Genomic DNA, 72,089 nt, shown 5'->3' on the forward strand with positions numbered 1-72,089 from the left:
GGGCTGGCGGGCGGTCGCCAAAAGACCGCCCGCCAGCCCAGGGAAAAACTCCCTTCCCACGAGGATGCCGGCTCGTAATCGAGCCGGCGGAGTGGGAAGGTGCGACGGGTGCTGTTGCACCCGTCGCGTATTTCACTGTCTGCCAAGCAGACAGTGAAATACTTGTAGGGGCCCTCTTACGGGGGCCCCTGCAGTGCCCATGCCAGTGGCATGGGCACTGCAGGGGCCCCCAGGGGCCCCCAGGGGCCCCGCGACACCCCCTACCACCATCCTGTTCCTGGCGGGCGAACCGCCAGGAACAGGATGGCGGTAGGGGGTGTCAGAATCCCCTCGGCGGCGCAGCAAGCTGCGCCACCTTGGATGATTCCAACGGGCAGTGGTAAACCGGCGGGAGACCGCCGGTTTACCCTTTCTGACCGCGGCTGAACCGCCGCGGTCAGAATGCCCTCGGGAGCACCGCCAGCCTGTTGGCGGTGCTCCCGTGGTCGGTGGCCCTGGCGGCCACCGACCGCCAGGGTCCGAATGACCCCCAAAGTCTCTCACACACCCACACAATCACTCACACACACGCATTCAGTGACTCATACACCCACTCACAGACCCACAAAACCGCTTGCACACCCACTCACAGACACACACAAACACTCATACACCCACTCACACACCCAGTTACACACCTACACAACCACTCAAAGACCCAAGCACACACCCATAAACCAACTCACACAGCCAGTACCACACCCACTCACAACCACCAAAAGCAGTGCGCAGTGTGGGGTTGGCCTCATGCTGGGGTTGGCCTCATGCAGTGGGGTGGCCACATGCGTTGGCTGGCCGCCGTCCCTGCGGCCAACAACTGTACAAAACACAACCAAAGGACATGCGTGGCGGCGGTTGGATTAATGCATGGTAAACTCACTAACAAAAACAGAGGTTACATGGAGGTTATAGCTGGGAAATAGAGTTGAAAAAATACCTTAGAAATTCACCAAAAAACATAGGTTATAGGGACATTATAGATGGGTTCCGATTTTAGACACAAGAACCCATAGAAATTCATCAGGTATAGTTATACTTACTCAAGTTACTCAAGTAACTATAACTCATGCCCTAAGGTAACAATAACTTGTGTCCCAGCCATGCACGATTTTCTCATCAATTTTTTTATTGCAAATGTTGCAGTGATATTATCAATGATGTTATAGAAGATGTCATGACTGATGTAATATGTGGGGTAATTAGCAGTGCATGGTAAGGCTGTGAGTTATAGTTACCTTAGGGCACAATGAATCAAGAATCCGGACCAGGGTAATAAAAGCATATCAAGCAGTAGATTCACTCGGAGAAAGAATAACGGAAAGAAAAAGGTAAGCCAAGATCTAAATACAAATGATTAAATAAGCCAATGCCCAAAAAAAGAGAATGAGTAAATACATTGAGATTTTTAAGTTATAATCATAACATTGGATATGTATATTGAGACTTTTGAAAAACAGTCACAATGAATTGCAAAGGCGCAGTGCAAAAAGTGTGAAAATGCAGTGAAACATGTCTGAAACTCTGGTGCAGTACAATCATTAAGACCACTATGAAAACAAAAAAGGCTGCTTTAAACTAACAGTACTTGAGAAAGATTTCTCGATCAGCTAAAGATTTTTAAGTCTGAGGGATAGGTATTTAACCAACTTTCTTAGTCCATATTAAAGAATTACGTTGAAATTTTATTCCCCTATGGTTTACTTGACCAAGGCTATCATCAGGACAGTGTCAAAAGGTATTTAGAGGAAAAGCAACGTAGAGACTTCTGCTAAAGTACACAGAAAGAAATATAGAGAGGGACGTCCCAGCCAAGGGCACTGATGAAACCTGAAAATGTAGGCAAAGGAATTCACACATATGGCCCACATGAAACACAAGGGGGCATATTTAAGAGCCCCTAGCACCATTCTAAGGCCACATTAGGGTTATTTTTTTACGCTAATGTGGTGTTAGAAGGCCAAACACTTGCATGCATTGTGCCACTTTGTAACTCTTTGCGCTTCATTATGCCTGCGCCAGGCATAATGTATGCAAAAGGAGCCTTTCCCCCGTTACAGGGGCTGACAAAATGGCACAGGGAAATCTTACAAATTTCCTTGCATCATTTTGTTCGGCACTTTCAACACCTACTCAGAGCAGGCTTTAAAGGGGGGCATGCCATTTAATACTATGGGACACTGTGGACTCTGCAGAAGTAGTGCCTACATTTTGGCACTACTCCTGCAGAGAACATCAATAGCGTTAAACAATTACGCTATTGCCCCCTACCCTGCACCATGGTGTGCGGTATTTTAAATACAGCGCACACATGGTGGAGTCGGTGGGGGCGCTAAAGGGAGCAAGAAAAAGTGGCGCTGCTCCGTATGCAGCACCACCATTCTGAAATATGCCCCAAGAAGTTTTATTTAGCACAACTGAAGAAACTAACAAGTCATCACAAATGTAATGTTTCGGTGAAGGAAAGTGCCTCTTTTTGATATGGTCAACCCCACTTTTTCTCACTGGTACTGAGGTTTTTTAACTGAGGTGCACCAGGTCCCTGCCAACCAGGTCCCCAGTGCTAGTGCTCTTTCCTTAAAATAAGATAAAATGTGTACAATGGGCCACACTCCTGTACCTGTGTAAGTCCCTAGTAAATGGTATCCCTGGTACCTAGGGCCTGGGTACTGGAGAGAGTCCCTAGGGGCGGCAGCATGTATTGTATCACCCGCAGGGACCCCCCTAAAACAAGTTACACACAGCTGCCATTGCAGTCTGCGTGTCCTGGTGCAAGCCAGGCGAAAACCTAATATGGCACACCCATTGTGTGCCATGTCCCACTCACTGCATCTAAATATATGTAAGTCACTCCTCCCTTAGGCCTTAAAGCCCTAAGAGAGGGTGCATCATATTTGATGTGAGAACATATCTGCATGAGCAGATATGCCCTTGTGATGTCTAGTACGACTACTAGACATTGCAAGTGAACAAGGAGGCCATCTTAAGGTATGTACTGGACACTCGATATTATGAGTTCCCTAGCTACATAATAGCTTAATTGAAACATATGGGGTTTGGTATCAAACACCTTGTCTTAATAGATCCAGGCTGATGCCAGTCTTTGATTTACTAGGGCGTGCACCTTGAGGGCACCTTAGAGTTGCCCCCTCAAACCTTCTAGTCTCTTAGTGCGCTGGCTGACCGGTTACGGCCAGCTTGCACCACAGACATGTCTCTGACCCCCTGGAGATGATAGCTCATGCTCTCAGAGGCCAGAAATAATGCCTGCTCCAGAGGAATGTGTTATAATCTACTCCAGCAGGATGGCTAGTGAATCTGCATACCAAGGTCAAGTACTTCAAAGATGCTGCCACCTTTGGTATGCAACCCTAGCTCCCTAGATCTGGGAGTGGCCACCCTCTGCCCTGAGGAACACTTAGCACCATGAGAGGTAGGAAAATTAGTTGCACCCCTATGATGGGCTACACAAAGTGGACACTTGAAGAAAGGTTCTCACCATCTTGATTTTTGTGGAACTAGGAATACTGGGGCAGGGTTATGCCCACTCCCCACATCTGACCCAAGAATAAGAGGACAGAGAAGAGCCGAAGGAGCGAGAACTATGGACTACTGCTAGACTTTTTGACGTGAAACACTGCTTGCCTGCTTCTGTCTCGACAATTGTTTCATCCTGACTCATCCTGCAGCTGTGGGGACTCCAAAAGCCTCAGAGGTTTTCCAGCACTTTGCCAGCCCGTCATCATCTCCCTTGGAGTGGAGGAGCCACTTTCTACTTCCTGCAGGCACCACTCACAAAGTCGGGTCCACTGATCTGCTGACCAATGGGTCCACCGACACAGCAGCCATACAGGAGGAGGTCACCATGCTCCAAGAGGCCAGTCTCGTCCCTCCACCAAGTGAGAAGACACCAGGACCAACTGGAGCTGTCTTGAACCAATACCTGGGGCACTGGACCCCCGGCAGTAACCAAGGCTTGTTGAAGCTCAATCCGGATTCCAATGTTGCATATGAAGACCACCCATCGAGGGATGTCAACATTGCTAAGGACATCATCCAGAGGAGTCCAGCTGCATTGTTTTTTCCCTCATGTTGCAGGTCCACCCAAGAACAGTGGGTGCCTTGATGCAGGAGCACCAACAACAAAGATCTGCTGTACCGAGCTCCCCGGCCCAGGTCCATGACAACCGACGGTGACCTCTTCCTCTCAGGACCTCGTCTGACTGAGACCACCATTGGGAGCCCCAAGTCCCCCCTTGCAGTCTCTTTCTAGGTGGTCCCCTGAGTCACCAACTGTGTGGTGCATAAGACACCCAGCTCGACTAGCACCATTGCACCTGGATGCCCCAAGGGCAGGTAAAACTGTATCACTGGTCTTGCTTTTGATTGTGCACCCCTATCACCCTACTATCCACAGGGTATCCCTGAGGACTGTCTACAAGGACCCCTTTGCAACAAAAGTACTTTGGAACATTTAACGCGTAAACGTGCATTTAGGTAAAAGCGTTTCAACAGTACTTATCTTCTTGAAAGTATTCTGGTGTTGAAACATAATACAAACAAAGTAGCTATTTTTCATATACATTGGTCTTGAGTTCCTTCTCTAGTGTGTGTTTCTCATGTATTGACTCTTTGTGTTCTACAAATGCTTAGCATTACCACTTGACAAGCCTAACTGCTTGCCCATACTAACACAAAAGCTTTTGGGATTATTACTTTTACCCCTGTGAACCAACAAGGGTCACCTGTTGTAGGAAAGTATCCTCTTTTTGCCATGGTTACCCCCATTTGCTGCCTGATGTCAGTGTGCTTGACTGTGTTCACTGGGATCCTGCTAACCAGAACCCCAGTGATTACGATTTCTCTCCTCTAAATGTGGTTGTTGCATACTGGTAACCCAGTATTTCACCCAAAATTGGCATACTGGTGCCCCCTTACAAGTCCCTAGTATATGGTACTTGGGTACCCAGGGCATTGGAATTCCAGGGGATCCCTATGGGCTTCAGCATATCTTTTGCCCCCGTAGGGAGCCCATGCAAAGTCTTCTGCATTACTGCCATTGCAGCCTGCATGAAAAGGTGCATGCACCCTTTCACTGCCATTTACACTCCACCAGGTCACTTATACGTCACCCCTATAGCAGGCCCTAGAGCCCTGAGGGCAGGGTATAGGGTTTCTGTGTGTGAGGGCATCCCTGCACCAGCAGAGGTGCCCCCATGACCTCCAGGACCATTTCCCAGACTTTGTGATTGCGGGGATGCCATTTACGCGTGTACTGGACATAGGTCACTACCTATGTCCAGCTACGTAATGGTAACTCCGAACATAGACATGTTTGGTATCAAACATGTTGGAATCATACTCCAAGGCTTTTGCAAGCACTGGTTGTATGAATCCATGAACTCTGGTGGCTCCTTAGAGGACCCCCTGTATCGCAATTCCAGCCTTCGGAGGTTTTCCAGGCAGCCCCAGCTGCTGACACTTCTCAGACAGGTTTCTGCCCTCCTGGTGCTTCAAAAGTTCAAGCCCAGGAAGACAGAACAAATGACTTCCTTAGGGAGAGGGGTGTTACACCCTCTCCCTTTGGAAATAGGTGTTACAGGCTTGGGAGGGTTATCCTCCCCAAGCCACTGGAAATGCTCTGAAGGGCACGTTTGGTGCCCTCCTTGCATAATCCACTCTACAATGTTTCAGGAACCCCCAGTCCCTGCTCTTGTGCGAAACTGAACAAAGCAAAGGGGAGTGACCATTCCCCTGTCCATCACCACCCCATGGGTGGTGCTTAGAGCTCCTCCAGAGGGTCCCTGTGTTTTGCCATCTTGATTCCAAGTTGGCAGGGAACTCTGGGAGCATCTGAGTGGCTTATGCCAGCAGGTGATGTCAGAGCCCTCCCCTGATAGGTGCTTACCTGTTTAGCTGACCAATCCCCCTTTCAGGGCTATTTAGGGTCTCTCCTTTGGGTGGTTGTTTAGATTTGGATTGCTAGACTCCAGCAGGAATCCTCTGCAACCTCCACTTAACCTTCTCACCGAAGAAACTGCATCTGGCCCTCCAGGAACTCTACAAACTGCAACTAAGAAGCAAAGACGACTTCTGAAACATTGTATCTTCAGCTCCTCCCAGCAACTGCAACTGTTTCATGGTCGTGCATCCTCAGAGGACAGCCTGTCTTCAGCCTGCACCATAAGACCGAAGGAATCTCACTTGTGGTGAAGGAGTCACTCCAAGCTTCAGCAGGCACCTACTGCAACGATGACCAGCTGCATGGATGCCCTCTCCTGCTGAGCTGCATGGACCCTGCATCACAGGTGGTGGACTGAAGTGATCCCAACGGTCCTGACGTCCAACTGCCCAACTTTGGTGGAGGTAAGAGCTTCCCTCCCCACGCAAGACAGTACCCCCATGCACTGCGTGTTTTACAGTTGCCAAGGCTTGTTGGCATCCTTCCATGAAGTTCTTTGGACACCGTGCAGCTCTGGCCCCCAGCACTCTATCCTGCAACGCACATCTACCTCAGTGGCTCTCCTGCGGTGTGGGAGATTTTGTCGTAGTGCTCGGTGGGCCTCCTTTTGCACCTCCTTTCTCCCCATACTGTGTGACTCCTATGCACGATGCCTGGTCTTCTGTGGTCTCTCTGAGCTGCTGAGAGCCCCCTCTGTCTTCCCTTCCTGGGTAGAGTCCACCTGGTCCTTCCTGGTCCAGGGCACTGCCATTTTCCGCTAACAGCGAGCTTTGTATGTGCCCAGGCTTGTTGGTGATCTCCAGCGATGCAAACCATACTGCAATCCTCCATCAGGCGTGGGACATCACTTGCACCAACCAGGAACCCAAATCTGTCTTCTTGGGTGCAGTACTGACTGTTCTTCTTCACCTGTGGTTCTTCTTTTGCACCTTTATCCGGGTTAGCCGGAGCTCCTGTTCTCCCTGGACTCTTCTGTGCTTCTTGGACTTGGTCCCTTCTTCCACAGGTCTTGAGGTCCAGGAATCCACTGTTGGTGTCTTGCAGTCTCTTCTGGTTGTTCTGGTGTTTCTGTATGTTCTAGGAAAGTTACTGTGTTTTACGCCTGCTTTCCTGGGCTCTGGGGTAGGTTCTAGTCCTTACCTTTGGTGTTTTCTAGTACTCCCAATGCCCCTCTGCACATTACACTTGCCTAGGTGGGAAACCAACATTGGCATTCCACTTTCTTAGTATAGGGGTTGTGTTTCCCCTGGCCCATTTCTAACCTTTGTGATTTTCACTAATTGCACTGTTTTCTAACCGTTTTTATCCCTATTCCTACATACTAGTGTATATAATATGTGTATTACTTACCTCCTAATTTAGTATAGGCTCTATGGTAATTTTGGCATTTGTGTCACCAGAATAAAGTACCTTTATTTTTGAGTATTTTGTTTCATGTTTGTGAGTACTGTGTGACTACAGTGTTATTGCATGAGCTTTGCATGTCTCCTAGAAAAGCCTTGGCTGCTCAGCTACAGCTACCTCTAGAGAACCTGGCTTCTAGACACTGCCTACATTTCACTAATAAGGGATAACTGGACCTGGTATAAGGTGTAAGTACCATAGGTACCCACTACAAACCAGGACAGCCTCCTACACCTGTACTATCTGCAGAGTGCACCCCTTCATTTGGAACGCTGCATAGATAGCCAGCTTCGTACATTCACCACAAGAGCAAATCAGCATAGAGATGGGGGAATGAAGCCCCTAGCAAAACACTGCATATCACAGGAAGCTGCATGGCCAAAGAGGAAAAAGCCTACAAGTGCTGCCAGCCAGAAAAGGACACATCTCAAGGGGACCCCTAAATGATCTAGCCATTTAAGTGAGAAGGGGGCATAAAAAAACACTGCACTCCTGGAAGTGTAGTTTGCATACGGAAGCTGAGCCCATAACCTAAAGACCCATAACCAAGTATTTAGGTTGCTTTTCTTCTAAATGTCTTTTAGACACGTCAACAACAATATGGTTACGGGTTCAGTTCCTGTGCGCGAACTACACATTCAGTGATCCAGCATTTTTCTATGCCCCCTTCTTGCTTGGATGTTTCAACCATTTCAATGTGACTGTGTTTCTAAAGTCTCAAATTATTTAATCAGTTTTATGATTGTGACTAATAAATCTCAATTTATTTATCCAGTCTCTGGCATTGGCTTATTCGATAATTTTTTATATATTTAGACCTTGATTTACCTTTTTCTTTCTTTTTTACTTTCCCGAAATGAACCCACTGTCAAGAATCAAACTGAGCAATGAGAGTTGGACATAGACTTTGGATATTACTATGTGGATTATGCGTGGACTTCTCAATTGGAACCTGAGCAGACATGGGCTGATCTTATTTATTTAGTTTTGTTTTGGGACTTTTCTCCTTATGTTTTTTGTCATAAGGCTCACACATGGTGTTTGATTCTTGGCATCCAAAAAAGAGGCAAAACCAACAGTTGACGATCTTTGTATACTTTACTCATCATTGGTTGTATTTTTTAATTTCCTTTTTGCAAGTGAAATGTAGTATGGTAAATGTAGTTTGTTAAAAAGCTGTAAGAAAAGGAACTGCATAATAATTGCCTCCTTGTTTTTAATAAAATGATAACACAATATTGCAAGACTGATTAGGAGAATCTGCAACTTCGGGTCATGCTTGTTATGTACACTAGATAGTTCTCATTTTAAAAAGGGGCCACAGAACATGCTGAAATATATCCATGTTGCTACAGTGGTCACCTACTGAAATAATTATGTGCATTTGTCCTGTTGCTTTTCAGGAGACTCTTTCTCTGCTACTAAGTTCAGATCCTAGGGCAAAGGTAAGAATGACATTTTCACCTTTACAATCTAATACCATTTTAGAAGTTCTTCTCTGTAAAGTTGTCCGCAATAGCAAACGATGGTCAAAATATTTAGTTTTCTCTTTTCCCCCATTATGTCAGGCCTTTAGGGCGCTTTAGCTGTCTCGCTAGACTAATGTATTTCAAGAAAATGTATACATAACGATGCATACATAGATGGGCTTTCAACCAGACCTCATCAACCATTGGTCTGTTATTGTATCATTCACACGTTGCCTTGCCGCTCTTCCCTCTGAATGATGACATTTTGCTTGTGTCCAATATGCACATCCACTTTTACAAAAAGTTCCATTCTTCTTTTTCTGTTTTCTAAGCCCCTTGTGATTTCCTTGATTCCCCATATTTTTTATTTTGTTTTATTATACTCAGTTGACTGCCTCAACGTCTGTCTAATATTCACGGCAGTGCTGGCAGCTGCTTTTCCACTCTTCTCCTCTCTTGGCTCTTTCTGGTTCCGGCCGTTTATCTAAAACCATAGTCCTCCCAGTTCTTACTCAATGAGGAGGCGTTCCTCCTCCGACACGTTGGTTAGCAAGTGCTTCTACAATGTTTATTGTAGAGCATGCCCCCTGCCACCATTACAACGGCCCTCCTGCCCTTCCACTAATGCTTCCTCAATTCGCATTGAAGAATGAGGAGCGAGGTTTTGAAGGTGCACTCTGGATATTACCTAACTAATATTTTTCATTATCGCAAAACTCGTGCTTCCCGTCACAGTTTTTAGACTTTGAGGAAATACACAACCACACGCAATTCCTCAATGCTGGCAAAAGAACCAAACTGACAATACAAGTGAAAACACATGATTTAATATCTCACAAAGTCGCAACGGAGAGCACTATTCCTTCATTGCAGACTTTAGCACTCCCAAACCAAGATTTATGGACTCACCAAGCCTGAACTTGTAGCGTTTTACAAATCACCAGTCTGCAACTTACCATTAAGGAGACACGATTCATCACTGCACATGATGCTGCAATCCCCTTGGTAGCTCTTCCCTTAATCCGATTCAGGAGTTATAAGGGCATGATATCATACCCCTTAGTAATGACTTTCGTAACTCATTAAATAATAGTAGTAGTAGTGGATGGCCTTATCTCTTTGTTAGCTAGACCAAAGGCTACCAAAAGAAAGTTAGTCAGTTGTATCATTTGTTCTGTCTAGGTGAAGTTCTTTCAAACCAAACCAAATTTGATCCCCAGGGGAAACTTTGGAAGCATTTCTACTCTTCCAGGGGATCCTCATCAACAGTCATAAGTACTGAATAGTCCTGCCCACGTGGGGGGACCCCAGAGCCCTTCTTAAGAATCATAGGCCACTAACTAGGTAGTTATAGTTACTGTGTAGTTAAGTTTAGGTCTTAGTTGCGATAGAAAACTTACTTTTTGTTTTGCCAATAACTTTGGTGTCGTTTAATGAATCTTCATGAAACTTTTCAAAAAACAACAGTGGTCACTTCAGCGACTGTCTGGAAAGAGTTGGTGTGTTCTGTCAACTGAGGGACAAGAAAAAGAGGGGGGTCACAAAACATGTTTTCCCTATTCATCTTTCTATAGGGATTTTGAACAGCGATAGCACCAAAACCACTGGATGGATTTACACCAAATTTGGCAGATTGGTAGCTCTTGGTCCAGAAATAGACCTTTTTGTTATTTGGTGTAAATCCATTCAGTAGTTTTAGAAAAATTAAAAGAAATCCACATTTATATATATAGGAATGCAAACGCTCAGTGAATCCTCCAGATCTCGTACTGAGATATGATTGGCTGCCAACACTTCAACAACGAAGTGTTATCAGCCATGTTGGGACTTGGCTTCAGCCGATTCTCTGAAAAAAATGTAAAAAATAAGAAAAGGATCCAGGTTATGGACACCCTGACCCCTTAGCTCTGGTGGTGCATTTAAAAAAAACAAACAATTACTGTGGAATCGCAACAGGGTCACAAATCCACAGTAAAAACAGACTCCCGCACTTCATTATTCAGAACCCCCCCTCCCGGGTGGGCCAAGTCCTGGGGCCATGGTTTGTTGTAGTGTAGGGGGGACACGCGGCACTGCTGCAGCCATGGGGTCTGCCACCTCCCTGGGGCATTTCCTTAATTGTGTGCACAGCCCCAGGGACCACCACTTCCCTGGGGCTTACAATAAATATGATGCAGAGGCTATGCTGTCCCTCCACTGCCCCGGGGACCACCCTCTCTCCAGGGCATTTCCCTAATTGTGTGCAGGGGGCCACGCAGCCACCTACTACCCCAAGGACTGCCCTGGGGCATTTTCTTAGTTGTTGGACCATGTACTACACCCCCGCAACCGCAGGGACCACTACCTCCTAGAAGCAAATGATAAATAAAAAAGAGATTGGGGTCTGTTTCAGAACCCCGTAGCACCGGGATCACCACCTCCCCAGGGCTATATTGGTGGGAAGGGGACCACGCAGCCCCCCTTGAGGAGCCTCTGATGGCCATGATGACCACCACCCCCTAGGGCTGGCTCCTGCTATACTCCGGGATGCCCACCCCGGGAGATAACTGTTAGCTGTGGCTTGGTGACAGCTTTGTCACTTCGGTCCGATGAAGAGAAAGCTGTCAAATAGCTCCCCCTGCTTCGGAGCTGAGCTTTCTTCTGTCTGCCTGCCCATGGAGATTCAGGCAGACACAAGGAGGAAACTGCTCTCACAGAGAGGGAGCTGCTCTAGCAGCACCCTCTCTGTGACAGCAATGCTGGCTCCTACAGGAGGTGGGGAGCCAGCCGGGACTGTAGGAGCCTTCAGACTCTCCTCACTGTCCCCAACATTGTGAGGTACCCAAGTCACATGGCTGGGCCCCAGGGGATGGGGTCCCCAGAGACAGAGCAGCCGAGCGGGGGGGAGCCCGCCCCCAAAAATTCAATATTTACACTGTGCCCTGGGGGATGGGGTCCCTGGGTCCGATATCGGTCTGAGGAAGGGGGGCCATGCAGGGTTGGGTTGTTATAGGGGTTGAGCGCAGGGACTGTCTGCAGGCCAGGCCTTACGGATAACCCCGCCACGCAGGGCCGGGTGGTTATAGGGGTTGGCAGCAGGCTCTGCCTGAAGGCCAGGCCCTGCAGCCAACCCCAGCCGTGACCGCCCAGATGTCGTGCGCAGCAGTAGTTTGATTAATTTATAGTAATGAAAAATTATTATGCATTAAAACACCCTATATATATTCACTAAAAAGACCAAAGGGTACAGAGATGTTATAGTTAGAAAACAGAATTTAAAAAAACATTTAAATTAACTTAAAAAAACAAATGTTACAGGGACGTTATAGTTAGGCTCACATTTTAAATGTACCAAACCATAGAAATTCACCAGTTATAGTTAGAGTTATCTCAAGTAACTATAACTTGTGTCCTAAGGTAACTATAACTCGCGCCCTTAGAAGGAGTGGCACACTGCCCATTTAGACAAGTGCTTTAGAGTCCTACATAGGGTTAGTATGTGCTATATCAATGTTGCAATGCAATACAATACTTATGTTGTTGATCGTCATTGAATTAATTCTTATTGTTTGTTGTCTGAAAACAAGCTTTCCAGCACCGTAGAGAAGTAAATGAGATCAAGACTTACCAAAAGTTCTGAAGAGAAGAAGCCTGCAGAGCAGACTAAAAGGCGCTGGAGCAGCTAAAGAGAAAGTGTGGTTTCTACATTAATTTGAGTATTATAAATCAATAAGTAAACAATATCAAAAGTTGTTCTTGTCTGGTTTGCTTTTATTCACCTCTTTATTTTGTTCTGCTTATGCCTTAATTAATAGACTCCAAATACACTTTATTTACAAGTCTGCCTCTGTACAATTCGGTGCTAACCTCGTGAATAGAATGAATTCTAAAGTTTAAAAAGTGCATTACCACTACCATTTGCCTATCACCACCAGCATTACCCCAAACACCACTGTTACTACCACCAGTGGGTAGCCAGAAAATTAGAATCTATCCCACTTCTATCCCAATCTTTAGTTTGATTACACAGAGCATGTGCAGAAAACAAACCCAACCATCCTTAGAAAGAATCCTTCACACTTTCATCCTCCCAACATCCATCCAACCCTTCACCTGCTCATTTTTGTTTATTAATCCAACAATCATTCCATTGTGACCATTTCATCCCATCCATTCCATGCAACAATACTCTCTTCCATCCACCCATCCATCCTTTCACCTTATCATGGATACTTCCATTCATTCACCAATACATCGGTATATCATTGAATCCCTCCATCCTTTCACTCTTCCTTCCTCCACCCTTTCATCCATCTGCCCATTATCCCATTGTTCTATCCATACACCCTTTCTTCATCAATCCTCTCACTCTTCCACCCAAACATCTAAGCTTTCTTTTGCCCTTACACCTGTCCATCTTTGCACCCCTTCAGGCATTCATTCTTACAGCCTTCTTTCCTTTCACCCATCAATTATAGCTTTTACATGTCCTTACTTTTCTTTTTTCTTCCCCTGTTCTTATTTCAACCTATCTACCCAATCTTTGTTTCATCCATACATTTCTTTTCCTACTTTTCTCTTGCATGCTTACTTTTCCCCATCTGTTCCCCTTTGTGTTTTCTTGTAATGGTAGCATTCCTCTATCTTTTTTCTCTTCACTGTTCAAGGCCACACCCCATTGTTTTGGTTTTTCCCTAACAGTGGTGTTTATGAACATTTTGTCTGCCCCCAGAAGAAACCCACAAAAAAAGAATGTTTTAATATGGCACAGTTCACCTGCCTGTCAAGCCCAGAGGCAGCCTCAGCTTAAGCTGTTACAGTGGGGTTCATTACACCAGTGACTACCACCACAAGCACAATTACCACCAACACCATCACTTCACCACCACTTTTGCGACAACCATTATCACTGCCATCAACATAGAGAACACCATCAATACTATCACCAAAAGTCACCATCAGCAGAACTATCTATCACTATTGTTACCACTCAGACCACCATCATCACAGCCATCACAGCTATACACCCATGCAAGTGTGTGTAAGAGTATTGTGTGTTTCGCAGTGTTGTGCATGTGTAAGCGAAAGTGTGTTTTGAATAAGCAAATGAAAACCTTTTCATGCACCATCAGTTTAATTATACTTCTGCTTTTTGTGAGAAATTGGAGGTTTAGTTGAGGGGCTTAAGTACCTACCTCCAAAAATAACCACAATACTTATCAGAGAGAATCACTAAAGTTATTACATAAAACTGAGCTCAACACTCTGGTAGCTATGGCCTAGAGCAGACATGCTTAACTTAGACGTAATGTGTAAATTATTTACGCAGTACTCAAACAGTAATAAAATCAACACACAACTCAAGACTTTTTTTTACAGTACATTCTAATAAATAGAATGACAGCAAAATGACGAAAAAATCAAATCAGTAGAACTGGAACTCTGAATTTTCAAGTTTAAGGTTAAAAATAGCACCAAAAAGTGTTAAGTACTAACAGAAGTCATTTGGATGCACTTGACCGGGACAAGGGTAAGGTGTACGGCTGACCACGATGGAGCATGGGGTAGATACAGGGACCAGGGCTGGTCCCAGGGAAAGGTTTAACCTTCTGATTGTGGGATCAAAGTAAGCATCCTTAGAGATGCAAGGCGTCACGCTGTTGCCAAAAAGAGGGGGCACGTCAATAGCCGCTGGTACGAAGTCTTGGTAAAGTAGTTGACTTTTAGTGAGAAAGCTCCAAGTGGGAAAAATGTAAATTTCACCCTTAGAGAATGTCCTTTGCCAGCTGGACACTTTTTTCCCCTTTGCCCAGATCAAAGTAAGCATCCTTAGAGATGCAAGGAGTCAGGCTGTTGCCAAAGAGCAGGGTCACGTCTTTGTCCGATGGTCTTGGCAGGTTGCCTCTGTCCCCATTAGTTCTCTTAGCAAAAACTTGGCAAAAAGTTTCTAAATCCCACGTTTTAGGATTTGTTAGGCAGAGTGCTCTGCCATGTCTGAGACATCTGAGAAAGGGCTTTTCAGACCCTGCAAGACATGTGGGAAGAAAAGACTTCATATAGATGATCTCAACAAGGACTGTCTGTTCTGCCTCTACTCTCAGCACAGGGTAAAACACTAAGGCGGTCATTACAACATTGGCGGTAAAAGCCGCTTTATGCCGTGCAGAAGACCGCCAACACACCGCCGCGGCAGCGGAATACCGCCATAGCTATTATGACCCACAGCACGGAATCCACCAAAATTCAGACACCCACACAAGTCCGCCACACCAAATGTCAGTGATAAACTGGTAAAAACAAATCCGCCACGCCGACAGAAATACGCCTTCACTATAACGACACACGAATCCACATGGCGGTCTTTCAACCGCAGTATTCCATTGGCGGTACACACCGCTGTGCTCAAAATACACACACATATTCAAAACACTACCACATTGGACAATTCGAAATACACACACCTGATACACATGCACACACAACTCCCACACACCCAATACAATATAAAATATACACCCACATCACCCACAAACCCCTATGACAACAATTACTGAGAGAAGGCCAGAGAGAGACACCACCATTAACAATACTAGCATCCAGAGGCACACAACACCGTCACCCACATAACTTCTATGCACCTCACACTACACACCACTACATATCAGCACACTTATCACCCCACACACCACCCCACACATCACCTACACCACCCCATGGCACGGCAAAGACACCCCAGGTTCTCGGAGGAGGAGCTCAGGGTCATGGTGGAGGAAATCGTCCGGGTAGAGCCACAGCTATTCGGAGCACAGGTGCAGCACACCTCCATAGCTAGGGAGATGGAGCTATGGCGAAGAATCGTGGACAGGGTCAACGCAGTGGGGCAGCACCCAAGAAATCGGGAGGACATCAGGAGGAGGTGGAACGATCTATGGGGGAAGGTGCGTTCCGTGGTCTCAAGACACCACCTGGCGGTTCAGCGGACTGGCGGCAGACCCCTACCTCCTCCCCCACAACTAACAACATGGGAGGAGCAGGTCTTGGCGATTCTGCATCCTGAGGGCCTCGCAGGAGTAGGTGGAGGAATGGACTCTGGTAAGTCAAATCTTAACTATTACATCCCCCACCATACCTGCATGTCAGCACATACCCCCACCCTCACCCTCACTCCCATCACTCTAACTCCTCACAAGTGTCCCAACATCACAAACCACACATCCCAACACCAAGCCCTGCATGCAACAACAAAGCATGGACACCCATCACCAATGCATGGCCACTACAGATACCCATACACTCCCCTAAACCACCATCACATACGGTCCCACACAGGAATGCAAGCACTGGGGTACACGGTCACCCACCCATTGCACACCATGCCACACACAGATGTAATAAACATCCTTTTATACCCCTGCAGGACCCCTACCCAACGTCACCGGACAGGAGGGTCCACACATGTCCACACCACCAACAGAAGAGGTCCACAGTGATGACAGCACCTCTGTCCAACTGGATCTAGATGACCAGCCCAGCCCATAGGGGATTTCTGGACAGTCAGGTCCCCTCACCCAGTCACAGGCCACCTCAGACCTTCCCTCCTCTGGAAACACCAGCACAGCACCCACCCAGAGGGCCCATAACACCGTCCCCAGGACACGTCAATCAGCAGTGTGTCCACCACTACAGGGAACCCAGGATAACCCACCACCCCAACAACAACAGGGTTCCTGGGGGCAGTGGTAGTGGGCACACGGTCCAGGGGACGGAGGCTCAGGAACACAGGGGAACTGGGAGGGCTGCTGTGCGACAGAGTGCGGACAGGCCCAGGGAACCCACTCTCCACGAGGCCCTCTCCAACATCATGGGAGCATACCACCACTCCCAGGAGACAATGGCAACGGTACTGGCCAAATTTCAGGAGACCTAGAGCCTGCAGGAGGAACAGTATTCAGGCTTCTGGGAGGAACTCAGAGCCATCAATTCCACCCTGGGCACCGTCGTAGGGGTGCTGAAGGAAGTACTCAACACCAGGAGGGACACTGTGGCACTACAAGGGACCCCTGACACAGGCATGGACGAAGAACTGCCCACCACCTCCGCCGGCGCTAGTGGACAGGATGCACCGCCACAGGACCATCACACCAGCACCCCACCCCCTGCAGAGGGAGAACCACCTCACAAACAGTCCCTGAGATCCAGGACAAAGACAGAGAACAATGCCAAGACCCCCGCCAAGAAATGAGACCACCATGATTTGTCATCCTACTGTCCCACTTTGTCACCCTGTCCGTCCTTAAACTGCCCCAGCTCCACTTCCTATGCCCAATAGGGCAATGCACCTGTGTGACTAATAGACTGGACTCTGCCATGGACATTCCTCCACCATCAACCCTCACCATTTTGCTACCCCCTCCAATATTGAGCACTTAAATAAAACACCCTTGAAGCACAAAACAATCTGGATTCAGTCTGTGATTTTGGAATACTGTATTAGCAGTCACTGTGGCAAAAAGCTCTTTCATTTGTAATGTCAACATACCTATGTCACACAACTCTAGTCCATGAGGAATCAAAGCAGATGTCACACTGTGGGACCCACATCTGTGAAATCATAAGGGAAAGTGACAACTCAGTGACCATACACTGGGTGAAAACGAAAGACAGAAGAGAGGTAGTACTGTTTAAGTACATGTAGTAGGCAGGTCTCTATTCTTACCTGTGTTTCACTGGAAATGTTGCTGGATCACTGAGTCCCTGTTGTCCATGTCTCCTTCTTCTGCTACCTCGTCTTCACTGTCCACAGGCTCCACAGCTGCAACAACACCGCCATCTGGACCATCCTCCTGCAGAAAAGGCACCTGTCGTCGCAAAGCCAAGTTGTGAAGCATACAGCAGGCCACGATGATCTGGCACACCTTCTTTGGTGAGTAGAAAAGGGATCCACCTGTCATATGGAGGCACCTGAACCTGGCCTTCAGGAGGCTGAAGGTACGCTCTATCACCCTCCTAGTTCGCCCATGGGCCTCATTGTAGCGTTCCTCTGCCCTTGTCCTGGGATTCCTCACTGAGGTCAGTAGCCATGACAGGTTGGGGTAACCAGAGTCACCTGCAAATGGCGAGGGACAACTGTTAGACACACACTACCCTGTAGGGATTTCCCCAGACAACATTCCCACTGTCTTGCTTCCAGGTGCTCACCTAATAGCCACACACGGTGCCTCTGGAGTTGACCCATCACATAAAGGATGCTGCTATTCCGCAGGATGTAGGCGTCATGCACTGAGCCAGGGAACTTGGCATTCACATGGGAGATGTACTGGTCTGCCAAACATACCATCTGTACATTCATAGAATGATAACTCTTCCGGTTTCTGTACACCTGTTCACTCCTGTGGGGGGGGACCAAAGCCACATGTGTCCCATCAATGGCACCTATGATGTTGGGGATATGTCCCAGGGCATAGAAATCACCTTTCACTGTAGGCAAATCCTCCACCTGAGGGAAAACGATGTAGCTCCACATGTGTTTCAGCAGGGCAGACAACACTCTGGACAACACGTTGGAAAACATAGGCTGGGACATTCCTGATGCAATGGCCACTGTTGTTTGAAATTACCCACTTGCTACGAAATGGAGCACTGACAGCACCTGCACTTGAGGGGGGATTCCTGTGGGATGGCGGATAGCTGACATCAGGTCTGGCTCCAACTGGGTACACAGTTCCTGGATTGTGGCACGGTCAAGCCTGTATGTGATGATCACATGTCTTTCCTCCATTGTCGACAGGTCCACCAACGGTAGGTACACCGGAGGATGCCGCCATCTCCTCACATGTCCCAGAGGACAGTGCCTATAAAAGACAACAGCAAGCACAGAGTCAAACAACTCAGAGGTATGTAACCACAGCTTACACAGAACAAAAATCATAATCTATAAAGTGGCCTGTATGTGTGTTGAGTCTGGGCCCAGGTATGTGTGACGCAGTTGGAAATGAAGCCATGTGGGCCCCTGAAATGGCAGCTGCCTGACTTCTAAAGTGGGAGAATGGGATGTGAGGTAACTGCGCTGGCGTATTACACCGTCGCGGTAGACGGTCAAAGACCGCAGCGCAATGCTGCATTGGTTAACATTAGACCCTCTGGGTCCCAGGAGCCAATGACGATGTACGCCGGCTGTGACGGTACACACCGCTGTGAACATGACCGCCATTTTCTATCTGTTCAATCACTCGATACCTGATCTTCGACAAGAGAGGACCTACACTGCAAGTGCTGCTGTGACCTTGGTCTGGAAGAGACAATGGCTCGAGTGTCTGGGGAAAGTGCCCCTGCCTTCACATCAGAGGAGATGGAGAAACTCGTGGATGGGGTCCTCCCCCAGTACACGCTACTCTACGGTCCTCCAGACAAACAGGTAAGTACACTGGGAGCATGCTGTATGGGCTATGCCTGTGTGGAGAAGTGTGGATGGAAGAAGGAAGGGGGGAGAGTGTGGCGTGCAAGAACCGACGGTGAGAGCATGTGCCACATGGCAAGGGTAGGGATGGGGACCAAAGACTGTGACGGTGCAGTTGGTAATAAGTTTCTCTTCCCCCTGTACAAATCATGTAGGTCAGCGCCCACCAGACAAAATATATTTAGCGTGCCATCGCCAAGGACGTCCGGACCCTGGGGGTCTACCACAGACGGAGCACCCACTGCCGGAAAAGATGGGAGGACATTCGCCGCTGGAGCAAGAAGACGGCGGAGGGTCAGCTGGGGATGGCCTCCCAACGTGGGAGGGGTTCTCGTCGCACCATGACCCCCCTGATGTTCAGGATCCTGGCGGTGGCGTACCCATAGTTGGATGGGCGCTTGAGGGTATCACAGCAGCCACAAGGGGGTGAGTACACTCTCATTCAGCTCATTTAGCGCGCAGTGGAGGTGTCTGGGTGGGGCAGGTGGGCTGTGGGTTTCCCTAGGCCAGGGCGAGTTCCGTAGGCAAGGTCCTTCCGTAAGGCAGGCCATGTGTCACCCCACTGCACATCTGTAGAGTGCCAAGTACACCTAGTCATGCACCTGTGTCATCCATGTGTGCAGATGTCGTCCATAGCCTAGAAGGCCATTTCCCTGGAATTGAACAGTGGAGCCCAAGAGCGCGGCGTATTGCAGGGGGCTTGTGTGTCTGTCGTGTCCGCCAAGGGTAGCGGTAATGCATGCACTCAACATGTCTTTCTTCTGTCGTCCCTCCCCATTTTTGTTGTCTCCCTGTTCTTGTGTGCATTAGCATCATCAGGTGGAGGAGCAGTGGCACCAGAGCACGAGGGGGCTGCATCCCACATGGCCATGGAGGGCCACACTATGGAATTGGACTTCACCAGTGGGACGGAGGGCGAGGGGAGCTCCATGGTGAGGACAGGAGCTAAGACCAGCGATACGGACTCGTCCTCTGATGGGAGCTCCCTTGTGGTGGCGGCAACATCTGTGCCCCCCCATCTACAGGTACAGCCGCCACCCCCCCTTCCAGCATGGCCCTCCCAGCAGCCCCTCAGCCTTTGCCCTGTGCCCGCTCACCCGGGAGGGTGGGCATCACCTTCGCCCCAGGCACCTCAGGCTCTGCCCCTGTCACCCCTGCTGCCCTCCTCAGGTCCCTCACTGTTGGGCAGTCTCCCATTTTGAATGCCATCCAGGGTGTCAAAAGGCAGTTGCAATAAACCAATGCATTCCTGGAGGGCATTCATTCTGGTCAGGTGGCGCTTCAGCAAGCTTTTCAGACTCTGGCCTCAGCACTGATGGCAGCCATTGTCCCTGTGTCTAGCCTCCCCCCTCCAACTTCCTCCACCCAGACCCAATCCCCTGTACCCCAGCCTCTCCCAAGCACACCTCTAGACCAGCATGCACATACGTCAACACACAAGGGAAGCTCAGGCAAACATAAGCACCACACATCCCACAGGCACTCACGCAAGCATCACACACATGCAGACACATCAACATCCACTGCCTCCACTGTGTCCCCCTCCTCCTCGTCTCCCTCTTCCCTCCCAGTCTCGTCTACACTCACACCTGCATGCACTACCTCTACAGCCACTACTACCATCACCTGCACACCCACCACCACATCCCGCTCACGTGCAGTCACCACCCCCACTACCATTCACACATCCCCTGTGTCCTCTCCCAGTGTGTCTGTGACGCCCCCTCCCAAGATACACAAACGCAGGCACACACCCACCCAACAGCCATCCACCTCACGACAGCCTCCAGCGCATGCACCTTCACCCAAGGTCAGCAAACAAACACCTCCTACAACCACAACCTCTTCCTCCACTCCCAAACCCCCTACAGCTACCCGTCCCAGTGTCTCCAAAAAACGTTTCCTGTTTAACCTTGACCTCTTTCCCACACCTCCCCCACCTTGTCCGTCTCCTAGGTCCCGAACTAGCACCTCAGCCACAACATTTCCGGGACCAGTGGTGCCTGTAGTCACTGGAATCTGGAGTGCACCGGCCACCAGGGCAGCCAGTGTGGCACGGAGCCACAGCACAGACAGTCCCCCAACTGTGAAGCATGAGAAGTTGGCCAGTGGCCGGCGGGAGAGGGGGAAGACTCCAGCCAACAAAGCCGCTCCCAGGGGTCCCGGGGGGAGTGTGGAGTCAGCTGCGACACCTTCCAAGGTGGGGATGGGCCACAAGAAATCAGGAAAGTCTGGGAATAGTAGCACGGCGGAGGAGACCGCCATCATCCCCGCTGCCCAGGAGGCCATAGCCGTCATCCCCGCTGACCAGGAGGCCACAGCCATCATCTCCGCTGACCAGGAGGCCACAGGCGTCATCCCCGCTGACCAGGAGGCCACAGCTGTCATCGCCGCTGACACAGAGAGGACTGCCAGCACAAGCCCCGCTGGGCTAGAGAGGACCGCCAGCACAAGCCCCGCTGGGCTATAGAGGACCGCCAGCAAAAGCCCCGCTGGGACAGAGAGGACCGCCAGCCCAAGCCCTGCTGGGACAGAGAGGACGGGCAGCACATGCCCCGCTGGGACAGAGAGGAACGGCAGCACAAACCCCGCTGGGACAGAGAGGACCGCCAGCACAAGCCACGCTGGGCTAGAGAGGACCATCAGCACAAGCCCTGCTGGGACAGAGAGGACCGCCAGCACAAACCCCGCTGGGCTAGATAGGACCGCCAGCACAAGCCCCGCTGGGACAGAGAGGACTGCCAGCACAAGCCCCACTGGGCTAGAGAGGACCGCCAGCACAAGCCCTGCTGGGCTAGAGAGGACCACCAGCACAAGCCCCGCTGGGACAGAGAGGACCGCCAGCACAAGCCCCACTGGGACAGAGAGGACCACCAGCATAAGCCCCGCTGGGCCATGAAGGACCGCCAGCAGCTGAGACACTGCAAAGGAGCCCGCCACTCCAAGCACCGCTGAACAGGGCACCGCCATCTCAAGCACCGCTGAACAGGGCACCGCCGTCTCATGTACCGCTGAACAGGGCACTGCCGTCTCCAGCACCGCTGAACAGGGCACCGCCGTCTCAAGCACCGCTGGCCCATGAGCGCCAAGGGCACTGACGCTACTGAGTCCGTCACGGGCAGAATTAAGCACTCTGGGCACCATGCCCCCTCCAGAACCGGTGGAGAGATCCATCTACCTCTGTCCTTAGCAGGATGAAGCACTGTGGGCACCATGCCCCCTCCAGAACCAGTGGAGAGATCCATCAACTACTTCTGTCCTTAGCAGGATGAAGCACTCTGGGCACAATGCCCCCTCTAGAACCAGTGGAGAGAACCATCCACTACCTCTGTCCTTAGCAGGATGAAGCACCCTGGGCACCATGCCCCCTCCAGAACCAGTGGAGAGATCCATCCACTACCTCTGTCCTTAGCAGGATGAAGCACTCTGGGCACAATGCCCCCTCCAGAACCAGTGGAGAGATCCATCAACTACCTCTGTCCTTAGCAGGTTGAAGCACTCTGGGCACCATGCCCCCTCCAGAACCAGTGGAGAGATCCATCCACTACCTCTGTCTTTAGCAGGATGAAGCACTCTGGGCACAATGCCCCCTCCAGAACCAGTGGAGAGATCCATCCACTACCTCTGTCCTTAGCAGGATGAACACTCTGGGCACAATGCCCCCTCCAGAACCAGTGGAGACTGCTATCCACTTGAGAGACTGTGGCTTTGCACTCCCCAGGATAGAACAGTGGGCAAACCACCCACTGTAGAGACTTGAGAGACTGTGGTTTTGCACTCCCCAGGATTGAACAGTGGGCAAACCACCCACTGTAGAGACTTGAGAGACTGTGGCTTTGCACCCCCCAGGATTGAACAGTGGGCAACCCACCCACTGTAGAGACTTGAGAGACTGTGGCTTTGCACTCCCCAGGATTGAACAGTGGGCAAACCATCCACTGTATAGACTTGAGAGACTGTGGCTTTGCACTCCCCATGATGTAACAGTGGGCATGTGGGCCTCTCGTAGATTTGGCGTTGTGCACTCAACCGGCTGAGGTGCCCCCCCTTTCTCTCCCCCTGAGGTGCCTGTTTTCTTGCTCTCTGATGCCTCTGCAGTGTTCTGTCCGTCATGGTCGGGGATCTTGTGTGGGCCTCGCCCATCAATGTGGGCCCTGTGTTCCACAGACTTAATTGGAGCACTACCTGGACTACGATGCTTGGTGTATATTTTGTTAATGGTGTGTATATATATATTTTTGCCTACTTGCTTTTAATATATTACAATGGTTACACTCATTTTCTTTTATCTTTGCATTCTTTCGGGGGGATTGTGGGGTGTAACTATAATGTATCATGATGTATTAGTAGTGTGTGTGTTGTAGTGGGTGGGGGGGTGGGGGTGTTGCGTGTGTGTGTCCCTGTTTTTTCCCTCCCCCCTCCCCTGTGTCGTAGGTGCGGTACTCAGTGGTCTTCGCCGCGGGCGTTCGTGCTCCTGGTAGAGGAGCAGGAAGACTATGGCAGGGAGAATTTGGAGTTCCGGCTCCATGGTGTCCTAGTTCCTCGTGGGGTGTGTAGAGGTGAGCGTTTTCCCTTCGGAATCCTGTTTCTGCCGTGTTTTTATCCGCGGTGAATCCGCCCCGGAAAAGGTGGCGGATTGGCCTGTTGTGATACTGTGGGCGGTACTTTGTCCTACGCCTGTCTGTTGGCGGTGACCGCCGCACTGTTTGTACCGCCGTGGCAGTTGGAGTGTTAAAGTGGCTGTCTTTGTTGGCGGTTTCCACCACGGTCGTATTTGCAACATTTTTACCACCGGCCTGTTGCCGGTCTTACCGCTGCTTTAACACCAACCGCCAGGGTTGTAATGACCACATAAGGGCCATATGTACGAACACATTTTCCCATAGACACAGAATGGGCAAAACTGCTTGTTACATCTGGCCCTAAATTCTGTCATACTTTTGCCACAAAACCTTGAAGGACATGGAGGAGAGGCTTCTTCTATGGCTGCAGATGGCCAAGTCTACTAGATCTCCTACTTTTGAGGAAGATAGTGACACTTCTTCCACATCTCAGAAGTGATCTCATAAAGGGAAAGATCCATGACCAGGGGATGTCAGAGGAAGGCATAAACAGCCTTAAAAAAATATCAATATGGCTGTGACAAGGACTGCTCAAAAAAGGATAAAAAGGAACAAATCCCCTCAGAGACTGACAGATATCAGTACTCCATCTATAAAAACTGGGGCCCATCCTCCAAGGTCCTCATTGAAACGACTGATGAAGAAACAACTCTTGTCGATGATCACCTCGCCCGGGAGAACAACATCGTCAAGGACGGTGTCCACGGTTACCTTAGTCACGTCAACGATGGCAGCATCAACGAAGGCAACATCAATGACCCCTTCTATCTCTGCCTCAGCTTTGATCCCGTCGATGAGTATCTCATTGTCGATGAAAACTCAGTTGATGATTACACCATGGTTACCGTCAATGACGTTATCGTTGATGACAGCAATGTCGACGACAATACCATCAATGAAGACACTGGTGACAACCATCCAGCCAACAAGAATAACACTGACAATGCTGAAAGCCACTCTGCAAACCCAGCAGTTGATAGCTGCTTCCACAATGTCATCCACAACATGGTTGGCAACACTGAACCTTTCAAACACTTTCCTCTAACCACAGCACTCTTCACTGAGCAAGGTGTTTCCTCTTGCCCCAAACCATATTCTGGAGGAGTTGGAAGATGAGGCCTTTTCGGGACAGCCCATCAGAACTCCATGTAAAATATCAGGAAGAAAAGAATGAGGAAGAGTATGAAAAATATTATGGAGACTACTACAATCCACAACAAACAAAATATGTGGACAGACCTAGACATCATGGGGAACATCACCAGAATCATAGCAAATTGCCTTCTTGTGAGGGTATGGTCCAGGTAACTATGCCACTATTCTAAGACATCCAGACAATGTTAAAAGACTACCTGTAATGCCCAGGACGCCTGCCTCGATCATGCAGTGCCTCTTGGAGAGGATCCATCACCAGCAAATGATGACAGAGAGGAGGATTAAATCTTTGAGACTCGACCCACTCATGATGAATGAGACGATTACATGATTCCTTCCATATCATCTTCTGCACCACATCCTATGGCCTCACCTCCTGAGGGCCTAGGGAGATTTCACAATTTGATGGAGGGCTGCAAGAAGTTTTCAACTGCCAATATCATTCAAGCAGTCTGACTGCTTTCCCTATAAATTTAAAGAATGGGCAAAGAAACCAGTGGGCACCATTCCCATTGTTGACTACATATGGGAAGAGGGCATGAAAACTATAAAAACCCCAGTTGCTGTAGCAGCAGTGTTGCAGCACATAGATAAAAAATACAAGGCACCAGAAGACTCACCTGCTTGCCTATTCAGATATCCTAAGCCAGACTCCATAATTTCTCAAGCGGTCCATGCCTATCTCTGCTCCACCAGACAAGAAGGGCAGGTGCTTGGATATTTGACTATGTTTGCCATCACAGTACATGCAGCAAACTCTCTAGCTAATGTGGGCATGTATGATGGGTGAATGTGGTCCGATGTCAGTGGCTTCCTAGACCTAGAGTGGTAGAATAGAAGATCAGAGGCGAGAAAAGAACTTGCAGGAAGAACGCACGTCATCGGAGATCATTGACTATGCAATGGTCATAGCCTCGACTGAATTTCTGCAGCTAGCGGCAGTTTTAAGAATGCAAGGTAGGTTTAAGGCAACCGCTATCTGGCCAGAGGTGCAGTCAAAAATACTTGATATGTTCAATGACGGAGAATACCTGTTTGGCAAAACACGCAGATGATGGCCTACTGGTCATCAAAACAGACACCAACACTGCTAACCACCAGCAGTGGCATACAATAAACAGGGTCAGAGAAGGAAACAGACACCTAGGCTGAAACACCAGCCGCAAACAGTCACCTCACCCAGGTGCCGGCTACTCCTAACACTTAAGAGACTCTGGGTGCAAAGATATTCAACTACCTCAAGCAGCGGGGCAAATTATAGCAGACAGATGTGTATCAGACCCTGTCACCTTGGGTAATACCCTAGAATATATCAAGAGGGCACCAAATACTCCACCAAAGGCAGTGCACCCACCTAGTCTTCACTTACTCAGAAAGGAAGCATTCTCTATGCTAACCAAAAAGCAATCAAAAGCATTCCATAACCACAGAAACGTATGGGTATCTATTCCCGTTTTTTCCTGATCAAGAAAAAACAGGGGAATGGCAACCCATTCTCGAATGCAGAAAATTAAACAAGTATTTAGGGAAGCAATCCTTTTGCATGATCACCCTTTCAGACAGCCTGCATCTCCTAAACCACGGAGAGTATATGACAGCTCTGGATTTGCAGGATACATACTTACACAACCATACATCCCAAACATGTCAAATGTCTCTGTTTCACTGTACCCAGCACCCATTACCAATTCAGAGTCCTCCCATTAGGCCTCAAGTCAGCTGCTTTCTGCCAAATTTGACCATCCTGCCACCCTGCCAAGGGACCCTACCCCCCTGCCAGGGCTAAAAAGCATATTTTTCTTTTAAGATTTACTGCGAAATAGCAACAGGGTCACAAATCTGTGGTGAAATTTAAAAAAAAGTACAAGTGCAGGCTCCTGCACTTGTTTTTTTAAACAAGCCCCCAAGCGGCCCAGGTCCCGGGGGCACTCTTTTCTTTTTAACGGGGGAGGACTCCTGGCTCCCCCACAGCCCCTGGAACCACCACCTCTCTGGGACTATAATGAAATATGAGCAGTGGCCCCCCCACATCCAAAGGACCATCACTCCCAGGGCATTTGGGAAATTGGGTGCAGGGGTGCTTGGGCCACCCTCACAGCCTCAGATTCCACCATCCCCTGGTCATTTACCAAAATGGGTCAGGAGGGCAATGGGACCCCACAGCCCCGGGATCACTACCTCTCTGGGGCTATAATAAAACTGATTACAGGGTGTCCGATTTGTACCCCCTTTAGCCCTGGGGATCACCACCTCCCCACGGCTATGATTGTTGGAGAGAGGGTCACGCAGCCCCTCTCATGAAGCCATTGATGACCCTGGGGACGGCCACCCCCCAGAGCCAGCTCCTGCTATGTCCTGAGGTGCCCACTCCGGGACAAAGCTGTTTGCTGTGGCTTGGCTGCAGCTTTGCATCTGCAACCAAACCACAGCAAACACTTTGGGTTTTGACAGCAGGACCTGTCAAGCAGGTCCCTCTTTCAAAAACCGAAACTTTCACCTCTGTCCCCTGCATACAGGTATGCATGCAGGGGACAGATATGAAAGATTTGCTTCAGCAACCACAGAGCTGTTGCTTAAAGTGGCTCCTTCTTTGCTGAAGCAGTGGGACCGTGGGGAAGGCCTTGAGGCTCACATAGTTACGCACCTACTCAGAGACCCACTCAGACTATCACACACCCACTCACAGACCCACTGGCATCCTTATGCACCCACTCACAGACCCACACACACACACTGATGCACTCACTAAAACACTAATGTAGGCATTCTCACATCCAGGCAGAAAATCTGACAGTCACTCTCACCCCCAGATACACCCTCTCACACCTATTCTCACACCCAAGGAGGCTGTGGCAAACTCCCTCGGCACATGGCCTAAGGGCCGTGCACAGCATGTGGTTGGGTGGTTAGGGGGAGTTGGCCGCAGGGTCTGGCTGCAGACCAGGACTTGCGGGCAACCTGCCCTGTGCACTGGTGAAGGCTGTGCATAGTGCAAGGTTGGGTGCTTTTAGGGGACTGGCCTCAGGGCCTTGCCTGAGGCCAGGCCTTGTGGCCAACTGAGACCTCACACGGCCATAGGCCATGAGTGGCAGTGGTTGGATTAACGTATAGTAATGAAAATTACTATACATTAAAAAACATAGAAATTCACTGAAAAAAAGCTTAAAGGGACATTATAGTTAGGAATTGTTTTTTTTTTTAAACATAGAAATTCACTTCAAAAACCAAAGGTTATAGGGACGTTATGGTTAGGCTCCCATTTTACCAATACCTATAACTATAACTCGCTCCCTCCTCATACACTGCTAATGACCCCACAAATTAGAGGCACTTATGACAACTTTGATAACATAATTGATAATATCAATGTAATATTTTCAGTAAACGTTTTGACAAAAAAAAGTGTCTGGTGGGGGCGCGAGTTACAGTTACCTGAGGGACTATGTTATAGTTACTTGAGGTAACTCTAACTATAACTGGTGAATTTCTATGGTTTTGTACATTTAACTGGTTCTGTGCCTTGGACGAGGTCACCTCGTCGAAGTCACAAGAACTGGGGGGAGCGCTAGCGCTCCCCCCCGTGCTCCCCACCCACCCCCCCAAGGCAGGGATGGAAGGGGAAGCCCTACCCCTTCCACCTCCGACCCCCCCGACCCCCCGTGACATCAGCGAGCGAGCGCGCGCTGATTTGTCACAGGACCTCCCCCATTGCGCTGGAAGCTCAGCTTCCAGCGCGATCGAAAGAGAAATGCTTTGCATTTCTCTTTCGATCACGTGGGGGAGGCACGGAGATGCTTTAAAGGGAAGGAAATATATTTCCTTCCCTTTGAAGTCTCTCCAAGCGTTTCAAAAGCCGGATTGCTTGCAATCCGGCTTTTGAAACGCCCACTAGACACCAGGGATGTTTTTTTTTTTTTTTAAGTAGACATAAGGGAGCGACCCCTTGGGGCATTTTTTAGGAAGGCCTTTTCTCGGCCTATTATCAGGCCGATCTGCCCCCAACCTCTAGGGCACCAGGGATCTTTTTTTTTTTTTTTGGTGAGGAGCGACCCCTTAGGCAAGGATTGCTCCCCTAGGGGGCAAATTATATTTAGCCCATTCCTGGGCAGATTGGCCTATTTTGATGAGGCCAATCTGCCCCCAAGGGGGGCAGAAACCACTAGACACCAGGGATTTTTTTTTTGTTTTAGTGAATTTCACGCAAGGGTCGCGACCCCTTAGGCAAGGGTCGCTCCCCTGGGGGGGGGGAATTATTTTAGGCCATTTCTGCCCCCCTGGGGGGTAGATCAGCCTATTTTGATTAGGCCGATCTGCCCCCAAGGGGGGCAGAAACCACTAGGCACCGGGGATTTTTTTTTTTTGTTTTTTGTTTTACAGATGGGGAGCGACCCCTTGGACCTTGGAGGGGAAAACTGTATTTAGGCCATTGGCCGTTTTTTGCTACGCCAATCTGCCCCCAAGGGGGCAGAAACCACTAGGCGCGGGGATTTTTTTTTGGCCGCCAATGTCATGCAGGGGGAGCGACCCCGTAGGCAAGGGTCGCTCCCGGGGGGGGTACATTTATTTTAGAGCATTTCTGCCCTCCCTGGATCGGCCTATTATTAGGCCGATCTGCCCCCAGGGGGGGCAGAAACCTCTAGGCGCCAGGGCAATTTCTTTTTTTTTGTTTTTTTGTTTGTTTGTTTTTTTAGAGATGGGGGGCAACCCATTAGGCAAGGGTCGCTCCCCTGGGGGGCAAATTGTATTTAGACCATTTCTGCCCCCCTTGGGGGCAGATTGGCCGATTTTAGGTCAATCTGCCCCCAAGGGGGCAGAAACCACTAGGCACCGGGGATTTTTTTTTTGGCGCCAATGTCACGCAAGGGGAGCGACCCCGTAGGCAAGGGTCGCTCCCTTTCAAATTTATTTTAGGCCATTACTGCCCCCCCCCCCGGGGGCAGAAACCTCTAGGCGCCAGGCCAAATTTTTTTTTTGTGTTTTTTTTTTGTTTGTTTGTTTTTTTAGAGATGGGGAGCAACCCATTAGGCAAGGGTTGTTCCCCTGGGGAGCAAATTGTATTTAGACCATTTCTGCCCCCCTTGGGGGCAGATTGGCCGATTTTAGGTCAATCTGCCCCCAAGGGGGCAGAAACCACTAGGTACCGGGGATTTTTCCTTTGGCGACAATGTCACGCGGGGATCGATCCCGTAGGCAATGGTCGCTCCGGGGGGGGGGGGTTTGGGGGGGCATTTCTGCCCCCCCTGGGGCAGGCTGAGCTAGAGGCCAAAATCCACAGGTAGGCACTTTGCAAAAAACACCTATGTTTTCTGTGAAAAAATTTGATGTGTTCACGTTGTGTTTTGGGCCATTTCCGTTCGTGGGCGCTAGGCCTACCCACACAAGTGAGGTACCATTTTTATCGAGACTTAGGGGAACGCTGGGTGGAAGGACATTTGTTGCTCCTCTCAGATTCCAGAACTTTGTGTCACCGAAATAAGAGGAAAAAGTGTTTTTGGGGCCAAATTTTGATGTTTGCAAAGGATTCTGAGTAACAGAACCTGGTCAGAGCCCCGCAAGTCACCCCATCTTGGATTCCCCTGGGTTTCTAGTTTTCAAAAATGCACTGGTTTGCTAGGTTTCCCCAGGTGCCGGCTGAGCTAGAGGCCAAAATCTGCAGGTAGGCACTTTGCAAAAAACACCTCTGTTTTCTTTCAAAATTTGTGATGTGTCCACGTTGTGTTTTGGGGCATTTCCTGTCACGGGCGCTAGGCCTACCCACACAAGTGAGGTATCATTTTTATCGGGAGACTTGGGGGAACGCTGAGTGGAAGGAAATTTGTGGCTCCTCTCTGATTCCAGAACTTTCTGTCACCAAAATGTGAGGAAAATGTGTTTTTTTAGCCAAATTTTGAAGTTTGCAAAGGATTCTGTGTAACAGAACCTGGTCAGAGCCCCACAAGTCACCCCATCTTGGATTTCCCTAGGTCTCTAGTTTTCAGAAATGCACAGGTTTGGTAGGTTTCCCTAGGTGCTAGCTGAGCTAGAGGCCAAAATATACAGGTAGGCACTTTGCAAAAACACCTCTGTTTTCTTTCAAAAAATGTGATGTGTCCACGTTGCGTTTTGGGGCATTTCCTGTTGCGGGCGCTAGGCCTACCCACACAAGTGAGGTATCATTTTTATCGGGAGACTTGGGGGAATGCTGGGTGGCAGGAAATTTGTGGCTCCTCTCTGATTCCAGAACTTTCTGTCACCAAAATGTGAGGAAAATGTGTTTTTTTTAGCCAAATTTTGAGGTTTGCAAAGGATTCTGGGTAACAGAACCTGGTCAGAGCCCCACAAGTCACCCCATCTTGGATTCCCCTAGGTCTCTAATTTTCAAAAATGCATAGGTTTGGTTGGTTTCCCTAGGTGCCGGCTGAGCTAGAGGCCAAAATCTACATGTAGGCACTTTGCAAAAAATACCTCTGTTTTCTTTCAAAAAATTTGATGTGTCCACGTTGCGTTTTGGGGCATTTCCTGTCACGGGCGCTAGGCGTACCCACACAAGTGAGGTATGATTTTTATCGGGAGACTTGGGGGAACGCTGGGGGGAAGGACATTTGTGGCTCCTCTCTGTTTCCAGAGCTTCCTGTCACCAAAATGTGAGGAACATTTGTTTTTTTAGCCAAATTTTGAGGTTTGCACAGGATTCTGGGTAACAGAACCTGGTCAGAGCCCCACAAGTCACCCCATCTTGGATTCCCCTAGGTCTCTAGTTTTCAAAAATGCACGGGTTTGGTAGGTTTCCCTAGGTGCCGGCTGAGCTAGAGGCCAAAATCTACAGGTAGGCACTTTGCAAAAAACACCTCTGTTTTCTTTAAAAAAATGTGATGTGTCCACGTTGCGTTTTGGGGCGTTTCCTGTCGCGGGCGCTAGGCCTACCCACACAAGTGAGGTATCATTTTTATTGGGAGACTTAAGGGAACATAGATTAGCAAAACAAGTGTTATTGCCTCTTGTCTTTCTCTACATTTTTTCCTTCCAAATATAAGAGAGTGTGTAAAAAATACATCTATTTGAGAAATGCCCTGTAATTCACATGCTAGCATGGTCACCCCGGAATTCAGAGATGTGCAAATAACCACTGATTCTCAACACCTTATCTTGTGCCCATTTTGGAAATACAAAGGTTTTCTTGATAGCTATTTTTCACTCTTTATATTTCAGCAAATGAATTGCTGTATACCCGGTATAGAATGAAAACGCACTGCAGGGTGCAGCTCATTTATTGGCTCTGGGTACCTAGGGTTCTTGATGAACCTACAAGCCCTAAATATCCTCGCAACCAGAGGAGTCCAGCAGACGTAACAGTATATTGCTTTCGAAAATCTGACATTGCAGGAAAAAGTTACAAAGTAAAACGTAGAGAAAAATTGCTGTTTTTTTCACCTCAATTTCAATAGTTTTCTTTTTCAGTTGTTATTTTCTGTAGTAAACCCTTGTAGGATCTACACAAATGACCCCTTGCTGAATTCAGAATTTTGTCTACTTTTTAGAAATGTTTAGGTTTCTGGAATCCAGCATTGGTTTCACGCCCATTTCTGTCACTGACTGGAAGGAGGCTGAAAGCACAAACAATTGTAAAAATAGGGGAATGTCCCAGTAAAATGCCAAATTTGTGTTGAAAAATTGGGTCTTCTGATTCAAGTCTGCCTGTTCCTGAAAGCTGGGAAGCTGGTGATTTTAGCACGCAAACCCTTTGTTGATGCCATTTTCAGGGGAAAAACCACAAGCATTCTTCTGCAGCCACTTTTTCCAATTTATTTGAAAAAAAAAGAAAGTTTTACTGTATTTTGGCTAATTTCTTGGCCTCCTTCAGGGGAACCCACAAAGTCTGGGTACCTCTAGAATCCCTAGGATGTTGGGAAAAAAGGACACAAATTTGGCTTGGCTAGCTTATGTGGACAAAAAGTTATGAGAGCCTAAGCGCAAACTGCCCCAAATAGCCAAAAAAAGGCCTGGCACAGGTGGGGGGGAAAGGCCTGGCAGCGAAGGGGTTAAAATGTGAACCTAGCTATAACATCCCTGTAACCTTTGATTTTTTAAGTGAATATAGATAGATAGATAGATAGATAGATAGATAGATAGATAGATAGATAGATAGATAGATAGATAGATACTTTTTCCCTTTGTCAATGCTTGTTTTGGTTTGTTTTGTGTTTTGCAAAACTTTGGTTAAGAAGCTGCTTTTCCTTTGTCAAACTACAAAACAAACAGCTAAAAGCAAAAACATGTTTTAGTCTCCAAATGCACCTTTTGCCATAGTAGTGCCTAGTGCTGAAGGGAGCCCCTTTGTATGTATATGTGCACCTTGGGAGAGGGCAGAAAGTCTTCACTTACTGTGAATTTAGCCACTCCCTGAAGCAAACTGATTCACTGGCCATTGTGTTTACAGTAGTAGGTAGCAGAAAAATGGAAAGTCACAATAAAAGCCCAATGGAGGAAAAGTGCTGACTGAAAGCCCCTATAAGTAAGTATATCTTACATAACATTTTCTGAAAATCAACAGGTCACGCTGATACTAGAGTTAAAATAAATAACTACAAGTCTCCCACACTCATCCTAATACCTTAACACTCACTAGTGGCAGCCAACTGTAGCCCATCCAGGCTACACACAGCTTCCTTCTCTTTATTCTGCTTCATCCTATTAAACTCAAACTCACTCTCCTATTACACTGCTATAGGTTTCATCATCCAGTCCTCTACACATCCATAAACCAGCCCTCAGCAACTGAACAGGCATGGAAAAACTGAAAATATAATCCACATACTACTGACTTACTGAGGGACTCATATAGTCCACCACTGTAGATCACAACCAGCTCCATATTATGACTGCTTCTCTCTGTCTCACAATGACAGTCAGATATGGGATGAGAATAACAAAGTCCCACTCAACAGATCTCCCTGCATTTCTTTCTCCAGCCATGACTGCTCATAAACGTAGAACTTTAAATAAAATATCCCAAAGCGGACAATCCAGAGGGATAATCAGCTAAGTGGATTATGATCATAGGAAATACTATAAAGGGACCTGCTAAGCAGCTCAAGAGTGAGAGATTATTGAAAAACATAATCTGCATTCTTAACTCTCCCACCTCGTCATCCCCCAAATTGCTAAGCGCTGTGTGTCCCATAACACAATAACTGCACCTTGCGGGCCATAATGCACAACATGGCACACTAACACACAGGATGAAACAATAAAGGCAACAGTCTTACAACCACTCACCTTACAAGGAGTGGCATGCTGCCCCTGTAGGCAAGTGCTTCAGAGTCCCACGTAGGGTTAGTATGTGCTATATAAATGTTGCAATGCAATACAATACCTTGTCATTCTTATTTTTGTTGTCAGAAAACAAGCTTTCCAGCACCATAGAGAAGTAAATGAGATCAAGACTTACTAAAGGTTCAGAAGAGAAGAAGCCTGCAGAGCACTTTAAAAGGCACTGGAGCAGCTGAAAAGAAAGTGTTGTTTCTACATTCATTTGAGTAATATAAATCAACTCGTGTACAATATCAAAAGTTATTCTTGTCTTGTCTGCTTTTATTCACCTCTTTATTTTGTGCTGAATATGCCTTAATTATTAGACTTCAAATATACTTTATTTACAAGTCTACCTCTGTAAAATTCAGTGCTAACCTAGCAAATAGAAGGAATTCTAAAGTTTAAAAAGTGCATTACCACTACCATTTGCCTACCAGCACCAGCATAACCCCAAACACCACTGTTACTACCACCAGTGGGTAGCCAGAAAATTAGAATTTATCCCACTTCTATCCCAATCTTTACTTTGATTACACAGAGCATGTGCAGCAAACAAACCCCACCCTCCTTAGAAAGAATCCTTCACACTTTCATCCTCCCAACATCCATCCAACCCTTCACCTGTTCACTTTTGTTTATTAATCCATCAATCATTCCATCGTGACCTTTTCATCCCATCTATTCCATACAACCATACTCTCTTCCATCCATCCACCCATCCATCCTTTCACCTTATCATGTGTACTTCCATTTATTCACCAATCCATTGGTACATCCATGAATCCCTCCACCCTTTCACTCTTCCTTGTTCTCTTGCATGCTTACTTTTTCCCATCTGTTCCCCTTGGTGTTTTCCTCTATTGGTATCATTCCTCCATTTTTCATCTCTTCACTGTGCATAATAAGGCCACGCCCCTTTGTCGTTGTGTTTTCCCTAACAGTGGTGTTTATAAACATTTTTTGTCTGCCCACAGAGGAAACCCACATAAAAATCATATTTAATATGACACAGTTCACCTGCCCATCAAGCCCAAAGGTAGCCACAGTTTAAGCTATTAGAGTGGGGTTCATTACACCAGTGACTACCACCACAAGCATAATTACCACCAACACCATCACACCACCATCACTTTGATGACAACCATGAATACTGCCATCAGCATAAACAAAACTATTGATATTATCACCACAAAGCACAATCAGAAAAATTATCAGTATTGTGCACCATCAGTTTGGTCATTCATCTGCTTTTTGTGAGAAATTGGTGGTTTAGTTGAGGGGTTTAAGTACTCACCTCCAATAATAATGACAATACTTCTCAGAGTGAACCACTAAAGTTATTAAATAAAACGGAGCTCAACACCCTGGTAGCTATGGCACAGAGCAGACATGCTTAACCTAGAGGTAATGTATAAATTATTTATGAGGTATTCAAAAGGTAATAAAATCAAAACACAACTCAACTCAAGACTGGTTTTTACATTAAATTCTAATAAATAGAATGACAACAAAATGACAAAAAATCAAATCAGTAGATCTGGAGCTCAGAGTTTTCAAAGTTTAAGGTTAAAAAGAGAACCAAAAAGTGTTAAGTACCAACAGGAGTCATTTGGTTGCACCTGACCGGGACAAGGGTAAGGTTTACGGCTGACCATGATGGAGCACGGGTCAGATACAAGGGCCAGCTGGTCCCAGGGATTGGTTTAACCTTCTGACTGTGAGATTAAAGTAAGCATCCTGAGAGATGCAAGGTGTCAGGCTGTTGCTAAAGAGAGGGGTCACGTCAATGGATAGCCGCTGGATGAAGTCTTGGTAAAGTGGTTGACTTTTAGTGAGAAAGCTTCAAGTGGAAAAAATGTGAATTTCACCCCTAGAGAATGTCCCTTGCCAGCTGGATACTTTTTGCTCCTTTGCCTGGTGAAGAATTCTACCTTTGGACACAATCACTTTTTGGAGCTTGTTTTTTTCTAGTGGGACAAGGCTGTAGGCAGTAGCTGAAGAGGGCTCGACGAGGCCAAATACCTTCTCTGTAAGGTCCAGCTGAATGAGATTTGCTGCTGCAGAGAACATCACAGGAGCAACCTGAATCTTTGGTCCAGTGGCAACGCATCTTTGTCAGATGGTCTTGGCAGTTTGCCTCTGTCCTCATCAGTTCTCTTCGCAAAAAGTTGCCAAAACGTTTCTATGACCCAGGTTTTAAGACTTGTTAGGCAGAGTGCTCTGCCATGTCTGAGACATCTAAGAAAGGGCTCATCAGACCCTGCAAGACGTGGGAAGAAGAGACTTCATGTAGATGATCCCTACAATGACTGTCTGTACTGCCTCTGCCCTCAGCAATGGGTGAAAGACTGCAAGTTCTCGCATACTTCTTCCAACAAAACCTTGAAGGACAGGAAAGAGAGGCTTCCTCTATGGCTGCAGATGGGCAAGTCTACTAGATCTCCTATTTTTGAGGAAGATAGTGACACCTCTGTAGGAGGCTGGCCTGGTGTGTAGTGAGTACCAAGGGGTACTTACACTCTGCACCAGATCCAGTTATCCCTTATTAGTGTAGAAGAGGTGTCTAGCAGCTTCGGCTGATAGAAAAGGTAGCTTAGCAGAGCAGCTTAGGCTGAACTAGGAGACGTGTAAGGCTCCTACTATACCACTGGTGTCATATGCACAATATCATAAGAAAACACAATACACAGGTATACTAAAAATAAAGGTACTTTATTTTTATGACAATATGCCAAAAGTATCTCAGTGAGTACCCTCAGTCTGAGGATAGCAAATATACACAAGATATATGTACACAATACCAAAAGTATGCAGTAATAGCAATATAAAGCAATGCAAGCAATGTACAGTCACAATAGATTGCAATGAGAGCACATAGGTATGGGGGCAACACAAACCATATACTCAAGAAGTGGAATGCGAACCACGAATGGACCTCAAACCTATGTGAGCTTGTAGAGGGTCGTTGGGACTGTAAGAAAACAGTGAGGGTTAGAAAAATAGCCCATCCCAAGACCCTGAAAAGTGGGTGCAAAGTGCACCTAAGTTTCCCAGAGAGCACAGAAGTCGTGATAAGGGAATTCTGCCAGGAAGACCAACACCAGCAATGCAACAACGATGGATTTCCAGGCGAGAGTACCTGTGGAACAAGGGGACCAAGTCCAAGAGTCACACTCAAGTCGGGAGTGGGCAGATGCCCAAGAAATGCCAGCTGAGGTTGCAAAGAAGCTACCAGTGGATGGTAGAAGCTGTGGATTCTGCAAGAACGAAGAGGACTAGGAACTTCCCCTTTGGAGGAGGGATGTCGCACGTCGTGAAGAAGCTTGCAGAGGTGTTTCCGTGCAGAAAGACCGCAAACAAGCCTTGCTAGCTGCAAGGGTTGCGGTTAGGGGTTTTGGATGCTGCTGTAGCCCAGGAGGGACCAGGATGTCGCCAATTGCGTGAGGAGACAGAGGGGGCATCCAGCAAGACAAAGAGCCCACTCAGAAGCAAGCAGCACCCGCAGAAGTGCCAGAACAGGCACTACGAAGAAGAGACACAAAAGAAGGTCCCACGACGCCGGAGGACAACTCAGGAGGTCGTGCACTGCAGGTTAGAGTGTCGGGGACCCAGGCTTGGCTGTGCACAAAGGAAATCCTGGAAGAGTGCACAGGAGCCGGAGCAGCTGCAAATCACGCAGTACCCAGCAATGCAGTCTAGCATGGGGAGGCAAGGACTTACCTTCACCAAACTTGGACTGAAGAGTCACTGGACTGTGGAAGTCACTTGGACAGAGTTGCTGAGTTCCAGGGACCACGCTCGTCGTGCTGAGAGGGGACCCAGAGGACCGGTGATGCAGTCTTTTGGTGCCTGCGGTTACAGGGGGAGGATTCCGTCGTCCCACAGGAGATTTCTTCGGAGCTTCTAGTGCAGAGACGAGGCAGACTACCCCCACAGCATGCACCACCAGGAAAGCAGACGAGAAGGTGGCTGGATCAGCGATACAAGGTTGCAGTACTCGTCTTAGCTACTTTGTTGCAGTTTTGCAGGCATCCAGAGCAGTCAGCGGTCGATTCCTTGGCAGAAGGTGAAGAGAGAGATGCAGAGGAACTCTGATGAGCTCTTGCATTCGTTATCTAAAGAATTCCCCAAAGCAGAGACCCTAAATAGCCAGAAAAGGAGGTTTGGCTACTTAGGAAGGAGGATAGGCTAGCAACAGAGGTAAGAGCCTATCAGAAGGAGTCTCTGGCGTCACCTGCTGGCCCTGGCCACTCAGAGCAGTCCAGTGTGCCAGCAGCACCTCTGTTTCCAAGATGGCAGAGGTCTGGAGCACACTGGAGGAGCTCTGGGCACCTCCCAGGGGAGGTGCAGGTCAGGGGTGTGGTCACTCCCCTTTCCTTTGTCCATTTTCGCGCCAGAGCAGGGTTGGGGGATCCCTGAACCGGTGTAGACTGGCTTATGCAGAGATGGGCACCATCTGTGCCCATCAAAGCATTTCCAGAGGCTGGGGGAGGCTACTCCTCCCCAGCCCTGGCAATTTTTTGCCAAAAGGAGAGGGTGTAACACTCTCTGAGGAAGTCCTTTGTTCTGCCTTCCTGGGCCAAGCCTGGCTGGACCCCAGGAGGGCAGAAACCTGTCTGAGGGGTTGGCAGCAGCTGCAGTGAAACCCCGGGAAAGGTAGTTTGGCAGTACCCGGGTCTGTGCTAGAGATTTGGGGGATCCTGGAATTGTCTCCCCAATGCCAGAACGGCATTGGGGTGACAATTCCATGATCTTAGACATATTACATGGCCATATTCGGAGTTACCATTGTGACGCTATACATATGTAGTGACATATGTATAGTGCACGCGTGTAATGGTGTCCCCGTACTCACAAAGTCCGGGGAATTTGCCCTGAACAATGTGGGGGCACCTTGGCAAGTGCCAGGGTGCCCACACACTAAGTAACTTAGCACCCAACCTTTACCAGGTAAAGGTTAGACATATAGGTGACTTATAAGTTACTTAAGTGCAGTGGTAAATGGCTGTGAAATAACGTAGACGTTATTTCACTCAGGCTGCAATGGCAGGTCTGTGTAAGAATTGTCAGAGCTCCCTATGGGTGGCAAAAGAAATGCTGCAGCCCATAGGGATCTCCTGGAACCCCAATACCCTGGGTACCTCAGTACCATATACTAGGGAATTATAAGGGTGTTCCAGTATGCCAATGTAAATTGGTGAAATTGTTCACTAGCCTGTTAGTGACAATTTGGAAAGAAATGAGAGAGCATAACCACTGAGGTTCTGGTTAGCAGAGCCTCAGTGAGACAGTTAGTCATCACACAGGTAACACATACAGGGCACACTTATGAGCACTGGGGCCCTGGCTGTCAGGGTCCCAGTGACACATACAACTAAAACAACATATATACAGTGAAATGTGGGGGTAACATGCCAGGCAAGATGGTACTTTCCTACACAACCCCCCCCCCCCAAACGAAGGACAATAAGACTAGCCATGACCTGATGAGTCTTCATTGTCTAAGTGGAAATATCTGGAGAGTCCATCTGCATTGGAGTGGGTACTCCCAGGTCTATGTTCCACTGTATAGTCCATTCCCTGTAGAGATATGGACCACCTCAAAAATTTAGGGTTTTCACCTTTCATTTGTTTTAGCCAAAGTAGAGGTTTGTGGTCTGTCTGAACAATGAAGTGAGTGCCAAACAGGTATGGCCTCAACTTCTTCAGTGCCCAGACCACAGCAAAGGCCTCCCTCTCTATGGCAGACCAACGCTTTTCTCGAGGGGTCAACCTCCTGCTGATAAAAGCAACAGGTTGATCCTGGCCCTCAGAATTAAGTTGTGATACGACTGCCCCTATCCCTAATTCAGATGCATCAGTTTGGACAATGAATTTTTTGGAGTAACAGGGGCTTTTCAGGACAGGTGCAGAGCACATGGCCTGCTTCAGCTCCTCAAAAGCTTTCTGACAGTTAGCTGTCCATAATACCTTTTTAGACATCTTCTGTAGTACCCAGTGAGGCCTAAGAAGGCTCTCACCTGAGTCTGAGTTGTAGGGGGAACCCAATCTTTGATAGTTTGGATTTTCCCCTGAAGTGGTGCAATCTGTTCTCCATCAACCAGGTGTCCCAGATAAACCACTTTCCCCTGCCCTATCTGGCACTTTGAAGCCTTGATACTGAGGCCTGCCTTTTGCAGGGCCTCCAAAACTTTCCACAGGTGGACCAGGTGATCATCCCAGGTGGAGCTAAAGACAGCTATATCATCTAGATATGCTGCACTAAAAGTCTCCAACCCTTGCAGGACTGTATTCACCAACCTCTGAAAAGTGGCAGATGCGTTTTTCAAACCAAAGGGCATTACTGTGAATTGGTAGTGCCCTCCAATGGTGGAAAATCCAGGTTTTGCTTTAGCATCCTCTGATAACTTGATCTGCCAATACCCTGCAGTCAAATCAAAGGTGCTTAGATACTTGGCAGATGCCAGTGTATCTATTAGCTCATCTGCCCTGGGTATAGGGTGAGCATCAGTTTTGGTTAACTGGTTGAGACCTCTGTAGTCTACACAAAATCTAATTTCCCTTTTCCCATCTTTGGAATTAGGCTTTGGTACAAGTACCACAGGAGAGGCCCATGGACTTTCAGAGTGCTCAACCACTCCCAGTTCAAGCATTTTCTGAACTTCTTGTTTTATGCAGTCTCTGACATGGTCAGGCTGCCTATAGATCTTACTTTTGACAGGCAAGCTGTCTCCAGTATCTATAGTGTGCTCACATCAAGAAGTGGTGCCTGCCACAGTAGAGAAGAGTTCAGAAAACTGACCCAGGAGATTTATGCAGTGGTCTTTCTGCTCAGCAGTAAGACAATCTGCTAACACTACACCTTCCACTAGAGCATCTTGTTCTGTGGAAGAGAAGCGATCAGGGAGAGGGTCACTCTCTTTTTCCTGTCCTTCATCTGTTGCCATGAGCAGGGTGAGATCAGCTCTGTCATAGTAGGGTTTCAGGTGATTGACATGGAGCACCCTAAGGGGACTCCTGGCAGTGCCTAAGTCAACCAAGTAGGTGACTTCTCCCTTTTTCTCAACAATAATGTGGGGACCACTCCATTTGTCTTGGAGTGCTCTTGGGGCCACAGGCTCCAAGACCCACACTTTCTGCCCTGGTTGGTACTGAATCAGAACAGCCTTCTGGTCATGACATTGCTTTTGGAGCTCTTGGCTGGCCTGAAGGTTTTTACTGGCCTTTTTCATGTACTCAGCCATTCTAGATCTCAGGCCAAGTACATAGTCCACTATGTCTTGCTTAGGAGCTTTTAAAGGTTGTTCCCAACCCTCCTTTACAAGTGTTAGTGGACCTCTTACAGGGTGTCCAAATAGGAGTTCAAAGGGGCTGAAGCGCACTCCTTTCTGGGGTACCTCCCTGTAAGCAAAAAGGAGGCAAGGTAACAGGACATCCCATCACCTCCGGAGTTTTTCAGGGAGTCCCATTATCATTCCTTTGAGAGTTTTATTAAACCTCTCAACCAGTCCATTTGTTTGTGGATGATAGGGTGTGGTGAACTTGTATGTCACACCACATTCCTTCCACATGGCCTTTAAGTAAGCAGACATAAAGTTGCTACCCCTGTCTGATACCACCTCTTTTGGGAAGCCCACCCTGGAAAAGATTCCCAGGAGGGCCTTTGCCACTGCAGGAGCTGTAGTGGTCCTTAGAGGAATTGCTTCATGATATCTGGTGGCATGGTCCACTACCACCAAAATAAACCTATTGCCTGAAGCAGTAGGAGGGTCAAGGGAGCCCGCTATGTCAACCCCTACCCTTTCAAAGGGGACCCCAACCACAGGCAGTGGAATAAGGGGTGCCTTTGGGGTGCCACCTGTTTTGCCACTGGCTTGACAGGTGACACAGGACTTACAAAATTCCTTTGTGTCCTCTGACATTCTAGGCCAATGAAACAAGTGAACACGCCTGTCCCAAGTTTTCATTTGTCCCAAATGTCCAGCCAAGGGAATGTTGTGGGCTAGAGTTAGGAGGAACTCTCTGTATTGCAAAGGAATGACCAATCTCCTGGCTGCTCCAGGTTTAGGGTCCCTTGCCTCTGTATACAAGAGGTTGTCCTCCCAGTAAACTCTGTGAGAGTCACTGACATCCCCATTTTGCTGTTTGACAGCTTGCTGTCTTAGACCCTCTAGTGTGGGACAGGTCTGCTGTGCCACACTCAGCTTCTCCCTGGCAGGCCCCCCTCCACCCAAAAGCTCAGCAGTGTCTGCTTCCAGCTCCTCTGGTGTAGGTTCTGCACAGGATGGAAATTCTTCTTCCTCAGAAGTTGAATCCACTGTAGAGGGAGGGATAGTAGGTAGGGATTTACCTTTACTAACCCTAGCTTTAGGGAGCCCTTGGTCCATTGTTCCAGGATCCAAGTCACCCTGTCCTTTTTGCTTTTTGGCCTGAGCCCTTGTCAAAGCAAAAATATGCCCTGGAATGCCCAACATTGCTGCATGAGCCTCCAACTCCACTTCTGCCCAAGCTGATGTCTCTAAATCGTTCCCTAGTAGACAGTCTACAGGTAAATCTGAGGCAACCACAACTTTCTTTGGACCAGTACCCCCCCCCCAGTTGAAATTCACAACAGCCATGGGGTGGCTAAGAGTGTTGTTATGAGCATCAGTCACTTGGTACTGGTGACCAAGTAGGTGTTGTTCAGGGTGGACCAGTTTCTCTATTACCATTGTAATACTGACACCTGTGTCCCTGTAGGCCTGAACCTCAACACCATTTATTAGGTGAAGTTGCTTGTACTTATCCATATTAAGGGGACAAGCAACCAAGGTGGCCAAATCAATGGCACCTTCAGAGACTAACACAGCCTCTGTGGTCTCCCTAACAATACCAACCCCAACTAAATTACCAAAAGTGAGCCCAGCTACTCCCTTGGTTTGGCTATTAGTAGGTTTGCTCCCACCACCACTGCTATTACTAGGGGCACTAGGTGTAGCAGTAGGGGTTGTGGTAGTGGGAGGCTTGGTGCTTTTCTTTGGACAACTGGCATCAGTTGTCCAATGGCCTTTTACTTTACATAAATAGCACCATGGTTTCTTAACTTGATTAGAAGAGGATTTGGGCCCACCACCCCCACCAGAGTGTTTTTGTGGGCCTGATGAAGACTCATTTTTAGATTTGTCCCCACCCTTGCCTGAAGACTTACCATCCTTCTTCTTGCCATCCCTGTCACCCCCTGTATGAACTTTTCTGTTCACCCTTGTTCTGACCCATTTGTCTGCCTTGTTTCCCAATTCTTGGGGAGAGGTCAGTTCTGAGTCCACTAGATACTGGTGCAACAAATCAGACACACAATTATTAAGAATATGCTCTCTCAGGATTAAGTTATACAGGCTTTCATAGTCAGAAACTTTACTGCCATGTAACCACCCCTCCCAGGCCTTCACTGAATGGTCAACAAAGTCTACCCAGTCTTATGAAGACTCCTTTTTGGTTTCTCTGAACTTGATCCTTTACTGTTCAGTGGTTAAGCCATAAACATCTAGGAGTGCGTTCTTAAGAACTGTAAAATTATTGGCATCACTTTCCTTCACAGTAAGGAGCCTATCCCTACCCTTTCCACTGAAAGATAGCCATAGGATAGCAGCCCACTGCCTTTGAGGGACCCCCTGTACAACACAGGCCCACTCAAGTGCAGCAAACCACTTGTTAATGTCATCCCCCTCCTTGTAAGGGGGAACTATCTTGTGCAGATTCCTAGAATCATGCTCTTTTACAGGATTACTATCTGTAATACTGCTGCTGCCACCATGTGGTCCAAACCCCAACCTCTGTCTTTCTTTTTCTAAGTCAAAAGCTTCCCTGTCTAGATCCAGCTGTTGCTTCTTGAGCTTCAGTCTGGACTCTTCCACTCTCAATCTATTGAGTTCCCTTTCTAACACTCTGTCTTCAGGGTGGGTGGGTTGGGCATGCTTAGACACAGAATGGTGTGAATGAACAGAGGGAGACCTGTCCCTAACAGATGGCACTCTAACAACCTGGCCTAAAGGAGTAACCTCTCTACTGTGATGAGAACTCACATCAGTACCAGCCCTGCTAGGTGGCCTGCTAAGGGGCAGGTTGGGAAGGTTCCCTTCTAACACTTTTACTGGGGCTACCCCAGAGTCAGAGTGTGAACCATCAGCTAATCTCTCACCAGATGTGCCAGCTATGGTCTTATTATGTTCAATGAGCATATTAACTAACAATTCTCTAGAGGGATTCTTCCCTGCCCCTAAACCTCTATCAATGCAGAGACTCCTTACACCCTTCCAGTTAAGGTGGTCATAAGCTGTACTGGTCAGATCCAGAGTTTGACCTGTACCAGACTTGATAGAAAAGGTTTAAGGGACAGAAAAAGAAAGAAAAAGTTTCAGAACTTTTTAAGGAACAGAAAAAAGCTTTTTCAACTTTTAAGAAATTTTTTGAAAGTTTAGAGGTACTTTTCAGCACTTAGCAAAGAGTAAGAGGAGAAAAGCAAAACTTTTTGGTTAGGTGTACATACACTGAACTTGTTTTGTATATTTTTCTCTTATGAAAAGTTCAAAATGACAAAGTGGTAAGTAGTTACAAGTACTTATCCCACCGCTGCACAACCAATGTAGGAGGCTGGCCTGGTTTGTAGTGAATACCAAGGGGTACTTACACTCTGCACCAGGTCCAGTTATCCCTTATTAGTGTAGAAGAGGTGTCTAGCAGCTTAGGCTGATAGAAAAGGTAGCTTAGCAGAGCAGCTTAGGCTGAACTAGGAGACGTGTAAAGCTCCTACTACACCACTGGTGTCATATGCACAATATCATAAGAAAACACAATACACAGATACACTAAAAATAAAGGTACTTTATTTTTATGACAATATGCCAAAAGTATCTCAGCGAGTACCCTCAGTATGAGGATAGCAAAAATACACAATATATATGTACACAATACCAAAATTATGCAGTAATAGCAATAGAAAGCAATGCACAGTCACAATAGATTGCAATGAGAGCACATAGGTGTAGGGGCAACACAAACCATATACTCTAGAAGTGGAATGCGAACCACGAATGGACACCAAACCTATGTGAGCTTGTAGAGGGTCGCTGGGACTGTAAGAAAACAGTAAAGGTTAGAAAAATAGCCCACCCCAAGACCCTGAAAAGTGGGTGCAAAGTGCACCTAAGTTCCCCAGAGAGCACAGAAGGCGTGATAGGGGAATTCTGCAAGGAAGACCAACACCAGCAATGCAACAACGATGGATTTCCAGACGAGAGTACCTGTGGAACAAGGGGACCAAGTCCAAGAGTCACACTCAAGTCGGGGGTGGGCAGATGCCCAAGAAATGCCGGCTGAGGTTGCAAAGAAGCTACCACCGGATGGTAGAAATTGTGGATTCTGCAAGAACGAAGAGGAATAGGAACTTCCCCTTTGGAGGATGGATGTACCACATCGTGAAGAAGCTTGCAGAGGTGTTTTTGTGCAGAAAGACCGCAAACAAGCCTTGCTATCTGCAATGGTCGCAGTTAGGGTTTTTGAATGCTGCTGTGGCCCAGGAGGCCCAAGAGGGACCAGGATATCGCCAATTGCGTGAGGAGACAGAGGGGGTGTCCAGCAAGACAAAGAGCCCACTCAGAAGCAAGCAGCACCCGCACAAGTGCCGGAACAGGCACTACGAAAAAGAGTGAACCGGAGCTCACCCGAAGTCACAAAAGAAGGTCCCACAATGCCGGAGGACAACTCAGGAGGTCGTGCACTGCAGGTTAGAGTGTTGGGGACCCAGGCTTGGCTGTGCACAAAGGAAATCCTGGAAGAGTGCACAGGAGCCGGAGCAGCTGCAAATCATGCGGTACCCAGCAATGCAGTCTAGCGTGAGGAGGCAAGGACTTACCTCCACCAAACTTGGACTGAAGAGTCACTGGACTGTGGGAGTCACTTGGACAGAGTTGCTGAGTTCCAGGGACCACGCTCGTTGTGCTGAGAGGGGACCCAGAGGACCGGTGATGCAGTCTTTTGGTGCCTGCGGTGGCAGGGGGAGGATTCCGTCATCCCACAGGAGATTTCTTCTGAGCTTCTACTGCAGAGAGGAGGCAGACTACCCCCACAGCATGCACCACCAGGAAAGCAGACGAGAAGGCAGCTGGATCAGCGATACAAGGTTGCAGTAGTCGTCTTAGCTACTTTGTTGCAGTTTTGCAGGCGTCCAGAGCAGTCAGCGGTCGATTCCTTGGCAGAAGGTGAAGAGAGAGATGCAGAGGAACTCTGATGAGCTCTTGCATTCATTATCTAAAGAATTCCCCAAAGCAGAGACCCTAAATAGCCAGAAAAGGAGGTTTGGCTACTTAGGAAGGAGGATAGGCTAGCAACAGAGGTAAGAGCCTATCAGAAGGAGTCTCTGACGTCACCTCAGAGCAGTCCAGTTTGCCAGCAGCACCTCTGTTTCCAAGATGGCAGAGGTCTGGAGCACACTGGAGGAGCTCTGGGCACCTCCGAGGAGAGGTGCAGGTCAGGGGAGTGGTCACTCCCCTTTCCTTTGTCCACTTTCGCGCCAGAGCAGGGCTGGGGGATCCCTGAACCGGTGTAGACTGGCTTATGCAGAGATGGGCCCCATCTGTGCCCATCAAAGCATTTCCAGGGGCTGGGGGAGGCTACTCCTCCCCAGCCCTGACACCTTTTTCCAAAGGGAGAGGGTGTAACACCCCTCTCTCTGAGGAAGTCCTTTGTTCTGCCTTCCTGAGCTAAGCCTGGCTGGACCCCAGGAGGGCAGAAACCTGTCTGAGGGGTTGGCAGCAGCAGCAGCTGCAGTGAAACCCCAGGAAAGGTAGTTTGGCAGTACTCGGGTCTGTGCTAGAGACTCGTGGGATCATGGAATTGTCTCCCCAATGCCAGAATGGCATTGCGGTGACAATTCGATGATCTTAGACATGTTACATGGCCATGTTCGGAGCTACCATTGTGACGCTATACATATGTAGTGACATATGTATAGTGCACGCGTGTAATGGTGTCCCCGTACTCACAAAGTCCGGGGAATTTGCCCTGAACAATGTGGGGGCACCTTGGCTAGTGCCAGGGTGCCACACACGAAGTAACTTAGCACCCAACCTTTACCAGGTAAAGGTTAGACATATAGGTGACTTATAAGTTACTTAAGTGCAGTGGTAAATGGCTGTGAAATAACGTGGACGTTATTTCACTCAGGCTGCAATGGCAGGTCTGTGTAAGAATTCTCAGAGCTCCCTATGGGTGGCAAAAGAAATGCTGCAGCCCATAGGGATCTCCTGGAACCCCAATACCCTGGGTACCTCAGTACCATATACTAGGGAATTATAAGGGTGTTCCAATATGCCAATGTAAATTGGTGAAATTGGTCACTAGCCTGTTAGTGACAATTTTGAAAGAAATGAGAGAGCATAACCACTGAGGTTCTGGTTAGCAGAGCCTCAGTGAGACAGTTAGTCATCACATAGGTAACACATACAGGGCACACTTGTGAGCACTGGGGACCTGGCTAGCAATGTCCCAGTGACACATACAACTAAAACAACATATATACAGTGAAATGTGGGGGTAACATGCCAGGCAAGATGGTACTTTCCTACAACCTCTTCCTCATCTCAAAAGAGATCTTATAAAAGGGAAAGATCCATGACCAGGGGATGTCAGAGGAAGGCAGAAACGCCCTTAAAAAATCTCATCATCGGCCTGTTAAGGACTTCTCAAAAAAGGAGAAAAAGGAAAAACTCTCCTCAGAGACTGACAGATATTAGTTCAATACTCCATCTTTAAAAACTGGGGTCCATCCTCCAAGGTCCTCATCGAAACCATCGACTAAGAAACAACTCTTGTCGATAATCACCTCACCCTCGAGAGCAACATCGTCAAGGATGATGTCCATGATTACCCCAGTCACGTCAATGACGGCGACGTCAACGATGGCAACATCAATGACCCCTTCCATCTCCGCCTCAGCTTCGATCCATTCAACGAGGATCTCATCGTCTATGAAAACTCAGTTGATGATTACACCATGGTTACTGTCGATGACGCTACCGTTGATGACGGCAATGTCGACGATGGTACCATCAAAGACAACACTGTCAACAACCACCCAGCCAACAAGGATTATACTGACAACCCTGAAAGCCATTCGACAACCCCATTAGTTGATACCTGCTTCCACAACATCATCGACGACACGTTGACAACACTGAACCTTCCAAAAACTTTCCACCAACCACAGTTCTCTTCACTGAGCAAGGAGGTTCCTCTTGCCCCAAACCATATTCTGGAGGAGTTGGAGGATGAGGCCTTTTCGGGACAGTCCATCAGAACTCCATGTAAAATATCAGAAAGAAAAGGACGAGGACTACAATCCACAACAAACAAAATATGTGGACAGACCTAGACATCAATGGGAACATGACCAGAATTATGGCAAATTTCCTTCTCTTGAGGGTACAGTTCAGGTAACTATACTTCTATTTCAAGACCTCCAGGCAATGTTTAAAGACTACCAAAAAAGGTTCTTGGAACCTCCAAGGGAACAGCCTGCTGCCCCACCTCCACCTCCCAGTACACCAGGGCCCATCCCTACACCTGTAATGTCCAGAATGACGCCTGCCTCGAACATACCAGTGCCTCCTGGAGAGGATCCGTCATCATCAGATGATGACAGAGAGGAGGGTGAAATCTCTGAGACTCAACCTGCTCACAATGAATGTGACAATTATCTGATTCCCACCCCTTCACCTCCTGCACCACAGCCTGTGGACTCACCTCGTGAGGACATAGGGAGATTTCATAATTTGATGGAGGGCTGCAAAAAAGTTTTCAACTGCCAATATCAATCAAGCAGTCTGACTGCTTTCCCTATGAATTTAAAGAACTGGCAAAGAATCCAGTGTGCATTCGACTTGTTGACTACATATGGGAAGAGGGCATGAAAATGATGAAAACCCTAGTTACTGTCGCAGCAGTGTTGCAGCACATAGATAAAAAATAAAAGGCACCAGAAGACTCACCTGCTTGCCTATTCAGACATCCTAAGCCAGACTCCATAATTTCTCAAGCAGCTCAGCGTTGTTCTAAGAACACATCCATGCCTATCTCTGCTCCACCAGACAAGAAGGGCAGGTGCTTGGATATTTGACTATGTTTGCCATCACAGTTCATGCAGCAAACTCTCTGGCTAATTTGGGCATGCATGATAGGTGAAAGTGGTCTGAAGTCAGTGGTGTCCTATAACTAGAGCAGGAGAACAGAAGATAAGAGGCAAGAAAAGATCTTACAGGAAGAACGCACGTCATCGGAGACCACTGAATATGCAATGGTCATAGCCTCAACTGAATTTCAACAGCAAGCAAGGAGAAAACATGTTTGGCAAAACACGCAGATGATGGCCTACTGGTCATCAAAACAGACACCAACACTGCTAACCACCAGCAGTGGCATACAATAAACAGGGTCAGAGAAGGAGACAGATCCCCACGGCTGAAACACCAGCCGCAAACAGTCACCTCACCCAGGTGCCGGCTACTCCCAACACTTCAGAGACTCTGGGTGAAAAGATATTCAACTACCTCAAGCAGCGGGGCAAATGACAGCAGACAGATGTGTATTAGATCTTGTAAGCTAGGGTCATACCCTAGAATATATCAAGAGGCCACCAAATACTCCACCAAAGGCAGTGCACCCACCTTGTCTTCACTTACTCAGAAAGGAAGCATCCTCTATGCTAACCAAAAAAGCAATAAAAAAAAGTTCCATAACCACAGAAATGTATGGGTATCTATTCCTGTTTTTTCCTGATCAAGAAAAAACAAGGGAATGGCGACCCATTCTCGAATGCAGAAAATGAAACAAGTATTTACAGAAGCAATCCTTTTGCATAATCACCCTTTCAGACAGCCTGCATCTTAGGGGGGCCATGTTAGGGGCTGTGGCTCAATCATTCATGACGACATTTTATCTGTCGAACGATCCAATGGTTCCTCTGGTCTTCCTGGTCGCAGTGACTCTATAATACTTAATCTAAAAAATTCCTATTTGGTATCAGGCCTTCTGGAAATGGAAGCGCGGACTACAAGTAGGAAGCCCTCAGCAATTTTTCTTTCAGCTAGCTGTCCTACTGTCAGGCATATGTGGCCGAATTCTTCCACCACATCAGCCAATTCGGTCCCGAACCACTCTACAAATATTCAAGATCTAAGACCACTAGGCCACCAGGCTCAGAGAGACCCACTATTCGATCTGGCTCCTATGAACAGCTCCGGTCCTGTCCCAAGGGCCCAAATAGTACACGATCCCGATCTCCAGGGGGCTACCTCGGACATTGACTGACTATGTTTTACCAACCCTTGCACTTCCATTTCCAGTCCAGACTCAGCGGCTACGAACTTTCCATCTAATCCATTTAGCCCGGGCGTTTTTCCTCCATCGGATTTACAACCTGGAACTATTAATAAAGCCACAAATTCATCTAAGGCGAATTCTGCTGACAGCTATCTTCCAGCTGATACTATTACGAACTCAAGCAATTCTACCGCCCAGGATATAGCAAAACTTCTGTCCTGGAATGTGGCTGGCATTAATGGCAAACTCATCGATATTGAGTGGGGGGCATTTGTTGAAAATTTTAATGTCTGTATGTTCCAGGAAACATGGGCAACACATTGCACGTACAAACAAGGGTTTAGTTCCTTTTTTAAACCTGCTAAGCCATCTCCAGCAGGTAGGGCGGCAGGGGGCCTAACCACATGGGTAAAATCTACAGAGGTGGGAGGTATAAAGGAGATATACGTGGATTCTTATGACATTTTGGCTGTTCCCATCCACCCAGTCTCAGGCTCTCCTGTCCTTTGTATAAACATCTACAGTAGGTCGGGACCTTCCAACCACCGCTCTTCCACTATCGAGCTATTGAATACCTTAATCTCAGACCTCCGTCTTAAATACCATATTATAATAGCAGGAGACTTTAATGTTCAACTTGAACTTAATGTAGACCACATAGAGGCCATGCAGCTTGAAGACAGTGTTTGGAACATCCCTTCCCTCCTGCCTCCTCACTCCATCCATCGAAATTCATATAAACCGTGTGCCAGGGCTACACAGATAGTAGACCTTATGATATTCCATGGCCTCCGTTTTGGTAATGGCCGCTTCCCAGCTGACACTCCTGCCAGACCAACTTTTTTTAGGGGCTCATACAGCAATAAACTGGTTTAAATTTTTTTCGATCTAAGAGTTTGGCACCATATACTAAATGTGGAAGTGGGTAACCCACATACTAGCGATCATGCACCTCTCCAGATTACGTATAAGAGACCTCTCTTAGCAGGAGTTGTGCTCCCTCCTGTTTCTTCTATTGCTATGGTGTTGTCTAGTAATAGGCGTACGGTCAGATGGGACTCCTTTGTGCAATCAAATAAGCTTTGAGGAAAATTGTGTGCCTTAACTTCTTCCCATCAGCTATTTGACGACAACCTTACTCTTGCCCCAACCGAAGTACTGCCTCTCCACCTGGACCTCTTTGCTACCTTGAAAGAGCTGTTTACTAAACGTCCTAGGCCATCGACTATCTCTTGTATCCAACCTCATTCTAAATGGTTTAACAAGAGGTGTAGGGAGGCAAAAAATACTTTGGTCAACGTGTTAAGGACAAAGAATAGATCAGGTATTATCAATGCTAGACGTCACTATGCCTCTACATGTAACAAAAGCAAACTTGAGTACGAAGAGGGGCTCTGGAGCAATCTTCTTGAGGCAGCTACAGTCCACGACTCCAAACGGTTCTGGCTTCTAGTCTCTTGCGGTGACCAGAACCGAGCACCTTATCTGGAGTCTCATATTTCTCCTGACACTTGGCTCTCTTATTTTAAGGAACTGTACGCCCTTCTCTGGCCAGTTACATTCCTGACATAACCTTGGGGGAGCCAACAACTCTGGGTGAGCCCACGCCCCCCTTGCCTCCCTCTTCATTGAACGAAACTGTGCTGGCCATCACTGCTCAGAAAGCAGCGAAAGCCCCTGGGTCGGATGGGATCCCCTCTGACATGTTTAAAGTGGACCAGAGCACCTGGGGTCCATATATCAATAGGCTCTCTAATGCCATTTTGACTACCAGAAATTATCCTGATTCTTGGAAAGAGGCAATTATTGTGCCCATACACAAGAAAGGAGAGAGGAACATCCCAGAAAATTATAGACCTATCAGCCTCCTCGACAACCTCCAAAAAATCTTCTGCCACCAGTTGCTGAGCAGGCTGAACAAATGGACAGTAGAAAATCAAATCCTAAACCACCTTCAAGCGGGCTTCAGAGAAAAAATTAGCACAATAGATCAGATATTTCGTTTTATTTCTATCAAATGGAAAGTCGTCGACGTAGACTTAGGTCATCTATATGTAGCATTCGTTGACCTAAGATCTAGTACCCCGCCACAAACTGTGGGAAGTCTTGTCCAAAACAGGAGTCCCTCGCCCTATTTTAAACATTATCAGAGATCTCTACACTGGTAATTATGGAAGAATCAGATGGGGCCCCCAAGGTGAATTAACCGAAAAATTTCTTACTGCTCGTGGTGTAAGACAAGGCTGCGTGCTTGCCCCTACTTTATTCCTCCTCTTTATAAACGCATGTATTCCTTATCTCACGGAGTGTTCCAACGATTCCCCCAAACTAGGAGGGCAGAAGATTCCCTGCCTCCTATTTGCCGATGACACCCTGCTGATTCCCAAACAGCCACAGGTCTCTCAACTTTGCTCTCGAGATTCATGGATTTTTGTAATGACCATGGCCTCGAAATTAATCGATCAAAAACCAAGTGTATGGTGTTTGGGGATAAAAAAGGCAGGATGCGACGACCGATCTATTTAGAGGGTGCTGCGCTGGAAAGAGTCAGCGACTTTGATTATCTAGGCTTGAAACTAGAAGACTCGCATAAGTGGCATTGTCATATCCAGAAGGCCACCCTACGATTGAAACAGCGAGCGAGTGGCATTATAAGATTCGCAGCTAGATCTCCTAGCTTTGCCATGACGCCCGCCGTTGAAATCTACAAACTACAAGCAAGAGAGGGGGCAATTTATGGAGCCGAATTGTGGGGCCACTGTAGCTTAGATGATCTGACAAAGGTGGAAAATTCCTTCTTAAGGTCGTTGCTAAGAGTTCCTTCCAGCACCCCATTGCTCCCAATACGAATGGACCTAAACCTGCCCTCCATCAGCCAGATCGCCGCACTCAGGCCCCTGCTATATTGGATTTGTTTATGGTCATTAGATTCTCTCGCCCCCTACAGATGTGGGCTAGCTAATTTGATGTCCAACGACACCAGTCCAAAAATTAAGTGGTGTGTATACGTAGAACGGACCTTCTCACTACTTGGCTTGGGGTCTTATTGGAAGGACCCGCTATCTATCCCAAAAAATGCAATACAGATACTAAAGGATGCATTTTGGCTCCATGTCCAAATTTCACAACTGTCTGCTATCTCGCCATCTTCCATGACGGGCAATTTCCTACAATTCAAATGCCACTACGAATTTGTACAATATATGGACATAGTTTCTTCTCCGTTCGCTCGTGCATTATATATTAGATTTAGGGTGGGCTCTCTCCCTTTGCGTACCCTTACATATAAATGGTCTAACTCTAGCTGCACTTCTAAGATGTGTCCGATGGGCTGTGCCAGAGAAGAATCTATAACCCACATCCTCTTCCAATGCCCCGCATACCACAAACAAAGAGTCCGCTGGATTATTCCTTTATGCAGGAAAATGGGTTTTAAAAATTGTTCGCTAGCTCTGAGAATTTTTAAATCTGACTTATCTGTTTTAGTGGTTTGCTGCTTGGCAAAATATCTAGATTCAATCTGGCATATTAGATTGAACACGCTCAAAAAAATAGAGGGAAAGTTAACAACGGATGTGGGAACCAGTCATTGATGAATCTATCTTTGCATGCACTTACTATTTTAATTGGCCAAGACGCATCTCCCCTCCACCGTTTTTATCTTGTTCTGTTTAGATACTTTTATACTTTTAAATAGAAATGCTTTTTTTTATCTGATATGTTTGGCCAGGCCTGTATTTGATTTTTAATACCCACTATGTGTTTTTACGTAAATCTATAATAAGGTGTGATTTTACAGTAGGGAAATGCTTATGTCCAAACACTTCCTTTTTCTTTCTTAACCTTTTATGACTAAAACTGTCTATTATGTAGCTTGTTGTTTCTTTTTTTAATTATGAAATTGTCAAATGTGATGTGCTTTTATGGTATTTACACTTACCGAAATAAAGCTAATGAAAGGAAAGACAGCCTGCATCTCCTAAACCACGGAGAGTATATGACAGCTCTGGATTTGCGGGATACATACTTACACTTAACCATACACCCCAAACATGGCAAATTTCTCTGTTTCACCGTACCCGGCACCCATTACTAATTCAGAGTCCTCCCATTAGGCCTCAAGTCGGCTCCTTTCTGCCAAATTTGACCATCCTGCCACCCTGCCAAGGGACCCCACCCCCCTGCCAGGGCTAAAAAGCATATTTTTCTTTTAAGATTTACTGCGAATTAGCAATAGGTTCGCAAATCTGAGGTGAAAATAAAAAAAAAGAACGAGCGCAGGCTCCTGCACTTGTTTTTTTAAACAAGACCCCAAGCGGGCCAGGTCCCGGGGGCATTCTTTTCTTTTTAATGGGGCGAGTGATCCTGCCTCCCCAACAGCCTTGGGTGCCACCACCTTACTGGGGCTATACTAAAATATGAGTGTGGAGGTCAAGCACCCCCACACCCTAGGGACCATCACCCCCAGGGGCAAAAATGCTTTTATTCCATGGTGGAGGTCCTCCCCGGGGCTATACTGAAATATGAGCGGTGGCCCCCCACATCCCAAGGACCATCACTCCCAGGGCATTTGGGAAATTGGGTGCAGGGGTGCTTGGGCCCCCCTCACAGCCTCAGAGACCACCATCCCCTGGTCATTTACCAAATTGGGTACGGAGGGCTCTGGGACCCCGCAGCCCCGGGATCACTACCTCCCTGGGGCTATAATAAAACTGATTACAGGGTGTCCGATGTGTACCCCCTTTAGCCCTGGGGATCACCTCCTTCCCATGGCATGATTGTTGGAGAGGGGGGGTCACGCAGCCCCTCTCAAGAAGCCATTGATGACCCTGGGCACGGCCACCCCCCAGGGCCAGCTCCTGCTATGTCCTGAGGTGCCCACCCCGGGACAAAACTGTTTGCTGTGGCTTGGCTGCAGCTTTGCATCTGCAGCCAAGCCACAGCAAACACTTTGGGTTTTGACAGCGGGACCTGTCGAGCAGGTCCCTCTTTAAAAAAACGAATCTTTCATCTCTGTCCCCTGCATACAGGTATGCATGCAGGGGACAGATATGAAAGGTTTGCTTCAGCAACCACAGAGCTGTTGCTTAAAGCAGCTCCTTGTTTGCTGAAGCAGTGGGACCGTGGGGGAGGCCTTGAGGCTCACATAGTTACGCACCTCCTCAGAGACCCACTCAGACTGTCACACACCCACTCACAGACCCTCTGGCATCCTCATGCACCCACTCACAGACCCACACACACACTGATGCACCCACTAAAACACTAATGTACGCACTCTTGCATCCAGGCAGAAAATCTGACAGTCACTCTCACCCCCAGATACACCCTCTCACACCTATTCTCACACCCAAGGAGGCCGTGGCAAACTCCCTCGGCACATGGCCTACGGGCCGTGCACAGCATGTGGTTGGGTGGTTAGGGGGAGTTGGCCGCAGGGTCTGGCTGCAGACCAGGACTTGCGGGCAACCTGCCCTGTGCACTGGTGAAGGCTGTGCACAGTGCAAGGTTGTGTGCTTTTAGGGGACTGGCCTCAGGGCCTTGCCAGAGCCCAGGCATTGTGGCCAACTGAGAACTCGCACGGCCATAGGCCATGAGCGGCGGTGGTTGGATTAACGTAATGTAATGAAAATTACTATATATTAAAAAAAGCATAGACATTCACTGCAAAAAAAGGTTGAAGGGACATTATAGTTAGGATTTTTTTTTTTAAACATAGAAATTCACTTCAAAAACCAAAGGTTACAGGGACGTTATAGATAGGCTCACATTTTAAACGTACGAATCCATAGAAATTCACCAGCGTTATCTCAAGTAACTAAAACTCGCGCCCTCCTCATACTCTGCTACTGACCCCACAAATTAGAGGCACTTATGACAACTTTGATAACATAATTGATAATATCAATGTAATATTTTCAGTAAAATTTGTGACAAAAAAAAACGTGTCTGGTGGGGGCGCGAGTTACAGTTACCTGAGGGCATATGTTATAGTTACTTGAGGTAACTCTAACTATAACTGGTGAATTTCTATGGTTTTGTACATTTAAAATGTGAACCTAACTATAACATCCCTGTAACCTTTGATTTTTTAAGTAGATAGATAGATAGATAGATAGATAGATAGATAGATAGATAGATAGATAGATAGATAGATAGATAGATAGATAGATAGATAGATAGATAGATAGAAAGATATACACTTTTTCCCTTTGTCAATGCCTGTTTTGGTTTGTTATGCGTTTTGCAAAACTTTGGTTAAGAAGCTGCTTTCCCTTTGTCAAACTACAAAACAAACAGCTAAAAGCAAAAACATGTTTTAGTCTCCAAATGCACCTTTTGCCATAGTAGTGCCTAGTGCTGAAGGGAGCCCCTTTGTATGTATATGTGCACCTTGGGAGAGGGCAGAAAGTCTTCACTTACTGTGAATTTAGCCACTCCCTGAAGCAAGCTGATTCACTGGCCATTGTGTTTACAGTAGTAGGTAGCAGAAAAATGGAATGTCACAATAAAAGCCCAATGGAGGAAAAGTGCTGACTGAAAGCCCCTATAAGTAAGTATATCTTACATAACATTTTCTGAAAATCAACAGGTCACGCTGATACTAGAGTTAAAATAAATAACTACAAGTCTCCCACACTCATCCTAATACCTTAACACTTACTAGTGGCAGCCAACTGTAGTCCATCCAGGCTACACACAGCTTCCTTCTCCATATTCTGCTTCAACCTATTAAACTCAAACTCACTCTCATATTACACTGCTATAGGTTTCATCATCAAGTCCTCTATGAATCCATAAACCAGCCCTCAGCAACTGAACAGGCATGGAATAACTGAAAATATAATCCACATACTACTGGCTTACTGGGGGACTCATATAGTCCACCACTGTAGATCACAACTAGCTCCATGCTATGACTGCTTCTTTCTGTCTCACAATGACAGTCAGATATGGTATTAGAATAACAAAGTCCCACTCAACAGATTTCCCTGCATTTCTTTCTCCAGCCATGACTGCTCATAAACGTAGAACTTTAAATAAAATATCCCAAAGCGGACAATCCAGAGGGATAATCAGCTAAGTGGATTATGATCATAGGAAATACTATAAAGGGACCTGCACAGTAGCTCAAGAGTGAGAGATTATTGAAAAACATAACCTGCATTCTTAACTCTCCCACCTCTTCATCCCCCATATTGCTAAGCGCTGTGTGTCCCATAACACAATAACTGCACCTTGGTGGCCATAATGCACAACATGGCACACTAACACACAGGATCAAACAATAAAGGCAACAGTCTTACAACCACCCACCTTACAAGGAGTGGCATGCTGCCCCTGTAGGCAAGTGCTTCAGAGTCCCACATAGGGTTATTATGTGCTATATAAATGTTGCAATGCAATACAATACTTTGTCATTCTTATTGTTTGTTGTCAGAAAACAAGCTTTCCAGCACCATAGAGAAGTAAATGAGATCAAGACTTACTAAAGGTTCAGAAGAGAAGAAGCCTGCAGAGCACTTTAAAAGGCGCTGGAGCAGCTGAAAAGAACGTGTTGTTTCTACATTAATTTGAGTATTATAAATCAACTCGTATACAATGTCAAAAGTCATTCTTGTCTTGTCTGCTTTTATTCATCTCTTTATTTTGTGCTGAATATGCCTTAATTATCAGACTCTAAAAATACTTTATTTACAAGTCTGCCTCTGTAAAATTCAGTGCTAACCTAGCGAATAGAATGAATTCTAAAGTTTAAAAAGAGCATTACCACTACCATTTACCTACCACCATCAGCATAATCCCAAACACCACTGTTACTACCACCAGTGGGTAACCAGAAAATTGGAATCTATCCTACTTCTATCCAAGACTTTACTTTGATTACACAGAGCATGTGCAGCAAACAAACCCCACCCTTCTTAGAAAGAATCCTTCACACTTTCATCCTCCCAACATCCATCCAACCCTTCATCTGTTCATTTTTGTTTATTAATCCATCAATCATTCCATAGTGACCTTTTCATCCCAGTCCATTTCATGCAACCATACTTTCTTCCCTCCACCCATCCATCCTTTCACCTTATCATGCGTGCTTCCATTCATTCACCAATCCATTGGTATATCCATGAATCCCTCCACCCTTTCACTCTTCCTTCCTCCATCCTTTCATCCATCTGCCCATTATCCCATTGTTCTATCGATATACCCTTTCTGTAATCAATCCTCTCACTCTTCCTCCCAACCATCTAACCTTTCTTTTGCCCTTGCACCTGTCCATCTTTGCACCCCTTCAGCCATTTATTTTTACAGCTTTCCTCCCTTTCACCCTTCTGTTATAGCTTTCACATGTTCTTATTTCTTTTCTTTCACATTGACTTTCTTCTTCCCCTGTTCGTATTTCAGCCTACCTACCCAACCATTGTTTCATTCATACATTTCTCTATTGTTCTCTTGCATGCTTACTTTTTCCCATCTGTTCCCCTTGGTGTTTTCCTCTATTGGTATCATTCCTCCATTTTTCATCTCTTCACTGTGCATAATAAGGCCACGCCCCTTTGTCGTTGTTTTTTCCCTAACAGTGGTGTTTATAAACATTTTTTGTCTGCCCACAGAGGAAACCCACAACAAAATCATATTTAATATGACACAGTTCACCTTCCCATCAAGCCCAAAGGCAGCCACAGTTTAAGCTATTAGAGTGGGGTTCATTACACCAGTGACTACCACCACAAGCATAATTACCACCAACACCATCACACCACCATCATTTCGAAGACAATCATTATTACTGCCATCAGCATAAACAAAACTATTGATACTATCACCACAAAGCACAATCAGTCACTATTGTGCACCATCAGTTTGGTCATTTATCTGCTTTTTGTGAGAAATTGGCGGTTTAGTTGAGGGGTTTAAGTACCCACCTCCAATAATAATGACAATACTTGTCAGAGTGAACCACTAAAGTTATTAAATAAAATGGAGCTCAACACCCTGGTAGCTACGGCACAGAGCAGACATGCTTAACCTAGAGGTAATGTATAAATTATTTCTGAGGTATTCAAACAGTGATATAATCAAAACACATCTCAACTCAAGACTTTTTTAAAGATTAAATTCTAATAAATAGAATGACAACAAAATGACAACAAAATCAAATCAGTAGATCTGGAGCTCTGAATTTTCAAAGTTTAAGGTTAAAAATAGTACCAAAAAGTGTTAAGTACCCACAGAAGTCATTTGGTTACACCTGACCGGGACAAGGGCAAGGTTTACGGCTGACCATGATGGAGCACGGGTCAGATACGAGGGCCAGGCTGGTCCCAGGGAAAGGTTTAACCTTCTGACTGTGAGATCAAAGTAAGCATCCTTAGAGATGCAAGGTGTCAGGCTGTTGCTAAAGAGAGGGGTCACGTCAATGGATAGCCGCTGGACGAAGTCTTGGTAAAGTAGTTGACTTTTAGTGAGAAACCGTGTTTTGGGAAGAGGGCATGAAAATTATGAAAATCCCAGTTACTGTAGCAGCAGTGTTGCAGCATATAGATAAAACATTCAAGGCACCAGAAGACTCATTTGCTTGCCTAATCAACCATCCTAACCCAGACTCCATAATTTCTCAAGCGGCTAAGTGTCGTTCTCAGAGCTCCTCTACACCTATCCCTGCACCACCAGTCAAGAAGGACAGGCACTAAGATTTTTGACTATGTTTGCCATCACAGTTCATGCAGCCAATTCTGGCCATACAGGGTCAGTATGATAGGTGAACATGGTCCGACATCAGTGAAGTCATATACCTGGAGCATGAGGACAGAAGATCAGAGGTGAGAAAAGATCTTGCAGGAAGAACGCACGTCATCGGAGATCATTGACTGTGCAATGATAATAGCCTTGACTGAATTTCAGCAGCTATTGGCAGTTTTAAGAAGGCAGGGTTGGCTCAATGCAACCTCTTTCCATCCAGAAGTGCAGTCAAAAATACTTGATATGTCCTATGACGGAGAAAACCTGTTTGGCAAATATGCAGATGATGGCCTACTGGCCGTCAAAACAGGCACCAAGACTGCTAACCACCAGCACCAGCATACAATAAATAGAGTTCGAATAGGAAACAGACCCCTGAAGGGTAAAACACCAGCCGCAAACATTCCCCTCACCCAGGTGGCGGCTACTCCCAACACTTCAGAGACTGTGGGTGCAAAGATATTCAACTACCTCAAGCAACTGTGGCAAGTGACAACAGACAGCTGTGTATTAGATCTTGACACCTAGGATCATAACCTATAATTTATTTTCTCAAAATGCTGCACACCTTTGGCAGCTTCAGGAAAGATGGCCATCTGGTATTCCTCTACCTCAATGACTGGTTGATAAAAGCACTGACAGCTTCTCAGGTGTTGAAGGCCACAGGAGCTTGTCTGGCATTGTTCCACAAATTGTGTCTTACTGTAAATTATCAAAAATCATCAACTATTCCATCTACGAGGATAATATTCTTGGGGGCACCCTTGGATACTGTCCAAGACAAGGCCTTTCTATCCCAGGACAGGCACTGTAGGCTCAAGGAACTACTTACAAACTCTCAAGAAAAAAGTAAGTTTCAGTGCGTCTGATCAAATCGCTCCAGGGCATGATGTCCTCAGTGGTCAATCTGGTCCCTCTTGCATGATTGAAAATGAGACCCCTGCAAGAAGAGTTACAAAAACAGTGAGTTCAAACAGAAGGATCATTTGAGGACTTAGTGAAGATCACACCTGGTTTACTGGAAGCACTAACCTGGTGGTCCCAAGAAGCTTGACTATCAGAGGGCCTTATGCTCCTACCTCAAATATCCAACTTCGTGATAACTACGGATACTTCCTTAAAAGAAGGGTGCGGTCCTCTGCAAGACCTGCAAATTTGAGGAAGGTGGTCAGCATCCCAGAAAAACATGCAGCTCTCTAACCTGGAGCTCAAGCCCATCTACCTCAGTCTGTACGCTTTCCTGCCTAGGATAGTCGGTCTTCAGTTTTAGTTTCCACAGATAATACTATCAGCATGCACTAAGTGAACAACAAGGGGGCACAAGATTGCTGACTCTTTCCAAAGAAGCTCAGGAAATGTGGAGCTGGATGACAGCACACAGCATAACAATGCAGGCCAAACATGTTCCCGGGGCAAGTAACCTCATACCAGACATACTAAGCAGAGCCAAAAATGCCCACCACGAATGGGAGCTGGATCAGTCAGTGCTGGTTTAAATCATCTTTGTCTGGGGCAAACCAGCATGGGATCTCTTTGCAACCAGAGAGTACCGCAAATGCAAGTCAGCATCAGCATCCAGGCTAGTGGGTGAATGACTTCTCAATCAGATGGTCAAAGATCTATCCATGTGCTTTTCTCCCGCTACTTCGCATGCCAAAGATTCTCAGCAAAATGAAAGCGGAGCAGTGTCGCATCATCCTGATAGCCCCCAGGTGGCCAAGGTAGCATTAATTAATGGAGCTTCTCCTACTATCGGAATACCACCCCATTCACCTGCAACCATCCAAAACACTCTTAACAATGAACCAAGGCCAGGTTCTTCATTCAGACCCAACCTCTCTCCACTTATGCACATGGATCCTGAATTCCATGAATAGCGAACATCTTAATATTCCTCAGGACTGCAGGGACATTCTCTCGAAGGCTAGGGCAGCTGCCACTATAAAAATATATAGGGTAAAATAGAAATATTTCTGCCTATGGTGCCAGAACTCAAGCCTACATCCTATGCAAGCATCACCTGAGCAGATACTACCTTATCTCCTCTTGTTAGCTTAGTCAGAACTGGTGCATGCATCTACTGAGGTGCATCTCACTGCAATATCATGATATAGATGTAATTAACATTCTATCTCTTTGTGCTCAAGCAGAATCATCAAACAATTTATGAAAGGATGATTCAGAGTCTTTCTTTCAGTAAGGGCTCTTTCCCAGACTGGCACCATAACATAATTCCATCTAAACTCATGAAGAGTCCATTCAAACCCATACACAGAGCAGACCTCAATTTTCTTTCATAGAAGGTCATGCTGCTACTAGCGTTGACTTCCACCAAAAGGATAAGCGAGATACAGGCTTTTACAACACAAGAACCTTTCTTGCTCTTTACAGATGATACAGTAATTCTCAAAACCAATTCAACATTTAGACCATAGGTCCCTTCAGTTTTAATCTCAATGAACCTATATTATTACAAACCTTCTTCCAAAATCCAACATCACCAGCAGAGAGGTCTCTGCATACCCTAGTTATCAAGCAATGTCTAAAATTCTATTTACATTGCACAAAACAAGACTGATCAACTGTTGATCTCATATGGACACACTTGTAAGGGTGCTCCAGTCACGAAAGCAACAATTGATCGATGGATCTCAGCCACAATCCAGTTCTGCCACTCAAAGGCTGGCAAACCATTGGCAGCTGAGGTCAAGACAGACTCACCTAGGGCAGTTTCCACATCAACTGCTTTGTTTGTGGGAGTGTGGAAAAAATATGTTGCCTGAGACTTGGAATAATGTACATACATTCACACAGCAATCTTGCCTAGAGTCAGCACAGCACAGTAGAGAGATGCAGCTGTTGAATAAGCCGTGCTATGCCACTTATTTCAATAAGGTGAGACTCCTTTGCTTATACATATTTGGTTATGTATGTTTACAAATTATAGGTATGTAACATGTGTATTTAATTGCATATGAATATTTTATGTCTATATTTTGTTACCCACCATCTGCTATTTGTGCCTATGCTAAAAAGAGTATTCAAAAGCAGTAGCTGCTTGCCTTTCTGATTCAAGCATTTGAATCTATGAAAGATCCAATGCTGGGGAACAAAATGAGTTACATATCTGTAACTGTAGTTCTACAGCATTGGTATCTTTCATAGATTCACATGCGGCCCACACTCCTCCCCTGAGAAGCTCCCCTTAAAGCTCAGGATTATTATTCCCACTTATGCTTAGAAAATCTGAGGGACTCAGCCTCTCTTGGAATTAATCGAGAGGGTGCTATTGCCTGACTGGCAGGAGTTTGGTTCTTTTTTTTAAAAAGACATAGACAGGCTATGTAAGTGATTGTTCATTGCTATTATCGCCTATGATGAAACATGCTACTTTATGATGGTACTTTGGGACTCCCGCTTCAACGACAGGGAATGATTCAAGCTTGCAAATCTATGAAAGGTACCAATACGGGAGAACTACAGTTACAGGTAAGTAACTCATTTTCAACCCCTCCTCAGTTGTCACTCAAAACCAATTCTTAGGCAGCTCTGCCTAGAGTCTAGTACCTGATCAGCTAGGGAGACAAAGGAAGGGGGCAGACTCATGTATTAACTACATCTGCTCATGACATGGTAGGCCCTTTAAAGTTAATTAAGTTCCTGGGCACAGCCTGGATGGAACTGACTAGGGAAACCAAACATCTCTCCACAGCCTTTGTCTTAGCTCTGAGATTAAGTTCACATCTCAACAAGGAGGCCATTCATCTCCTGGGTGACAGTTGAAAGCTGATGCAAATGGGCTTTTAGAGGCTTTAGGCAGGCGTCAGGCAACTTTGTAAAAGTAGCTGTTCTAAAACATGTATTACACATCCAACTTTACCAATTAATTTGGTTTGTAATACATATTTTAAAATGTCCACAAATTAACTCTGTAGCTATTTTCCACTTTGAGATAACAATATTAAATTAAACATTCTATCCTAATACTTTCATATGGAAGAGAAAAAAACACTACAATGAAAATACAATTTTAGGCCTTTTCATCTGTAAGAACATGTTTAACATTAAACTTTTATGTACCTTCTTCTTAAATACCATGCACCATGGCATAACAGGCAGCAATGCCTACTTAGGGTGGATTATTAATAATTAAAAAGATGGTTTAGACATGTCAGAAAAAGTTTATTTTGACATCTCAAATTTGCACCAATGTGCTACAAATGGCAAGCTTTTGTCAAGTGTTCCTTGTCACTGCAGTGGGTGGTACAATGTGTGCTGCAGTCCACTTGTGACATTTAACCTACAGGCCATAGGTACACCTTGGGTACAATATCCTAGAAGCCTATAAACAGGGCAGATATGCCAATTAAGGCTATACAAATTTCATCATGTTGAAAGGGGAAGCACAGGCATTTTACCATATCACTGGTTAACAGGGGTACAGTGCAATGAGTTCTACAGCCAACATAAACAGCCAAGGCAAAAATCCAGTGGTACCCCACACATAAAATGCTGTTTTTTAAAACTTTCAAACTGTGTCTTGAAGTTGTGGAGGTTTAAAGCCAACAGTACGTTTTCTTTGCACTTATAGGTATCCTATTTTCCAGTAATATGCATTATTCTGAAAAGGGTTTCTACAGATGTACTAAGTACAGCTGCCTCAGAGTGAGCTCTCATTCTGTTGTATATTTCTATTGCAAGCATATGAATTACATGTTAAGGTGGCAGCATATTTTCTTTATTGTCTTCTTTTTAATGTGTGTGCCATAAGCTTGCAATTCAAAAAATAAAAAATAACCTTCGCACCAGCTGGGCAAGGCTGGCTCTATTACCTTTACCAATGTTTGTTTTCTCTTCCTCCTTCTTTTTCCATCAATATTGGTTGCCTACTACTGTCTTCCATAGTCATGCATCTATTGAATATCCCAAGATGGAAAAGTAAGAACTACTTTCTAAAAATCTTGGTTCACCATCATAAGTGTGTTAGTTCAATTCATTAACACTTCACTGTCTCTTTAAAAGGAGCCAGTAGCATAAACATGGAAAAAAACAAATGCTTGATTCGCAGATATTTTTGTCGATTTTCTAGGAGAAAAATGTTTTTGTGAATCAAACTGTTAGTCTCACTCGCATGGTGAGTTGAAACATTCTGATAGAGACACATTCCTGAGGATTACTGACCTCTTGAATATTCCAAAGCGCCAACATTCCACAGAAACTTTCCTTCGTATCTCTCTACATCGGCGAGGAGGTCATAATGCCATGGCTCTACAATCGGCGCCGCGTGACGTCATTGGAGGAATAAGAAGCCCTTGTCAGTGTGCTGACGTAAATTCCCTTTTTTCCACACCTCTGACACATAACATTTTTCATCTCTCTTTTAAATGTGCTGTTTGGCGACTTTATTTTAGGCAATAAAGCAATAGCTCCTTTCTTTGAAGCAATGCCTCCACCAAGAAAGTCCAGTTTCAAGCACAGCCGGGATTGTGAGAGTCAGATGTTGATCACTGCCCCTCACTACAGCTCTCTCTGGTATCTCAGCTCAGACCACGATGTTGATGCCTGTTCATCGTACCAGAAGATAAACACGAAGGCCTTGAAAGAAAGCCAAGGGAAGGAAAAAGAAAAGGTTAGTCGGGAGTCTCAGCCTCATTCTGAGTTGCCGTTGCCTCAGTTCTCAAAGTACTCCAAGTGGAAGCACAAAAAGAAGCGGCATCACAGTTTCCAATGCCAATCTTGAGGGATTTTTCTCCGACGTCGGTGTCTCAGCATCTGAGGCCACCTGAAGGCTCTCAGGCTCCATCTCTTGTAGCCTGTCCAGCATCGCCTTCAAGTCTGATGAGGTCTCCAACTTCGCCTGGGCATCCTGATCCAGAGCCAGAGGTGGTTTCTGTTCCCTCTCCTGTACTGCCTCCACCTCCTCGACAATAGCAGGAGTCCCCAGCTTTACATGATCCAGGAACCGATCCTTTCAGTTTTCTAAATGTGATGTGCAGCATTTTTAGCAGGGCCATGACTCCATCTGGTGCACTTGCGGGCCCTCTGGGTCCGATGTCGCATTCACTGGGTGGCTTCCAGCTCAATATCAGCAGGCGCTATTCCTGACTTTTATGCTGAAGGCCCAGGTATCCTGGCCTATTCCACTACAGAGAAAGGTGACTCCTTTGCCAGTTGAGACCCTGCAGGAATCACCAGCTCCGCTTATGCCCTCACCAATGTTGGATAACTCCTTGCCAGGGTTGCATTATTCAACTTCAGTTCCTGCAGGTTCTAGTGTGCAGGTATCGAAGTATACAGCACCGGTACTGAAGTTGAGGCATAGATCCCTTAGGGAAGCTCAGCATCTTCTGGAGGAGGAGCAATATTTGTGTGCTCAGCAAGATCCTGCCCTGGAAGAAGGTCGAGATAGTTTCACATGATCCAGATTTTGAGGGCCTGGATGTCACAAATGACTTGGACATTTCCAAAGAATGGGAGTTGATTTCACTAAAAGGCATGCCTCCTCCTGAGGTCATGTCATTTCCTGCGATGATAAGGAAGGCTGCAGAAATGTTGGGGTTGCCTCTCCCTACAGCTGAACTTAAGCCTAATCTGTTGATGGAGGTGCCGCATTCTGCCTCCTCTGTGTCAGAACCCATGTTACTTTTTAAAAAGGCTTTATCAAAGCCTGTGTTGGACGTTTGGCAGAAGCCTTTGTCAGCCCAGCAGTGTCTTGACCTATTGCCAGAAGGTTACAAAACTGCCCTAGGGAATCCTTTGTTTTTAAGTAATCCATCACCTGAAAGCTTGGAAGTGCGAGCTCCCTGTTCTTCAAAGTTGACTCTAGTGTCCTTTCCAACTTCCACCGTGGACAGGGAGATCTAAGAAGATGGAGTAATCTGTGAAGAAGGTGTTTTCTTCTGGGAGTATGGCTCTGAAGTCAGCCAACGCTAATTGTCTTTTTGGCCACTATATTCACGCCTTAATGGATTCTGCCAGGACAGTGGCCTTTCTAGTGGCAATAACATCTGCCCGGAGGGTGAGTGAGCTGCAGGCTTTATCATCCAAGCCTCCATTCCTGTCTGTTTTCCCAGACAAGAGGGTATTTAGCACTAGGGCCTCTTTCCTCCCCAAAGTGGTGATGCTATTCCATCTGGGCCAGTTAGTCACCCTGCTCACCCTTTACTCCCCTCCACATCCCTCCAAAGAAGAGGAGCGACTTCACTGTCTGGACCCAAAATGAGAGTTTATGTGAATTTAGATACCAAGATCATCAAATGAATTTTTATACGCTTCAAAAGTTGACACTGTGTAATTTCTGAACCAATAATGTTATCCTCTGGGGAGAAGACATGTACTGTATTCAGGCACTTAACAGAGACTTACAGGAGTTAAGGTAAGTATGGGGCAAGGTCCAAAGCACCACCAACAGGTCACGTTTGGGAGGCACTGAGGCGTTCGGGTACAGAGGTGCTTTTCAGCCTCGGTGCCCTAATGTTTTCCTCTGGGAAAGAAACAGACACTGCATACGGGTACCTGGTAATGACTTACAAGACTGCTCTTCTGGACTTGAGGTGAGTATGGGGCTTGGTCCAAGGCCACACCAACAGGTCACTTCGGGGTGCTCTGGGGCATCTGATTGCAGAGGTGTGTTACAGCATTGGTTGTCCCATGCACTTCAATGGTGATCTGTCTGGTTAGAAAGTGGCTGCAAGCAGGGCCAGTCCAGGGGAAGCACACAGGTGGGCTCGACCCTTGTGCTCCTCGGGCATGTGGGGACACCATTGGTCCACTTCTCCTTGGGGTGTATGGCTTGGGTGCAGTGGTGTCTTTTGGAATTGGGTTTTGGTGCAGGGAGCACTCACAGTTAGAGGGGGCCTGCAGAAAGAGGCTGCAGGTGGCGTCTGGAAGTCCACTGTTGGCAAACCCAAGGTGGGCTTTGTCTCTGGAGGGCCTGGAGACCACGCTGGCAGCCTTGGCCTAGTTTAACTCGGGCTTGGGGGCACGGGTGCAGTTGTGCTGTTGGGTGTTGTGTCCCTCTGGAGTCTTTGTGAGTCTTGTCTGCAGGGTGTAAAAAAACAGCTCCATTACTCCAAAGGAGATCCTGGTTACTTCTCCAAGTGCTGGCAGTCCTCCCAGTCTTTTGGAGGCATAACAGGTGCAGGACTAGGCACTTTTGGTGCAACTGTCAAGGACAGCAGGCAGGCCAGCAGGGTTAGGGCCAAGTCAGATGCTTCTCCTGTTTTTGGTTATTGCGGCTCTTCAGGTCCTTCTTCTTTATTACAGCAAATCTGAAGTCCTGGTATCAGAAGTACCCTAAATACACAATTTAGGGGTGTTAAGAGGAGTGAAGGGTAGAAACCAATGGGCTATCTACCCCTGGAGTTACTACACCCCTTAGAGGACTACTTCCTGTGATGGTGGAATCCTGATTTCGTGTTCACTGCAGGCTGGCCACCTTAGAGGTGTGCCCAGCCAGGTAGTGCAACACACCTCCTGCATAGCTAATGTCCTGCCTGTCCTGGTGCCCAGTGGGCCTAAGGGAAGAGGATTGCCTCTCCCAGGTCTGGGGGAAGTTGGGGGTGTTGCATACCAAAGGTGCAGGGACTTTGAAGTCCCTGGCCTTGGTATACAGATTTACTAGCCATCCTGTTGATAACACCTTACGCCAAAGCAGGCATTGTTTCTGAGGAATTACAAGCCAACGCAGCCTACACATCTCCTATCTAACAGCACAGCAATGCTCAAAAAGGTGTGTACCTACTTAAATGATTTGTGCATCATAGTTCTGCCATTAGTCACATAACAAATGCTGTAGTACTCCACATGTGACAGGCCAAATAATGACTATCTTCTGGATGACAATCAAGGCCCAAAAGATCTGTGATTTGTAAATGGAATTGCCAGGACAGTATGCAGTTGCTAATCATGAGAGGGCATTGTAGGTTGGAACACATGAATGTTGTAAAGACATGTCTGTCTTCTACACTGGGATCCTCACTCCTAGGTACACATATTTCATAATCCTAGCCCTGTGCCTCAGGGGGTGATGGACATGCAACTCTCACTTTCAAACATCAAGGACAGGCAGGAAGCTTTGGACAGCTGTCCATGGGTTTAGTAAGTCCACCAGAGGTAAGGAGGTCTGCCAACTAGGATAGACTCAAACATTGGACAATCAAATCCACATTTATGTTCCTAATTGCGGACAATTGTCAACATAATTTGATCTCACTTATACCTTTCCAAAGTCAAACACATAGATGCAAGCAACCATCTGGGCTGGAGCTGCATGCACGCCTATGACATTCTACTCAGATGCAACATAAATGTAGTACAACATGTGGAGCTAGATGCTGCTAGGAAGTCAAACATACAGTCCTACTTGTTCATTAATTCAAAGGGAGGCTCAAGTCTATGGGTAATACTTTGGCACCACTGGTCTGTGTGAATCAGGATATGACTTGCTGACTATATCATGAGAATGGCTACCTCCAAATTTTTCTTTGTAATAAATGTAGCAAAAAATATCACCCTGTTCACCTGCCCATGCCTACAGCGCAGCACTAGAATCCCTAAATATGACTCTCCGTCACTGATTGTACTATTCAAAAATGGAACGAAATGTAAAAGTCCAGGCAAGTCACATATCAGATCATGTGCCAGCACATCATACCTTCCTATGTGTCCAACACACAGGAGTCAATCACACAACATCTGCAAACACAACACAGAACTAACATATCAACAGTTACTCTATATGTCTGGGTCCGCAAATCGAGCCACTTCTCCAATTGTTTAGGGGGCTGGTCCACCTGTAAAACATGGAAGGGTGAAATGAGCTCAATGTCTGCTCACTGTACAAAACTTGGAACAACAAATCACTGTGTGTGTGACATTTTATATGATAGAGCAGCACCTCAGGCATGTACACACCCCAACAGACATACTACTGCAAGTATGTATTGACCCTGTCACTCCAGTGAGTGATAGACACACATATGCACACAGGCACTGGTCCTAACAATCATGGGGTGACAAACATGATTACTCAATTGTGTGCTGTATTATTCATAGAGGGTACTCCATTTCTTCATTTGTTGTTATGGGAGACATGCATAGCCACAATACCAGTCACTTGTGCATCAAGGGACAAACAGTTACTGTGTGATGCTCATGTGGGTTAAGTTTAGCTCATGAAGTATTATGCTTTCTATGGTCCATTATATGTGGGCATGTGTTGTCTGTAGGTTACATATGCCACATTGCCAGTGTACTCAGAGCCGTAGACGGCCCCTATGACACCATGATGGCAGGGATCCTGTGTGTTACTTGATGACAATGCTATGCTAAACATGGATTGGCCATTTATCTAAATCAAAACAACAAACAAATATATGCAGACAGTGTCTAATTTGATCATCTGTGACAGAATGCATGGGCACAGGTGTAGTCATTGTACCTGAAATGTGTTACTCATGGCCCTGTGTATCTCTATAAGGTATTGTAAATCACATGTAGCCACATTCATTAAATTACATTAGCCAAGTTGGGTGATCTGTGGTTATACAACAAACTGACACTGTCCCCTAATTCAAACATGGTTTAGGAAATGTCCTACTGTGGCAATCTTGATGAGGTAGGTCTCAATTTGTATGCACCTTGGGAATGGCAGCAGTCACAGGAATGCTGGTCTGCTGATCTTAGCATACACCCATGTCTGTGATAGCCTTCATCCTGAGAAGTTAATTATTGTGCATATGCTGCACTAGATCAGCAGGGGTGTACCAAAGGTAAACTAGCAAAATATTTTTGGGGTCATTACGACCCTGACGGACGGTGTTAAAGTTGCGGAAATACCGCAAACAGGCCGGCGGACAAAAAAAGGGAATTATGACCCTGGCGGTAACCGCCAACAAAGACAGCCACTTTAACACTTCGCCCGCCACGGCGGTACAGACAAACAGCGTGGCGGTCACCGCCAACAGACAGGCGGAAGACAATGTACCGCCCACAGTATTATAACCTACCAATCAGCCATCTTTCCCGGATAAAACCACGGCGGAAACAGCTTTTGCTATGGGAAAAAGCTCACCTGAACACAGCCCACGAGGAACGACTCCATGGAGCTGGAACTCCAAATACTACCTGCCCTTGTCTTTCTGCTCCTTTACGAACAACAGCGACGTAGGCGCAGAACATACCGGTGAGTACTGCATCTACGACACGGGGGAGGGGGGAGGCAAAAGTTTAGGGGACACCCACCAAACACCCCCACCCTCGCATATCACAACATACACACCAATGCAGTCAAAAATATCACAGTAACAACCCACAGTTCCCCCGGAATAATGCAAAGACAAAGCGAATTGCGGGCAAACATTGTAATGTGCCAATATACATGTCATACAAAAATATACAAATATATGTATTCCAAAATCACTCTTATTTACATAAATAGTCCGATAAGTATTGCAGATATGTACACAACAATGTCCGTGCACAAACAGTCCAAAAATGCATGGGCGAGGCCCACATCAGATACCTGGCCAAAATCCAAGAGAACACTGCCGGGGCATCAGATTGAAACACTACAGGCACCTCAGGGGGAAGGGAAGGGGGGGCACCTCAGCCGGATG

This window comes from Pleurodeles waltl, chromosome 4_2, assembly GCF_031143425.1.
Source record: "Pleurodeles waltl isolate 20211129_DDA chromosome 4_2, aPleWal1.hap1.20221129, whole genome shotgun sequence".
Lineage (NCBI taxonomy): Eukaryota > Metazoa > Chordata > Amphibia > Caudata > Salamandridae > Pleurodeles > Pleurodeles waltl.